We start from the raw sequence: 72,089 nt of genomic DNA on the forward strand, positions 1-72,089 counted from the left end.
TAACTGGAGTGATCTGATCACATTCTACAGATCACCCCTTTTTTTGTTTCTTTTTTGTACATTGCTTTATTCTGTTCTGTAACATTTTGGTGGGAATGTGGAACACACAATAAAACCTGGAATGTCCTCTTAGGAAAAGGTCTCAAGCTATTGTTTGGAAACATTTGATACGAACCAAAACATTTTTTTAAAAGAAGGTCGTGTTTATATTGTCTGTCTGGATCAACACCTTCACATTGTTTCTTTCTTTTACAACGGATCCACTACATGAGTTTCGGGTTATAACTCTAGGGCACTGACATGAATTTGCTTTCTGATAAATCCACGGACTCCCGACAGAAACGTTGTTTCTTGCTGTTCCCCATCCTGAATTACTTGAATCTGTATCAGTTATTACAGATGTGTCGAATTAGATTATTGCATCTTCTAATATTATAATATGGTTAGTGTACTGTGGACTTACTTAGGGTGGTGAGTACCAATTTTCATAGATTGATGATCATTTTTTCATGACTACTTGATCACGTAGTCTGCATACACACTTACGTAAAATTTGTACATCAGTGAACTTTTGAATTAGTGGTTCACTTTTACTTATGAAATTCAAGAACATTTTATCCATCGAATGGCACGGAATCGACAGTTTAACCACTACATTATAATCCGGGTACCTTTGATAACTATTTAGTCCTGTTTTTTTTTGGGGGGGGGGACAGAAACAGCTCCAAATAGTAACTAATGGTTTGAATTTTATTTAACTTACATTCATTGTAAATTAAGAAATAATTCATGGAAGCCATAGATTGTTGGAAATTTACACATGGCCTGGGCCGTGATATTCGAATTTTATTCTGAGCGTTAGGATAAATTTCCAACAATCTATGGCTTCCATGAAATATTTCGAATCTAATAGGACAAATACGGTCATTAAAAAATGACGCGAGGGTAGGTATGCTGTTCTTTTTTACTCCCTGTTAGATAAATCTCAAATATTTTTATATATATGTAGCTTGCGCAGGTTATTTCGTGAATTACCGCTAGAAAAAAAACTTTTTAATTTTTTAAATTCTCAAACCCAACAGTTGCCATTTTTAATTTAGATGTTTTTCTCATAAGCATTTTATTATGCATACGAATAAGAATAAAAGTTATTTTTGTCTTTTTTTAATTGCACTTTTAAACAAAAAAATTAAATCGACAAAGGGTCAGTCTGTAAATAGGTTCCAATATATGTAGATTTACGTGGGAAGTATATTGTAACAGCCATTATTATGTATATCTCTGAGTCTGCGCTTAGTATATTTTATCGAAAATTTTATCACAGTGTTGTTTACAAAGCTAAAGAAGTACGTCATATTAAAATATCTATTATGAAATGGAGCTGACAAAAATGGTGGCGTCGGATTTCCTATCCATTCAAATAACATTATGGCTTTTATCTGCATGCCTTACTTCGAAGCATAATTTTGTATATTTTCGTTTTTTTAAGGGTGGGTGGGAATGACAGATCACAACTACGAAGAGTGCCTATGAATAGAGAACCATTTCAATGTAATATACGAAAGTAAATATAATGAAGTTTTTGTTAAAAAATATAGAGATTATGATAAACATTAAAATAGAGATATGTTCATTTTAAAAGATCTAGATCACTCCAGACAACCTCGATCAACTATAGAATGGTTGTCATACGCTGAGAAACTGCGGGAAAATGGTAAGTGTAAGTAAAACTTACTAACGTGTGCACAGAAATTAATCTAGTTGCGACTTGTACAAGGGGACCACGGATTTTTATGATTTCTTATGAATAGCGTATCATATATTATATACATAGAGAAATGATTGTTAAGTGATAATGAAAACGAAATTAATAAATATTTTTATTTTTTATTATTTTATGCAATTTAATTTCAAGATGGGCTGCCTACGCAGCGTACAATACGTCACTGATGAGTCTTATGTAGATGAAACGCGCGTCTGGCGTATTAAATTATAATCCTGGTACCTTTGATTGGCGTATTAAATTATAAGTCTGGTACCTTTGATAACTACGTAACAAATACGTGTCAGTAAGTACTACCGATTATGAAAAAAAATCTTTCTGTTGAGCCTTATTTTTAAAAATTCTGCTGGCTATTGACATTCTTTTACAGCGATGACTCGTTTACAGTCTGGAATTGTAAAGCGCGGAAGGCATGGACATGATGTTATCTTGGTGTTAGATTGCTCGGAAAGAATGAAAGGTGCAAAATTTGAGACAATGATCGAAACATCAAAGACTTATGTGAATGGTAATTACTTCTACTATAAAAACGACGATGCATGACTGCCCATTACAAAACCTTTTCTCAATCGTTCGAAATCTCCCAACGACAACTAATAAATCAATACAAACCTTCTAGCTCTTCGAATGTATCGGATCTCACACACCCTAGTCTTCCATATTTGTGTAATTGAGCGTTCCTCATGGATAACAATTAATAAAATCGCTTTGAACGTATACATTTCATTTAAATAATATTTATTTAACTGATAAGGTTTTTTTTGTTGACCTATATGTGACAGAGTTAAGGGCATACGATACAGTATTGAACCTGTATTTACAAGTTGATGAAAATTTGCATATAGGCTATTTTTTGCCTCATTAAATCAAATATGTAATAAAAAATATACCTTCATGTGCTACTTTTTGAGTAAAATGAGTTCGAAATTTTGTATATTTGCTCAAAATTCAGATTTGTGTCCGTATTTACTTTTTCGAAAGAAAGACATAACTTTTTTGCTTTAAAAGATAAACACAAAATGGTTTTTGTTAAATAATCGGTAATTTCTGTATTTTATAAGTATCATTAAAAATTATGCAATAACTCTATATTTATCAAATGTTCATGAATAGAGGAAAAAACGTCATTTTCTGCTGCATGGTTATCAAAATTAAAAAAAAATGCGCTATTTACAGTTTTATAAAATTTGGGTCACATTATCTCCTTGCAAAATGAAACAAATTGCTGTTTTAAAAAATAGGGGTCCATGCGCTCGTTTTCAAATTAAATCAGTTTGAATGATAAAAATCAGTCGAAAAATGCATCTTTTCCCGATATGTCAGAGTTTGACGTCGCGAAAATAACATTTTACGTTAGCAACGTCATTACATTCCCTGTAACTGTATCGTATGCCCTTAAGGAGCGTTGGATATTTCGATTTTCTACATTAATTAAACTGACGCCGAACTACACAACTAAATGGCAGAATAGATTTGTTTTGTTTTTAAATAAAATTAATATGGAATGGGGAATATGTCAAAGAGACAACAACCCGACCAAAGATTCTATTAACTTATTTCTAAATAGCTCCATTTTCGTTCGCACTTTTAAAGATCATAGACTTTTAATTTCTTTTTCTTATTAGTTGTTATGTAAACACACAAATATTCATTATTAGTGTAGTGAACCATACCGTTGACCTATTGTTGTTAATGAGGGGCCCCCCCGTTAATGTCTGTGTCATTTTGGTCTCTTGTGGACAGTTGTCTCATTGCAATCATACCACATCTTCCTTTTTATACATACAACTGTTTTATTTTGATTTGCTTCTTTATAAAATGTAATTTTGTCTATCCTTTTTTTAATACCGTATTTAAAAAAAAATAAAACTGCTCACAATATAGTAATGATAAAATTGCATTCCAGGCATTAAACAAATTAGAAGGGTAAGAATGTTAGAAGATAATATTGGTCTGGCTGTGTTTGGAGGAACTTCTAGGATAGTAGTACAAACTACATCTGATTACGATTTGGTACTGGAGGAGATAGGTGAGAACAAAATAATCTTTATTCTGTCTTTTAGAAAAACGAGTCGGTGAAAGAGAAATATAGATTCCATCAATGCAACAAATGTGTTACGATGTTTCTCCACTCGAGACAGTTACATTTAAATATGTAATGCGCAAGGCTTGCAGAGATTTTTGAATAATCATAATTTAACTGTATAGATTAGAATACACGAGTTATAGGGTGGAATATGTTTTATAATGATTTTTATCATCTCTTTTCAACGATTGGCTAAAAAGCTGTGTTCTTTATATGTAACATCAGCAGGCATAATCGCCTTTTTTATGACTGGCGTCTCAAAAGGAAATTCAGAAGAAATCAAGAAAATTGAACGTTATAATTAAATTTAGACCAATCTTTTGCTGAGAACAGATATTTCACTAGTGATTAGACATATTTTTTTTCTCACACTGCACAGGAAATATGAAAATAAAATAGAAATAGAGAATAAGGATTGATAAGTGCAGAAACAGAAATATAAGACGCGCATGTGTAATATATATTGAGAGGAAATGGTGACATTATATTAAATTTTATGTGTATTAATTGAATATATTTAGTTAATTTGAGTTAAATACGACATAAAACATTTGTATACATACTTATATGATTATATGTTCTTGTGCGTAGTTGAAGATGACAGAACCAATGAATTGATATTTAGTAGTTTTACAGTGGAAACGGTACATGTTCATTATTAATGGTATATATACACGTGCGTTTACCCGCCGTCACCCGATCAGGCATTAATTGTTACCCTTGTCCGTCCGATACGTCCGTCCATACGATTTAAAGTAGGGTTTCATTCTTTAGCTTACATCGACCAAATATTAGACTCGAATCCAATGTTTTTTTTTACCACAAACCACAGATCAAGTTTGAATGTTTGTGGCGTCACTTTTACCGTTTTGTGCTGTTGCCCTGTTTATGTGTAGAAAAAAAATAGTTAACTTTTCGTTTTCGTTACTTAAGTTATAGAACTTGAACACAATGCTTTTTGAAATTGGATGGTGCCAATTCTACCGTGTAGAGTCATTCCCCTTTACATGGAAATATAACTGAAGTTATACAATGCCTATCACCCCAAAACTCATATCAAGTTCGAATTTGGGAGGCGTCAATTCTATTTCTTAAGTTTTGCCTTATATTTACGTTATATTTGAGAGTCCCATTGACACATTCTCCATTTCTTCAATTTATTGTTGAAACATAATTTTATACCATTTTATCATAAATAATGCTTGAAACAAATTGTAAATTTGATGAAGATTCCTAGCATTAGTTGCAATCTTCATTTCCACTGAATTTACTAAACTTTTATTTCGATAGAGAAATAACTTGTATATAAAACGCATATCAGAACTAAAAAAGTTTAATTGGATATAAGCAATGCATTTCATCGTGAAAATGATCATCAATTTCAGACTTGATGTGTTTTTTTTTATCAAGATCTGACTTGACCTCCGTGGATGTTACCTGTAAAAAACACCTTGATTTTTCCTGACCGAATCAGTCGGGGTTATAGATATCCCTATGTAATCCCTAGTTTCACTTTTGCACCTCATATCCTTTTTAGCTCAACTGGCCGAAAGGCCAAGTGAGCTTTTCTAATCACTTGGCGTCCGGCGTCCGTCGTCCGTCGTCGTCGTTCGTAGTCGTCCTGCGTTAACTTTTACAAAAATCTTCTCATCTGAAACTATTGGGCCAAATTTAACCAAACTTGGCCGAAATCATTATTGGGATATTTGGTTTAAAAAATGTGTCCGGTGACACTGCCAACCAACCAAGATGGCCGCCATGGCTAAAAATAGAACATAGGGGTAAAATGCAGTTTTGGCTTATAACTCAAAAACCAAAGCATTTAGAGCAATCTGACATGGGGTAATATTGTTTATCAGGTCAAGATATATATGCCCTAAAATTTTCAGATGAATCGGACATTTCGTTGTTGGGTTGCTGCCCCTGAAATGGTAATTTTAAGGAAATTTTGCTGTTTTTGGTTATTATATTGAATATTGTTATAGATAAAGATAAACTGTTACAGCAATACTGTTCAGCAAAGTAAGATCTACAAATAAGTCAACATGACCAAACTGGTCAGTTTACTACTTTATGAGTTATTGCCCTTTATAGTCAATTTTTAACCATTTTTCGTAAATCTTAGTAATCTTTTAGAAAAATCTTCTCCTCTAAAACTACTGGGCCAAATTTAACCAAACTTTGCCATAATCATCTTTGGGGTATCTAGTTAAAACATGTGTCCGATGCCCCGCCCAACCAACCAAGATGGCCGCCATGGCTAAAAATAGAACATAGGGGTAAAATGCAGTTTTTGGCTTATAACTCAAAAACCAAAGCATTTAGAGCAAATCTGACATGGGAGTAAAATTGTTCATCAGGTCAAGATCTATCTGCCCTGAAATTTTCAGATGAATCGAACATTTCGTTGTTGGGTTGCTGCCCCTGAAATGGTAATTTTAAGGAAATTTTGCTGTTTTTGGTTATTATCTTGAATATTATTATAGATAGAGATAAACTGTAAACAGCAATAATGTTCAGCAAAGTTAGATCTACAAATAAGTCAAACATGACCAAAATGGTCAGTTGACCACTTTAGGAGTTATTGCCCTTTATAGTCAATTTTTAACCATTTTTCGTAAATCTTAGTAATCTTTTAGAAAAATCTTCACCTCTAAAACTACTGGGCCAAATTTAACCAAACTTGGCCACAATTATCATTGGGGTATGTATTTTAAAAAATGTGTCCGATGCCCCGCCCAACCAACCAAGATGGCCGCCATGGCTAAAAATAGAACATAGAGTAAAATGCAGTTTTTGGCTTATAACTCAAAAACCAAAGCATTTAGAGCAAATCTGACGGGATAATATTGTTCATCAGGTCAAGATCTATCTGCCCTAAAATTTTCAGATTAATCGGACATTCTGTTGTTGGGTTGCTGCCCCTGAAATTGTAATTTTAAGGAAATTTTGCTGTTTTTTGTTATTATCTTGAATATTATTATAGATAGAGATAAACTGTAAACAACAATAATGTTCAGCAAAGTAAGATCTACAAATAAGTCAACATGACCAAAATGGTCAGTTGACCACTTTAGGAGTTATTGCCCTTTATAGTCAATTTTTAACCATTTTTCGTAAATCTTAGTAATCTTTTAGAAAAATCTTCTCCTCTGAAACTACTGGGCCAAATTTAACCAAACTTAGCCATAATTATCCTTGGGGTATGTAGTTATATCAATGTGTCCGGTAACTCGGCCAACAAACCAAGATGGTCGCCATGGCTAAAAATAGAACATGGGGGTAAAATGCAGTTTTTGGCTTATAACTCAAAAACCAAAGCATAAAAAGCAAATCTGACAGGAAGTAAAATTGTTGATCAGGTCACGATCTATCTGCCCTGGAATTTTAAGATGAATCGGATAATCGGTTGTTAGGTTGCTGCCCCTGTTTGGTAATTTTGAGGAAATTTTGATATTTTTTTGTTATCATCTTGAATATTATTATAGATAGAGATAAACTGTAAACAGCAATAATGTACAGCAAAGTAAGAACTAAAAATAAGTCAGTATGACCAAAATAGTCAATTGACCCACTAAGGAGTTATTGCCCTTCATAGTCAATTTTTAATAATTTTCTTAAAATTTGAAGATTTTCAATAACATTTCCCACAGAAAGTACTGTTATAGATAGAGATAATTGTAAGCAGCAATAATGTTAAAGTAAGATCTACAAACATTATTTTGTCATGAATCCATCTGTGTCCATTGTTTAATATTCACATAGACAAAGGTGAGCGACACAGGCTCTTTAGAGCCTCTATTTTTTTTTTATATCTGAACATGCTGATAAAATGCAGTAAACGAAATATAGGTACCATGCATACGGATCCGAATAAGTCGAATTTTGGTTTATTATTGGTTTTGCAAGTCGAAAAAGGTTAAGAGAAATCTTGGGGACTATGATGACAATATTTAACATTACCTAACGCAAATTACGAATTATCATTTAATATTAGTTTGCTGTTCATGTTTTAAAACAAAAATCAAAACCAAACAAACAAATCTCTTTTTACTTATGCTGTTGAAAGCGTAACTATCCTTCTTAAATATAATATTATATTATAGGCAAGCTGACACCAGAAGGAGAGGCACCATTAGTTGGAGGGTTATTGTTGGGACTTGCTGGTGCTCTAGGAGGTAAATAAAGAAATTCATGTATTATAAATCATAAGTTATCATGTGTTTATATTTTTACTTTCTCTTGGAGATACAAATTGTTATTTGAAAAATAATCAATTAAGTATATAACCAGTGCTTGTACTTTCTCTTAAAACAGGTGGTACTTCAAATATACTTGGTAATGAAGTTCCTGGATATATGGTAGTCTTAACCGATGGGTTTTCGGCGAATATTAAACCTGAAGTAGACCAAGATATCGACCCTCCCTATCTAACAGGAGACTTCGAAGTACGTCTGATTTGCTTATTTTTTTCTAACTTCAACTAACCGTTAATATTTCATGTGTAAATAACCTTCACCAAGAACGTTAAAAATCGAATATTTGAGTGTCAATGATGTATAAGAATCGAAACAAGTGAAGAGCTATACGTAGCAGAGCATTTGCATTATTCACTTATTTGCTGGCCTATCCGTATCGACGTATCATATAACACGTATATGAGAAAAGGATAAATGAAGTCAAGTTGGTCCCGATGAATATGTTTCATAATACATCGAAATTTAAATCTAGTTTTAAATGAGATCAGGGCTAAATAATCATTTTTAGCTCACCTGGCCTAAAAGGCCAAGTGTGCTTTTCTCATCACTTGGCGTCCGGCGTCCGTCGTCGTCCGTTGTCCGGCGTCCGGCGTCGTCCGTCGTCGTCGTTAACTTTTACAAAAATCTTCTCCTCTGAAACTACTGGGCCAAATTAAACCAAACTTGGCCACAATGATCATTGGGGTATCTAGTTTAAAAAATGTGTCCGGTGATCCGGCCAACTATCCAAGATGGCCGCCATGGCTAAAAATAGAACATAGGGGTAAAATGCAGTTTTTGGCTTATAACTCAAAAACCAAAGCATTTAGAGCAAATCTGACATGAGTAGAATTGTTAAACAGGTGAAGATCTATCTGCCCTGAAATTTTCAGATGAATCGGATAACCCGTTGTTGGGTTGCTGCCCCTGAATTAGTAATTTTAAGGAAATTTTGCTGTTTTTGGTTATTATCTTGAATATTATTATAGATAGAGATAAACAGTAAACAGCAATAATGTTCAGCAAAGTAAGATTTACAAATAAGTCAACATGACTGAAATGGTCAGTTGACCCCTTTAGGAGTTATTGCCCTTTATAGTCAATTTTTAACCATTTTTCGTAAATCTTAGTAATATTTTTCAAAAATCTTCTCCTCTGTAACTACTGGGCCAAATCAATCCAAACTTGGCCACAATCATTTTTTGGGTTAGTAGTTTAAAAAATGTGTCCGGTGACCCGGCTATCAAACCAAGATGGCCGCCATGGCTAAAAATAGAACATAGAGTAAAATTCAGTTTTTGGCTTATAACTCAAAACCCAAAGCATTTAGAGCAAATCTGACATGGGGTAAAATTGTTTATCAGTTCAAGATCTATTTGCCCTGAAATTTTCAGATGAATCGGACAACCCGTTATTGGGTTGCTGGCCCTGAATTTGTAATTTTAAGGAAATTTTGCTCTTTTTGGTTATTATCTTGAATATTATTATAGATAGAGATAAACTATAAACAGCAATAATGTTCACCAAAGTAAGATTTACAAATAAGTCAAATGACTGAAATGGTCAGTTGACCCCTTTAGGAGTTATTGCCCTTTATAGTCAATTTTTAACCATTTTTCGTAAATCTTAGTAATCTGTTACAAAAATATTCTCCTCTGAAACTACTTGGCCAAATTAATCCAAACTTGGCCACAATCATCTTTTGGGTTAGTAGTTTAAAAAATGTGTCCGGTGACCCGGCCATCAAACCAAGATGGCCGCCATGGCTAAAAATAGAACATAGAGTAAAATGCAGTTTTTGGCTTATAACTCAAAACCCAAAGCATTTAGAGCAAATCTGACATGGGGTAAAATTGTTTATCAGGTCAACATTTATCTGCTCTGAAATTTTTAGATGAATCGGACAACCCGTTGTTGGGTTGCTGACCCTGAATTGGTAGTTTTAAGGAAATTTTACTGTTTTTGGTCATTATCTTGAATAATATTATTGATAGAGATAAACTGTAAACAACAATAATGTTCAGCAAAGTAAGATTTACAAATAAGTCAACATGACCGAAATGGTCAATTGACCCCCTTAGGAGTTATGGTTCTTTATAGTCAATTTTTAACAATTTTCATAAAATTCGTAAATTTTTACTAACATTTTCCACTGAAACTAATGGGCCAAGTTCATTATAGATAGAGATAATTTTAAGCAGCAAGAATGTTCAGTAAAGTAAGATGTACAAACACATCACCATCACCAAAACACAATTTTGTCATGAATCCATCTGCTTCCTTTAATATTCACATAGACCAAGGTGAGCGACACAGGCTCTTTAGAGCCTCTAGTTTTTATACAAATCTTCCTGATACTTATCCAGATACGTGAATAATGCAAATACTCTAATTGTAGCTAACTGGTGCTCAAATCTGCAAATCAAGTAAGATTTATTGAAGGCCGTACGGTGACCTATAAAGGCAACAGTAGTAAACCGCTGTTCGAAATTCATAAATCGATTGAGATAAACCAAATGGTCGGTTGAACCTGGTTTTGTGGCATGCCAAACCTCCTGCTTTTATAGCAATGTGAAATAAAACATTAAAATGATAGCATTACATGACAGGACTACAATACAAATAAATGGGAGAATATATATGACAGAGAAACACACGAATAAGAACTTACAAAAGGTACCAGGTTTAAAATTTAATACGCCAGACGTGCGTTTCGTACACACAAGACTGACCAGCGACGACCAGGTGAAAAAAGTCCGAAAGCCAAAACAAGTACAAAGGTGAAGAGCACTGAGGACCAAACGTTCCAAAAAGTTGTGACCAATACCGCTAAGGTTATCTACCTGGGATAAGAACACTCATTATTAGGAATAATGCATACTTTTGCAAACAGTAATTTTTATAAAATGACTATATAATACATGATACAACCGAAATGGTGACTAACTACAGAATACAAGCGGATACATTGCCGAAAACAACATAAACCAGGAGCCGAGTTATCAAAAGCCGTCAACGCACAAAGTGACGTTCCATTTGAATTTCTAGAAAGATTTCCCAAAATAAGATAGAACTAGAATAGAATTCAACATTAGATTTGTAAAACTGGTATAAAATTTATTAATAACAATGAAAATTAACTTTTTGGAATGTTTGGTCCTCAATGCTCTTCATTTTTGTACTTGTTTGGCTAAATAACTGTTTTGATCTGAGCGGAGCGTCACTGATGAGTTTTAGGTAGACGAAACGCGCGTTTGGCGTATTAAATGATAATTCAGCTGGTACATTTGATAACTATTTGCAATACTAATTAATATCATTTGTTGGAGACAATTAGATAATTAATGCCATTATCTAGCTATGTCGGTGTTTCTTTTGAATAAAGCTGTAAACCAAATATATCGTATACAGTTCGTTGATCCAAACTAAAATCTAATAAATGAACTGGATGATTAATTTTCTTTTACCATAACACAAGAATACGACAGAAAAAAAAATAAGATTAACAATTACGATTTATATGAAGTCCGTATAGTGCGAACATGCATGAGAATAACGTATCAATTGAGATATGTAAACACCATACGAAGGGGCACAGAGGGTAAGTTATCGCTTAGAAATAACATTATAATTGATTATTTAACTTCAGCGTTCAAAAGGAGTTTTGTGGGTCGTTGGAAAACAAGTTCGTTCACCGGACAACGGCTTATTATTTATATGAGTCTCAGATTCAAATAAATAATAAGCAAACACTTGAATTCCTACTCTTATAGAACACAAATATTTTAATTTACTTTGCATTCCGAAATTTTTTAACAGCATATTGAGATTAAAGCTCTCTAAATATGCGTTTTCTATATGAGTTATGGGAAAATATGTTGAACATGTTTACACTTGAAATTAAAGTTTACGGTCTTAAAAATCGAAACACACAATTGATATGTGATTTTCTCGCACAAAAGGATGGACACCTTTATAAGTAATCTAATCATTCTATGTATGTAATCTTTTCTACAATTGTTAAAAATAAATCTTCTTAAGGATAAACGTTGATAATAAGACAACTGTATATGCATGCATAATCGACATAGAAAATGAATGTAGGATTACAACTACCATGCATTAAAATAATTTTTGTATCCCTTATTGTAACTATACTGCTATGTTCAAATTAGTATAATTGTCTCAGATCATCGACAAAATTCAATAATAATTATTTTGTTAACATTACTATAAAAAAACGAGTCTGTACTGTCGCCGTTGTGTTATGATGATCGTACACTGACGTTGGTCAATATATTTTGACAATATGTACGGACTGACGGATTCAGTTTTATTTCAAAGTGGACGTAATTCGAACAACTTTTACATACCGCCGATATTTTGATTATTTTTTGCTTTACAAAATCGTTAAATACAGGAATCAATATAGTTTTGGCAACCAAAGGTGGAGTCGGGGCGTGCAACCTATACGTCATCTAGATTCGCCACTTATCTTATAAAGTGTATACCGAATTAAAATATTGTAAGAAATGAGAAAACAGGGACACCCGGGAAATCGGATTATGTGAGTTGGATTATGTTTATTATAATAAATGCCGAATATCAAGTTCTTTTTTATCGATTTCTATACATTTTTTTCAAATATATATAAAAGTTATATAGCAAAAATGATAAGGCAGACAAATATACAAATAAATCAACTTGGCCGATATCCTAATAAAACTTATTCACTTTTAATAACGAGTTATTTTTTTCAAATTTATGCGTTTTACACGCCCGTCCCAATTTTGACAGGACGTATTATTGTATACACCCGTCTGTCCGTCCGTCCGTCCGTCCTTCCTTCCGTCTGTCCTTCCTTCCGTCCGTCTGTCCGTCTATCTATCCGTCTGTCCAGCATAAACATGTCGCACCGTAACTTCAGGACAGCTTATCTTAATAAAAAAAACAACAGATTATTTAAAAATGTCTATCAACATTAAAAGTTCATACAAATTCCAAGCGACAACAACCCGACCATAGAGCAGAAAACAGCCGAAGGCCACAATGGGGTCTTCAATTAAGCGAGAAACTCCCGCATCCGGTGGCGTACTTTAGCTGGCCCCTTAATAAATATGTATACTAGTTCAGTGATAGTGGACTTCATAGTAAACTGCGAATACATGTATATTTATTGTATTTAAGGGATAATTTTAACTATCATACAAGTTTTGGCACACATCGCGCATTTACTATACAGGCTCTGTCATCGGACGAGTTAAGGTTTTTTCATCATTTTTTATTATTTGTACTTTTGTTGTACTGTTTGTGTCAGCGACAACACTTTGACTCAGTCCATTCCGGAATCACACGTTTGTAATTCCATGGTTGTCTTTGGTTGCTTTATACCATATGCGTTTTGAACATAAAATCGGCAGGTAGTTTTCTTGCCAAGTTTGAATTGTTTTACATTTATAATTTAGGGCCCTGTTATAGCTTGCTTTCATGCAGTTTGTGTGTTTTTCTCATTGTTTAAGGCATACGCTGACCTAAACTTGATTAATTCAACATAATTTTGTGTCTAAAAGAAAATTGTCTCATTGTCAATGTTTATGGGATAAGTGGTTACCGTCACTTCTTCTTAATAAGACCTAGATATAAATGACGGTCATGTTTCGCAAACCAATTTTTATTCACATTGAAAATACAAAACTGCCAGATATTGTTTCCGAAAGTTATCTTGAAGTTTCAATTGAATTTGAACTGTACAAAAAATGAATTTGAACTGTAAAAATAATGTGAAAAACATGCCTATGAAAATAAATGTGCCTACCAGAAACGGGGAGAAAGTTACAAATCTCACTGCTATGTTATGAATGCTTAAGTGTGAAAACTCTCTTTAGTGCGCAAGTAACACAGTATATATAGTACCAGAAAATCTGGCAGGACTGCATGCATGATTAATTTGTGCAGAACAGTATAGACTATAGTCGGTTTGGGACTTTTCGTCAATGATTTAATGCATAAATGTATTAATAATTGATAGTACATATTGTAAACTAAGTGTATATAATATAGTATAGTAAATTAAAATTATGGCACAATCAAAACACATCCTTTTATTTTTCATCTTTACATACTAATATTATAAACAAAGAAAATATAATAATGTTACAAAATAATTAGATACCAGTGTTTGCTATTCAGTATTTATATTCCATTTAAAATTAGTTTGAAGTTAAGTGAAATAAGGGATACGCCTTTCATTAGGAAAATGTGTATTATCATAATTATAAACTTTGTCCAAAAGTGCCCGTTTAAAATAGATTTTAACACGCCAAGTTTTTACTTTACAATAAGTATATATTTAAATTCTTGAAAGGCAATGTTCAGATACGTGCCAAAGTTTCTTTTCATAAATTGTTTGTTAAAAAAAAAACAAAAAAAAAAAAAAACGGGTGATATATATAGACGAAACCGGGTGATTGTGTAGTAACAACATTGACGAAACCGGTTTATTTTAATTTGACATGACCCTTTTCTTTCGTTCCATACACAGAAATACAATTATTGAGATGCTCATAATAACTAAATTTGCAATCTCCGTGTCAATATCTATCTTCCCGTACCTTTCTTTCCGTACAATGTGAACAATTTAACGAGAAATTAAACAATTTCGAGGCAAGGTTCACTCAATTCGTCATTTTGACATGCATTTTGACTTATTTCTCCGTTAATATAGAACGGTTGTAAAAAATATTGCATATCACAATAGAAAATAGTTGTATATGTATATATATTCTTCGATATCATAAAAAAAATAAGAAAATAAAGAGAAACCTAGCTTTCTTCTGACTATTAATGTTCCGTCATTGTGCCGGATGTTAGATACCATCGAGTCCGAACAAATTTTGCCGGTGTGGTTTAGACACAGTGATAAATGTAGAATTTTGTTAACAGAAGTATTAAATTTCTTATATCATTTTTATCTGTTTTTGTTAGAATACCAAATAAAACCAAATCAATATTTAAAGTTAGTTCCAAATATCCAGGAGTTAAGGTCTTCCCATAGTTTAAATATATATGGACACGTCCAGAATATATGTTCTATTGTTTCAACCCCGCCGCACCCAAAACTACAAATATTTGTATCTTTAATTTTTATTTTAAGGAGAAGTTCATTCGTGCCTAAGATTCGATGTATTATTCTGTATTGAAACCACTGCCATTTTGAATTTTTTGTTATATAAAAGGGCAATACATGGATACTTTTCAAATTGAAATTTGCATGGAGAATTAATGACCATTTTTGTTCACATTTTTGTTTAGGATTTGACTTTTTACCATTCAAAATATACAATACATATCTTTTGAACCTTTCTGAGATTTAAAAAAAAAACCTTTAACACTGAGCGCAAAACTGGTCCATTTTCTCTCTTTTAGGCATTTGGACATACTTGATATTAAATACTTTTTTATTGCCGAAATTATACCTTGATATGTGAGATAATTAGTTTTAATATTGTATACATTATTAAAGTGATCAAAAGTCATAAAATTTCCACCGTCCTGTAACAAGTTATTGATCAGCCAAACCCCTTTTTTAGCCCAATCTTTATATAAAATTGAATGGTTACCAATCTTTATTCCATCATTCTTCCATAAAGGGCATGTATTAATTTGAGAGTTATTTTGTACATTTTTAAGATCTTGCCAAGCATCAAATACTTCTTTCCAAAATGGATTTTTTAACGTTTTATAAGGACCAAGAAACTGCATTTCCCAAAAAATTCAAATTTTCTGAAAAGAGGAAAAGTTTCACTAGTTTTGAATTATTTTTATTATTTCTTCTTATCCAGGTTAACTTTTAAAAGACCTTTTATTTAGTTTTCAATATTTAACGTTTTAGTCCTCCTAAACAGTGTGGTTTGGTTAAGGTGTCTCTATTGACTTTATCTGGTTTGTTATCCCAGATAAAGGAAAATATTTTTTCAGTAAAATTTTTAAGCTTTGTGCTATTTGGAATACATAATGTAGGTATGGACAGGAATAGATGGTTTAATTTTGATATTATAAGTGTTTTTATCACTGTTATTTTTCCAATTGGTGAGAGTATTTGATAAGTCCAAGTTTTTACAATGTTTTCGATTTCTGGGGTTATAGTTTAAATTTTCAATTTCACTAATATCCACTGAGAATTTATCCCAAGAAGTGTAAATCTTCTGGAACCCACTCTAACTCCTACTTAACACACATAGTTTCTTTGCTAACCTTTGTCTTCCCAATCCAAATAACCTATGTCTTGTATAAGTTTATATTAAGACCTGTTAAATCTGCATATTTATCTAGAGTACGAAGAGATGCATCCACAGATTCAAGTGATCCATCAAGTATAAGAGAGGTATCATTTGCATATTGTGAGATGAGTCATCTATAGTGATTCCTTTAACTTTGTCATTATTTCGTATAAGTAGACCAAGTATTTCTGCAAATAGTAAAAATATGTGAGGTGACAGGGGATCCCCTTGTCGGCAGCCCCTTTGAATCTCCGAGAGATGGCAATTTTGAGTTACTGCAGATTGAATTTTGGTATAAAAAGTAATGACCCAATGTTTAATAGAAGGTCCAAAATTAAAAAAAGTCTAATACACTTTCAATAAAACTCCAAGAAATTGAATCAAACGCCTTTTTAAAATCAATAAGGAGGAGAATACCAGGTATATCATTTTCTTCTGTATACAATAAAATATCATGAATTAGTCTAGTATTTTCACCAAATACTTAATAAAAGTGATAAAATAGACTTCAAACACTCTGCGATACAGCTAGACCCAAGTTTATATATTGTGTTTAAAAGACTTATTGGTCGCCAGTTTTTCATATATTGTCTTAGTTTATCTCCCTTTGGTATACAAGTAATTATCCCTCTTTTTTGGGATACTGACATTTCACCCATATTATACCCATAGTCGATTGATCTAAGAACAATAAAATTGAAAAAGGAAATTGGGAATGTGTCAAAGCGACAACAACCCGACCATAGAGCAGACAACAGCCGAAGGCCACCAATGGGTCTTCAATGTAGCGAGAATTCCCGCACCCGTAGGTGTCCTTCAGCTGGCCCCTAAAAATATGTATACTAGTACAGTGATAATGGACGTCATACTAAACTCCGAATTATACACAAAAAACTAAAATTGAAAATCATACAAGACTAAAAAAGGCCAGAGGCTCCTGACTTGGGACAGGCGCAAAATTGCGGCGGGGTTAAGAATGTTTATGAGATCTCAACCCTCCCCCTATACCTCTAGCCAATGTAGAAAAGTAAACGCATAACAATACGCACATTAAAATTCATTTCAAGAGAAGTCCGAGTCCGATGTCAAAAAATTTAACCAAAGAAAATAAATAAAATGACAATAATACATAAATAACAACAGACTACTAGCAGTTAACTGACATGTCAGCTCCAGACCGCAATTAAACTGATTGAAAGATTATGTCTTCATCATATGACTATCAGGCACAATCACTCCCGTTCGGGGTTTCACCTAAATCTATCCAAAAGAATTTAAAAAACTCACTGGTGTACCCATCAGATCATGGGCTTTTACTACTTTTCATTCTTTTAATAGCAGCTGTTAATTCTGAATAGGAGATGTTTCCCTCAAGGGTATCCCTTATTTCATTTGTTAACTTGGGAACGTCCGAAAATGGAATATCCTTATTGAGATCAACACTATTTATTGTATCTTTCTTTGAATATAAATCCTTATAGAAGTGTTTAGCTTCCAATAAAATATGTTCTTGTTTGTTTATTAAACAGCCTTCATTATTGACTAGTCTTGGAATTGTTTTATTAATAAAGTTCTTAGTTTTTAAGTTGAGAAAATATTTTGAGGATCTTTCTCCTTCTTCTACCCATTGCATTTTTGAGCGTACATAATGACCACGCATTTTCTCTTGTCTGAAAATTTGTAATTCAGATTTCTTTTGGTTCAGATCTTCAAGAGGTTCTGTGGTTTGTATATTTTCTTTTAATTTTTGAATTTCATTTACTAAAGAATTTTCCAATTTCTTTTTTTCTTTTTTTTATATGATGCAAAGGAAATTCATTTACCCCTAATTTCTGTCATTAATGTTTCTAAGAACAGCTGATCATTGATTGTAAATTGAATATCTGAGCAATCAATCTGGTCTAGTGAGTCTCTATTGTATACTAAAGTTGCATATTGATCTTTTACTTGTTTTATTTTTTCTTTAACAGATTTAACATATTCTATATCATACAATAAACTATTATTAAATTTCCACAAACCCTTCCCAATATTGAAATCACTTATTTTAAAGTGTAGAAATATTGGTGAATGATCAGATCTGTAGCTGTTTTGAATTTCTACTTCTTTTACATTTTGATAGAAACTCCGAGATATTAGAAAAAAATCAAGTCTAGTTTGCTTCAGAGGATTAACTTTCTCCATATAAATCGTTTCTTGTCTGGGTAGTATTCTCGAAAGGGATCAATTAGATCATAAGTTTCAATAAGTTCAAAGATTTTTTCTCTTGTTCGTGGATTATTTATATTTAGGTAGTTGTATGTATCTAATGCCTGATTTTGAACTAAGTTAACATCTCCTGTCAGAATAACTTGTTGGTGATTTAAGTTTTCTATTATTTCATTTACTTTATTATAAAAAGATGGTGAGTCATTATTTGGTCCATATAAATTAACAAGTGTTATATTTTTACCTTCAATTGTAAATAGCTCAGATATAGCATAAACTTTCCATTTATGATTTTCATTCCTTTAATTACACTTTGACTCATACAACTGTCTATGAAAATACAAAGCTGTAATATTATATCTGATAAACAAGTTGATATATAAATCTACCTTCATGCATAAATAAATCTTTATAAAACATTGTGCAAACATCATAAGAATTGAAACAAATAAAAAAAGCAAGAGTAACAACAATCATGATTGTCATATTATGATATGTTTTCTGATTTTTATAAAAAAAAATTTCAACAATCAAAGAGAGACAATCCAAAATATTATCTCCCCTTAATTGTAAGATTGCAAACCATATGACTTTTGTGTTTGTCATGGTTTTAGTCAGTATATTATGGTTATTTTCAAAGTCTTATTTTGATTATATTTTTTTCCTTTTGTCCAAAGAAAGACATTGGTCTCATAACCTTAAAATGGACACATATTTTAACACTTTAAAATCTTTTTCTTATATATGTAGGCTAATTATAAGGAGGATGCAAACTTCATGTACAAAATGTACTATAATAACAACAACAAAAATAACCAGCCAATTGAACAAAGCAACACAAAAAATCAATTTAGCATATACTAGCATACACTTTCATGTAAATGAACACAAACAATTGCAAACATGTTTCAGCAGTTGCAATGTAAGCATTCTAAGCCTAAAGCAAATAAAATAAAATGGCTGTAGCCAATAATTACAACTTGGGTTCAAACCTAAACTATAACTAATCTCTCAGAAGTAATTTATCAATTAAGACATTAAAACATTTCAGCCCGTGGTTAAATATCTAAATGAAAAACAAATATATAAATGCATATTTAGAAAATTGTCTGAAAAAGAGAACTGATTCCCTTTTCTTTTTTCTTTCTTAATGCGGATATTCTTTCCGGCTAAATGTGACCCATGTGATAAGAATAGCTCTTTATCAGCATAATGTATGAATCTAATTATTATGGGATTTGGTCGTTTTCTCTCTCCTGAATTTTGTCTAGCTGGTGTTCTATGAGCATTTGCAAATGGGAAGCTCTCTACTTTAGGTTTTTCCATTTTTAAATCATTTATCATCAGGTCATCAATAACTTTCCAGATGTTCTCATCACTCTTTTCCGGCATGCCATGCACTAAAGCGTTATATTTGCGATCATGTTTTTCAAGAAGTAACTATTTTCTTTTAAATTTTTCATGTGAGTCTCAAAACTCTGTCTCATTGACTCTAACTTCTCTACCTGTAGAGATTGCACATTGAGTTCCATAGCCTCAACCCTTCTGTATAACTCATCGTGATCTTTTCTTTTAATGCTTGACCTATTTTAGAGACCTCTAACTTTACTTGTGATACATCCTGTTTTACTTCCTGCACTAGATTTGAAAATTTATTTTCAATTGTATCTAATTTCTCAATAAAATTTTCTTTTGAGTCTACTGCCAAAATAAGAGTTTTCAGATCTTCCATAGTAGTTTTTGAAGGGCTTGCCATGATGATATCAGTATATTGTGTGTCAATTTCAATATTACTTTTATGATTGACATGTACATGTATGACGTAACAGGTAAACAAATTATCAACTATGAAGCGATGAAACTATGTCATAATATCACGATTGAAAATGCGTAATAAATGTCTTTGAACTAAGTAAAACCTCTAGACTATTGTTTGTTTTTGATTTTTGCAATCTTTTAAGTATTTCTATTACATATTCATTGAGTATTTTGTCGTTTTTCCCGGACTTCAAAAAAATCCGTGGTGGCTGCCATTACAGGGGAGGTAATCATTATTTCATTTTTGATTTTGATATTATATAATATATACAAATATATATAAACAGGCCTTAATTGAAAACTACGTTCAAAACCTCAATTTTTATACGTATGCATGTAAAACAAATATCGTTGTAGAAGGGTCTAAATACAGCACAAACAACATTTTTTAAAAGACCAAAAAAGTGAAAAAGTATATTTAAACAAAACGCATTTGACTAACAGGTCGAACAACTGATGTTCTTTAACCCTGCTGACTGCCATTGGCGATTGCCAAATAAAATTGATCACAAGATCACAAGATGTAACAAAATGGATCTTAATATAAATTTAATACTAAACAGAAAACAATAACCTTGTTGCCAAGATGTTATGCCACAAACATGAGGTGTCAATATTCATTTGTACACCAGATCCGGATTTCGACAATAAATGTCTCTTCAGTGATGTTAGGGATCGAAACGGTATTTGGAAGTCCAGATAATTTACCCTCAATTTTAGACAGACTCTTGAATTTTAAGAGTCAATATAGGATGAACAGATCATATAAACCGGAGGGAAAATATGATACAATCCTAAACAGAAAAATATAAACAAGTCTAAATTGAAAACTTCATTCAAACCTATGATTGCGTTGGATAAAAAACCGCAATTTTTATACGTGAGCATGTAAAACAAATTTCGTTGTAGAAGGGTCTAAATACAGCACAAACAACATCTTCCAAAAGACCAAAAAAGTGAAAAAGTATATTTAAACAAAACGCATTTGACTAACAGGTCAAACAACTGATGTTCTTGAACTCTGCTGACTGCCATTGGCGATTGCCAAATAAAGTTGTTCACAAGACATAACACAATGGATCTTTATATAAATTTGATACTAAACTGAAAACAATAACCTTGTGGCCAAGATGTTGTGCCACAAAAAGAGCTTTCAATATTTATTTGTACACCAGATCCTGATTGATTGTCATAAAACATATACAACAATTATAATGTTTACACATAAAACAATCACTATCCAGCCATCAATACTGACTTATGAGACACTAACAGTATAAAACTTTATACAATAATGATCAATGGTTAAAACAACTAAAGATTACTCATAAAAAATTGTTTCTTATAATTATAAAATATTGTGTAGACCTACAGCTGAATGTGCAATCTCCGTCGTGCAAATCTTTGTCATACTTTAAACTAAATGCTAACTCAAAAACTATTAAAAGCAAACCAACGTGAATGTAATCAATGTATACTTGATGGTACGAATAGCAGGATTAATCAACCTCATATTATTTTCGGAGACATCAAGAGAAAATGGAAGAATCATCGGTTTCAGACATATTCAATTCTACAAGATTAAATCGTTGCTTTTTATTTTTCAATTTGAAGTTCGTACAAACGCCATAGTTGATACCGTGTATTTGATTTTTAAATTTCAAACTTCGACAGGAATCTTCACAGATAAGCCTTATAAAACCAAAGGCCAAACTTCAATTTATCGTATTATAAAAAACGTAAATGTATGACTTGGTTGGAATGTAGTCACATTTACATTCATACCACATCTTCTTATATCGATGTGTAGGGTACTATTGATAAGGCCTTAAACTACCGGTTAACCGGTTCATCGGTCGAACGATTATACAAGTAACCAGTTAGACAAAAGTGTACGATTTGACAACACTAATATTTTTGATTTATATATGTTGTATGTAGTATATGTTTCAGAAAGTAAGAACTTACCTGGATTTTGATGTGCATTTCTTTCCAGTCTGCAGAAGATAGCAAAAAAAAACTAACCACGCGAGTTTCAATTTATATGGTCCACTCAGTTACACAGTTTAATGCACAGGTGTATCAGTACTCAGAATAATGTTTGTAATGTAAATACATTGTAAGGCAATATAAGAAAAAAAAGTCATGATGAACCATAATTTCTGTGTCATTTTGTCTGTTGTGTAGAGTTGTCGATTTGGCAATCACACCACATCTTGTTTAGATCACCTGGCCAACAGGGCCAATTGCGCTTTTCTCATCAATTGGCGTCCGTCGGCCGTCGTTGTCGCCGTCCGTTGTCGTTAACTTTTACACAAATCTTCTCCTCTGAAACTACAATTTTGTAAATTTTTCATAAACTTTGTAATTTTTTACAAAATATTTTCCACTGTATTTAATGGGCCAAGTTCATAATAGAAAGAGATAATTGTAAGCAGCAAAATGGTTCAGTAAAGTAAGATCTACAAACACATCACCATCACCTTCACCAAAACACAATTCCTCTGAGTTCAGTATTTTTGTGATTTTGCTTTTTGTCATCAATCCATTTGCGTCCTTTGTTCAATAAGCACATCCACCAAGGTGAGCGACACAGAGTCTTTAGAGCCTCTAGTTTTATTAGAAGACAAATGACGTTATCAACAAAAAGTGAAAAAAAATCGCATTTATCGACGTGGTATGCGTCTCCGTTTATGCATGTTACATCAACCATGCGAATCAGCACTCTATCCAATTTTCATTATCGGGAACCGATCAATAAAATGACAGATTAGACAACTTTTCTGGTATCAAGTTGAAGTCATTGAAAACATGTCGCTATTTAGTTGAAGCACATAAATATCATACCAAAAAACCTCTTTTGGTGGTGAAAAATCTTGTGAAAAAATCGGTTTCAGTCGTTTTTCTTATAATCCCGTTGGGTCAGTTTTTAAGATGATGGATATAACAGGGAAAAAGTCTGTATAGAGTGAGACTTATCAATTGGTATATGTTACCGTTTGTAAATCTAGTTTGATATGATCCATAAGAGTAAATTTCGAGGAAAATAATATGAACTCAGTATTGATTTTATCAAATACATATTGATACACCTTAATTAATAGACTTTTCCGAGTTCAGTCCTTTTTTTTTGTGGACAAATTGATTGCACGCTTATTTAATTTTTTGAAACCATGTTTATTCTATTTTCATATATAAAAGCAAGATAAAATCAGCATTATAATAAAGATAATAGCAGATTTTGCAGTAAAGATTTTTTATGTACCTATTGGTGACAACGAACAAAACGAGGTAACTAAAACACTATTCATTGAGAGTGTTTAATTTTATATGAAAGAGGAAATGAAAGTCGTATTATTTATTTTACATTTTCTTCTTGGTTCTGAAATGTATCTAAATATTTTTAAATGTATGTTTCGTTTCCAATATGGAAAGATCAAACATACCATTTATTATTTGATTATTCACCGCCTCCAATTATGATAAGATAATTCCTCAAACACGTATTTAGGTGTGAATTGGAATATAAAATAATCTGTAACTTAAACATACCAAATTAATAGTTATCTGTTGATCCAATCTCTTTCTTTTGCATTCAATCGGTAAAGGTGTTTATAGTCCTCATAGCTTAAATGTCTCTACCAAAATACCTAATTTAAGACGGCCATCAATCAGTTGCAGCGCATATTTGGTCAATACCCTTCTTAAACAGGTAGTCACAAAAAAGGTATTTCTATTTATTATTTAATTCTTGTAAAAAATAAAGTATCAAAACAAAAAGACTTTTATTGGTGTTATAATTTTTTCATATTTCAAATAAATAAATGTATACTAAAAGAGCCTTCAATCTTTTCCAAGATCGTCAATATTAACGCATCAACTACAATGTAGTAATCACTAAATTACTGAAATTAAGAATGGAAATGGGGAATGTGTCGAAGAAACAACCACTCGACCAAAGAGAAGACAACAACAGAAGGTCACCAATGGGTCTTCAATGCAGCAAGAAAATGTTTCAGTCGGCTATGCAAGTGTCGTATTGCGCAAGGAAAATCGTCCACAAATAGAACTGTAACAAACCATTAAATTTAATGTTTATTGAAGGTAATGCAAAGTGCAGTTAGTGAAACCAATGGCAAAGTCATATGTCGTCAGGAAATACATCGCTTAGTTAGAATGACGCAAGTTCTGGTAATTATAACATGATTTATACTGCACTTGTTCTATTTGAACAATCAAAATGCGTTGACTGTATATTTCTATGTCATATACAGTCACTGACCCGATACCACTTTTTCTCATGCATATTAAAATAGAAGTTGCCAAATCTATATTTAATAATTCATACGACTTCTTCAACCTGTTCTTGTTTCCAAAATATCCAACGACTCAAACTTATTTCTTTTAAAACATTTTGGAAAACATATTTTTCTTGTTGATTTTTTGTTTAAAACCTATAAATCATTTAGTTTTATGTTTATTGTTGATATTTTAATCCATACTAATACGATTTCGTTCACCATCGATTGCGGGCTGTAACGGGTAATAAACATTTCATTGTGTTGTAAATTTCTCCGCCTGAGGTCTTTTTAAAGGGGGATTCTTCCCCAATATTTATATCAAATAAATAATATTAACACATTAATCAACAATAAGAAGTGTTTTTCGTAGATTGCAGTATAAAGACTATAATAGTGCATTGACTTGACATTATTTATTTTCATATTGAACTGACTTATCGGTTTCAACAAATCCATGTGTCTGTATACAAAAGCGTTTGACTTACACAGTATCAAGAAAGAAAAAGACAAAGAGTAAAGTTACCTTATGTATCTGTTCCCTAACTGAAGCCCTTACATAGACGAGTATACAAAATATCTAGTTTATGGCAAAGTTTATTCTAATTAAGTTTTCACTTAAATCGAGTAGAGCAAGTTTTAAATACAATAAAAATAAAATAGATAAATTTAGAACAAATACCAAAATTTCTAAAATTGCAAGATTTCTTGGTAGACGTATGTTTTATTGTATTTAGATCTGTACTGGTCGAGACCAAAAACCATGTTTATAACTTTTTTAATAAGCAAGTAAATCTGTATTGATCATTTAAAATTCAGGATGACAGAATCAAAACTTCAATACCACATTTGAACGGCTTTTTCAATACTCTGTTTTCATTCCTTTAAATGCTATAGTGTCAGTATGGTATATACACTGAAAAAAGATATATACATATGACAGTGATGTAACTGTACAATATAAGAACGCACTATCAAAACAATACAATTGAAAAAGGCTTAACTCATTAAATCGATACAACGTACAAATCACAACAAAACCATAAAAGATACAACGTGCATATTTGAGAGTATTAGCAGTAACTTAAGGCTAGTTAAAAACCAAAAACACGTAATTAAAAAAACATTTATCTTTGACTAAAATATCAAATAGTACTCATCCGACATCCAATGGATTTAGTAAAAGAGGGACGCAAGATACCTAAGCGACAGTCAAACTCATAAATCGAAAATAAACTGACAACGCCATGGCTTAAAATGAAACAGACAAACAGACAAACAATAGTACACATGACACAACATAGAAACTAAAGAATAAGCAACACGAACCCCACCAAAAACTAGGGGTGATCTCAGATGGTCCGGAAGGGTAAGCAGATCCTGCTCCACATGTGGCACCCTTCGTGTTGATTATGTGATAACAAATCCGGTAAATAGTCTAATTCGGTAGGTCACATTTATGAAAGGGAAGTGGATTGTAGTTACGACGTAAGGAACATATCCGATATCATTTGTGAAACGGTTATTCCACAACAGTCAACCAACTCTTGATGGCGTCCGTAAAATTTAGAAGGGATGATTTAAAAGACGTTATTAACAGTACTGTTTAGAAAAAACAAATTTTTCCATGTTTAATTTTAGACAATGTCATCTCGGAATGTTTTGTTTTAGAAAGAACAAACAATAACATAAGTTTTCACAGCTTTTTATTAAATGCTTTGGTAAGATTACTAGTATAGGAATTTTTCCTCGCATCAAATTAAATACAGAATAATTAAATAGTAAAAAGAATGTATGAAAATAGTCGATCATTATTTGTACCCTCTAAGAATATTAAAATTCTTCTAAACTGTGTCAATTGTCTTAATTTCTTGCTAATGATTGAATAAGTTGATATTTTCAGTTTACATTACTTCATTTGTTATTTTATTTTTGCGTCAAGAGCTCATTATAATTGACAAATGTAATATAATAGACTGTATTGAGGTTAATGGAGGACGTTTACCCCCCCCCCCCAAAAAAAAACAGATAAAATCTGGAATCCATTTTTTTTTTGAAGAGGTCATTATAAGCATTACATGGAGAATGGTTTGTTTCATCAATGTGTAAATCAATACTGAGATGTTTAAACGAAACTTTCTCTAGAAGTGTAAAATAGGAATTTATAAGTGAGATAGATATATGACTTGTAGGAAACAACAATACAATATATTCAGAAAAACATCATATAGTTTAAATAAAAAATTAATCATGTCAGTGTAACAAACACATCAAACATAATTCATTACAATATAGAAAATTGATCAGCTTTAAATGTATTGTCCGTATTCAGATATTTGAGAACTTTTGATACATTATTAGTTATCTCCTGTGCCTAATTTATTTTAGATGTTAGCAGCAGAAGTAGCGTCTGATTTGAGAAAAAACAATTCTTATCCAACCGCTGCTGAAGTAAGAGAAAAAATCGTTCAACAAACATCAAGACCAGACGATGCAAATGTTCGTATGATCTAATTCAAAATGGGCATCTTAACTACCCGTTTTCTTTTCCCCATCTTATGGATAAAATTAAGAGTTGTATGTGTTGTTCTGACGAAAGCATGCTTAGTGACGTTTGTTATCATAATTTTGCATTATATAATTGGATATCTTCATGCCTTCCAATCCATTCCCGGTAGCATACGCTATAAATTTATTACTTTGGGGTACCATACGGCATATTTTGTTAATAGTGAACAAAAAGGTAAAACATGCTGCACAGAGGAATAAGTGATCGTTATGCTTGAATTTCTTATTGACAACATATTTGTTGAACTTGCGGGTAGACTTTTCAACAAATTGTTAGTATTCCTATAAGGACTAGGTGTCTTTCCTTTCCGACCTCATCTAATTTTCATATGAATCAGAGTTCCTATGGAGACTTGTTTAAAACGAGAAGATCAAAGAAGCCAAGTCATTTAATTTCACATTTCTATATATTTATGATGTTCTTTCCATTAACAATCCAAACATTTCTTATTGGGTTGCATTAATAAATCCCCTAGAACTAGAAATTAAAGAAACTACAGACAGGATTTCCTCTGCCTCATTTTAAGACATATACCTCGAATGTTACATGCACATTCATCTCAGTACCAGAATCTAAAACACACGAAACGTTTCTAATTTTTAAAGTCTCCCTTTTTAGTGGTTTTTTTTTGTACGCTGTCAATGTATAACAATCTTTTAAAAAGCCTTTTATTTGAAAACAGAGTAGCAAACATCCTAAAATGATATTATTTTATATTTACATAGAATGACTGTGTTGAACTAGTTTTGGAGTTTGTTAAACCTCGAATCAAAGAAAGAAAGAAAGGTTTATATAGTGAATTAGTGTGTCGAACACTTCTATTAGGAGATAGAGTACGACGTGGTCCCGATTGGAGTTTTCATGAACAAGATTCTGGTCTAGCAGGAACTGTTGTTGGACAAGATTCTGACAGTGGTAAGCACCACAACACGAACAAAGACTTCAAAACCGAAATCTATGTCGATACTGCTTTTTTTGGACTGCAAGTCCACAAAATCATTATAAGTTAGAAGTCAGTGCGTCATAACTGAAATGGTTTATAACATACATGTATCATTCGGAAATTCTCCCATTACAAATCTCGCAATTATAAAGAAATAAGGTTTTACTTACTTCATCCAAAGTGGATCTAACTGGATCATACTTTTCTTTTTATGTTTTTTTTTGTCATATTGCTTTCCACGTATTCAAGTACTTATACGAATTTTATGTACGAAAAAAGGGTTTATATAGAAAAGCGTTTCAGACACATTAAGTGTATAAAGTTTTTATTTTCATTTTTAGATATCCAGTTTGCGAATTGAAAATTGTGTAATGTTTCAGATTTATATTCCCCCTCCATGTGTCTCAGATAATAGTCTAACTAATCATCAAATATAATTTGCTTATGAAACATTCAGAGGAAACGAAGTGCAATATTCGGCATGCAATTAAATACCATGCAAGAAAAAAGTGGATATGGCTTGCTATCTTCTTAAATTTGAAATAACAGCATAATAAATACATATGTGTTCCTTCTAAAAGAGGGACGAAAGATACAAGAGGTACAGTCAAACTCATAAATCTAAAATAAACTAACAACGTCTGGCTAAAAATGAAAGAAGACAAACAGACAAACAATAGAACACATGAGACAACATAGAAAACTAAAGATTAAGCAAGACGAACTCCACCAAAAGCAGGGGTGATCTCATGTGCACCGGAAGGGTAAGCAGATCCTGCTCCTGTTCTAAATGTGGGTTTCTTTGTTAATGGCATGTCCATTTACTTCCCGGAACACATTTGTTTCCATGAAAAAGAAAAAACCATGATTACCATGTTTATTTATTTACTTATTTCATGATTTTCTAATGAAAAACATAAACATTTGTTTTTAAATAAGCAGGTTAAAGCAAATATTAGAACTTAAAATAAGTTTGCATCTTGTGGCCATACTCTAGTTTTGTTAAATTGAAGCCACAGTAAGATATTGATAGAGGTATTAGTAATCTTAAAAGAACATACGTCACAATTAATTGCGGTTTTAGTAAAGGCCAAACACATTTTAGATCTATATGAGATTATAAAAAGAGCGGATCATGAATAAATGAAATAAAAAGTAATTGAGAAACTATGCTCGTGTCTGTTGTGACGTTTGTGGGTTAAATGAACGTAATATATGTATTACTGGTAAAGGTGTAAGTCAGGGATTTCGTTACAACAAATTACTTTAACCTTTCCTTCAGTCTTCACAGATATAAAGATAAGGTTTTGAAGTTTGGTTTTACCAGTAGAAAACTTATTTCTAACGGAATAGCACATCCTCATATCGATGGAGATGTTGTTAAACGATACTGGTAAACGTATAAGTCCTTTGAATAAAATTATTTTAAAATGTTACCACTTTATTTCATTTTATAGTTAATAGATCTTTAAATACTGTTTTTATTGGTATTAGCATTGATTTTGTTATCAGTAAAATCAAGCTAAATATTATTGGTATATACATACACTACAAGCCAGTAAAAGTCTGAAATGGCCTATATCTGTACTCGACTGTACTGATTTTTACTCGACCAGTCTGAATTGGTCTGAAATTGACTTGATAATACTCAACTGTAGTCTGAACCATACTTAATAGTCTGAACTGTACTTAACCATTTTAAACGCGTCAGAACCATGCAAGACCTAGTCTGAACCATGCTTGACCTAGTCTGAACCATACTCGACCAGGTCTTAACCAACCTAGACCTTTTTTGTATCTATACATTGTATGTTATCAATTTAGGAACTGGAAATTGCAAATTATAAATGTATTCATTAAAGCATTTAAACCAAAATTTCACAATAAACATAATATTACTTCAACACCATATTTATCAACAGTTACACATATATATAACCTTTAAAATGGAAACATCAAAACAAAAACCAAGCTGATCAAATTATCTCAAATCTGAATTGTGACTAATATGAATTTTTCAATGTTATTCAAAACTTTTAAATCTTTCAGACACATTTTTTGGTTACTGGACAATTTTGATCGTTTAAACTTGAGCCTAGTATAGATATAGGGTGTCAGTTGAGTAGTGATAATGCAGTGATTTGTTTTTATACCCCCGCTTTAAAAAAGGGGGGTATACTGTTTTACCTCTGTCTGTCCTTCGGTCAGTCCGTCAGTCCGTCAGTCAGTCCGTCCGTCCCATGAATATTTTTCGTCGCATTTTTCTCAGGAACTACAATACAAGGATTTCTGAAATTTGGTTTCAGGGTTTATCTAAGTCAGCTATACCGTGTGATGCGTTTTCAGATTGATCACTTGACAACTTCCTGTTTACCGAACACTTGTATGATTTTACACATGATAGCCAAGTTGAAAATTTTCGTCACATTTTTTCAGGAACTATAATACAAGGATTTCTGAAATTTGGTTCCAGGATTTATATAAGTCAGCTATACCGTGTGATGCGTTTTCAGATTCATCACTCGACAACTTCCTGTTTACCGAACACTTGCATATTTTTACACTATTAATAGTATCCACTTGCGGCGGGGGCATCATCAGTGAGCAGTAGTTCGCAGTTTCACTTGTTTTTTATAAAATACTTTTACATGTAAAATAGTATATAGTGCAACTTAAACAATATAAAAAATGACACCTTTGTTTCGTAAAACCATGAATTAATAAAATCATTATAATTAAACTTCCATAGCATTCCTTGATAACATTTTAAAAAGGAAATGGGATCCAAAGTTGCAGTAATTTTTAAAAATATATATATTTATTTCATTTAAATTCAAACATGTTGTGTCCAAATTAAAGACATGGCATACAAGAAGCACTTGATAAGATTTAATTACTTTTGTGTGTTTTTCAGATAAAAAGAAAACTCTACTTTTCTTAAACTCGTGTATTAGTTATCTGGTGAATTCGAAAGGCCTTGCGATTTAAGTTGTACAGGATGTTGCAATTTTGGATGAATGTTAATTAGAATTTAAAACTCTCTGACCAGGTGTGATCTGTTAAATAAGTTTTCCCAAAGCAGAGGGTAATAATTTATACACTAATCAGAAAAACAATTTGATTAAATATAATAAAATGTATATTTCTTATATAAGGTTAAACAAGTTAAGTGATTTTGTTGGCTGTTGCTACGTGTAACTCATTAAATGTTTTAATATTACTATAGTATGTAACCCTGAAACCTATGTAGTTTTTATTTAGATATGTTGGGAAATTAAGATTTATAAAAAAAACCTGCCAAACAAGAAGCACCTGAGTAAGGTTTTACAAAAAAATATTTTATCACGTGTATAAGTATAATTGTAGTTTTTAAGTAAAAGAAATTAACTTAACTAAACTCTCAAACTTTAAAATTAACAAAATTAAATTATTGTATAATTGAGATAATCTGATTTAACCTTCTCTATTTGATAAATCTGAGAATCATGTAAGGATGTAAAAATCTGATTATATATATATATATCTTTATTTTCTTGAGGCTGTTCTCATGTCAGTTAAAAGGAAATTTATTTTAAAAGTTGAAATTAAAAATTGTAGAGGTTATTTGGTCAAGTATGGTTCAGACAGGTCGAGTATTGTTCAGACCTTTGGTCGAGTATGATTAAGACTAAAAAAAAATAGGTCGAAAACGGGTTAAGACTGTTTCAGACTGGTCAAGTAATACTTCAGAATATTTTCAATGTCAAAGATAAGGGTAAAGTTCAAATTAGTACAGTCTAGTACGGTTAAGACTGGAGTCGAGTAATGTCATGTAAAATTCAGACCAATTCAGACTGGTCGAGTAAAAATCAGTTCAGTCGAGTACGGATATAGGCCATTTTAGACTGTTACTGGTTTGTAGTGATATGCATATTGATTGATCTACAATACATGTATGTCGATACCGGTATCTTAGCACTGCACAAGGTGAAGTTCATTATAGGACTGTTTATGACGTCTTTGAACTAAATCCATTCGATGCTGGGTGTGTAATGATTGATGCTTTGGTCTTAGATGCATGATTTTTTTTAAAAGCTGTTATTGTTTTTTAATTAACTGTCAGTAACTGTATGTACTCTCAGGTATCTTCTTAATGTCTTTTTGTTAAGACGAACAAGAATTCGGTCATGTCCACTCAATGTTTTTGTTAGATGCATTTATTTACGTTTCAATCTGATGAGCTTTTTTACTCAAGAAAAATAGATATAGTAATTGTATACACGTGTTTCAGCATTTATACATCTTATAAATGCAGCTCAAAGTCGACTATCGGAAACATCGTTACAACATATAACTAATCGTCATCATTTGCTACTCCCTTATATGACGTTATATGAAAGTAATATACTCTACAGACGATACAGTCTTGTTCTTTTGCATTTATTTTTCTTTTTGTGGCCATGGCGTTGTCAGATTATTTTCGACTTGTGAATTTGAATGTCCCTCTGGTATATTTCGTCTCTCTTTTTAAACATACGCAGTTTTATAAAAAAGGATTTATTACTTATTTCATACAATTTACCTGCTATGAGTTTGTGAAAATGGAATTAGTTTCTCCTTGTGACTTATATGCGTGAAATTGAACGCGATAGTTTACCAATTTATTTTTGTTGGCAATTAAGTATACACCTTAGAGCTTTTGTCGCAGTCCATGCTTGGTAAGACCCCTAAACAATAGGCGGTTTGGTCTTTTAGGCCAAGATATTCATTTTGAATGAAGATCTGAAGTCTTTAAAAGTCGTACGTATATTCAGCTAAACCAAAAATTCATGTTGCTCATTTCAATGACAAAATTTTTACATTTCCATTTCAGAAGCAGTTTGGGTAGAATGGGATAATGGTCATTTAAATATGTATATTTACAACGAACGATTTGATATATATAGTATCAAAAAAGTACAAGAACCAAGAGTGTTAACTGATGAATTGGTTGCTGTCGGATGTAAAGTGACACGAGGTATCTATATCTGATAATCTTTTGAAAATTAAGTTTGTACTTTTTATTCAAAAGATGAAATTTCAGATGGTAATATTACATATCTTTAGTATATCTCTTTAGCATAGCTCACACAACGAAGTTGCAGATGGTTTAATGCTTTAACTCGTCCTTCAGTTTTTCAACTATCTTATTAATAAGTTCAAAGTTGTAGCATTGTAATCGTACACGATACAAACGATCACTGTTTGAAATTTTACCAATCCATGTCATCTAAAAACTATGAACCAAAAATATTTCAATAGTGAAAAAATGTTCACGTATTTATTAAAAATATGTGTGTTTTATGAGTAAGTATCCGAGTAATCAAAGTTCATGCAAATAGTTATCAAAGGTACCAGAATTATAATTTACGACGCCAGACGAGCGTTTCCTCTACATAAGACGGGAAAAACTGTCGAGAACGGCATGATTGGCAACATCTTATAATTACGATTAACATTTTATATTACGAGCTTAAAGGAAGGCTTGTAAAACAATCTATAGTAGCAAATTATTTGATTATGTCTCTTGACATAAAATGGTTTTTGCCATTTGTTTCTGTATATAATTTTTTTTAAATATCATAATAGAAGTTACAATAAGAATAAAGCAGTTTTAAAAAGGAAAAAGAAGTAAAACAAGCATTCCATATGTCAAAAACGTTACACAAATTTACTTCATAGATTTCATTGTTATACATTTTATCGGGACTTGGCAAGTAGTGTTGCACCAGACAAAATTCTATTTTTCATACCAAACATAAGGAAAAGCAATAGAGTCGAGTAAGCTAGCGGGGAGCAAATACACCTTATCGCTAATCCCGGCTGACCCGGCCGCTTGAACTTTTGACGCATACAACAATCACTTTTCCATAGTGGCGTCAGATATTTTGTTTTATGACGTCAAATTTTTACGGTAACCTGTGTGATATCCAGTAATGGCGGACAAATAGCGATAAGGTGTATACAACTTCCGAAAAAACAGACAGGCATAATACCAAGTATCGGATCTATTAAAAAAACATACCTTAATCTCCAAGGAGTTCAGTTCATTTGAAGTGAATTAAATAACTGTTTGCGATAAATTTCATTTATTCAAAATACCATAAATCATAATATTTTGTATTTTATAATCAATTATGCAGTATTAGCGATAATTCAAATCTGAATAAATGACAAAAAATTAGCAAAGGTGTCGTATAAAAACCGCCTAAAAGAATACAATATGTTATACGATGAGGGAAAAAAAAAAAAAAAAAACAAACATATACATATGATATAAACAATATTTTCGAAGGTGTGGGAGGGTGGGTTATCAGAATTGGCTTTATCTCTTGAAATTACAAAATGGCATCTGGCAGCTTTCAAAACGAAATCGTAAATGACCAAGCGTCCTCTCACATGCAATGCTGCTATCATGCGCGGTTTCCGGATTAGTCACTCCAATTTTAATTAGCCAATTGCAACTAATATATATCATGATCAAGAGATGACCATATTGACCTTCACTGCATTTGATTAATAATTGCACAAAACATAGACGGTAGCTATGGAAAGTTCCCAGTTTCATATAACAATATTCATAAAGGGTTACCCACTGTGATGATCAGCTTAACAAGAGAACTAAAATTATCTGCCAAAACTACTTTTACTTGCAATAACATTTATTTTTATATTCATCAACTCAGTAATCCTGATTGCCTTATGCCTGCTTTGCATGTTGTTGATTTTGTACTTATATCTGGTCTTAAATTACATAAGACAAAGGTAACTGTATTATAATATATATAATTTTAATTCTTCGGAAAATGCCTGTACTACGTCATGAATATGGCAGTTGTTTTGCACATGTTATATTGATTCATTGCGTTTGAATTTGTCAGTTTTATATTGACCCCCCCCCCCCCCTTAAATTTGCCTTTGAGTTCTATGTTTTTGTTATACTTTTTTCTAAATTCTTCGTGTGTGTTTATTATAACTAGGCAAAGATTGGACATATGCCGATGCTGATGGTGGGCCAGGCAGTGTTGGAACAGTACTTCGTGTAACTCAGAATGGATCTGTTCTTGTTAGTAAAATCACAACTAATAAAGAGTTAACGCTCGTATAATTTGCTGTTTTAATTTTTAACTTTCTGTAGTTGCATATTATTAGAACTAAAGAAAATCTTTAAAGTAAATTCCATAAATCTTCAATAAAGGAACTCGATAAGCTTTAAGTACCAATTGCAGCTTAACCCCTTTCTCCCTCTCAAAACGGAATGCATTCGAAATAACAGGAGGAAAAAGGAAAATAACAGTTATAGAATAACGCCATAATATAATGCATTTTTTGCAACTTCCGTTCTCATAATTATATTCTGATTTAAAATTTTCACAGTTTGACATGAAAAATCAACGGTTGTGGTCTAACAATAATCTTTGCGTATACTCATATAGTATTTACATATTTTTACAGGATCAATGATCATAACTGTACTTCATTGATGAGTTTACCTGAGAAAAAAAATAGTTTTGTACTTCTCGTATTGTTTATTGATATATATTTTTGTTGCTACAATTGATGCAACTAACTATTTAATTAAAAATAAAATCCATGTACACCATTTGAATATCTACTAGTACACATTTTTTTATTATATTTTCAGGTTCGCTGGGGCTCTAGTAATACTGACGTATACAAAATGGGAATGAACGGATTATTCGAAATTCAAATATGGCAAGTATAACATGTAATGTCGATGAAACCTTTATAATTTTTTGATTCATGAATTTGCATTTGATTTTAAAATGCAAATTCAAAAAATACAAAAAGATATGATAAAATTGGTATGTTTCCCTATCCATTGAAAAAAATGTGTTACGTTTCAGGTCAATTTTAAGTTTCAGATTCTTGTCCTAACATGCCTAAGACATGGAAGTTATCTTAAAATTAAATTGCATATAAAACACTTTCTCTTATTTTTATGATATTTTCATATTTCTTGATTGGTCCGGTTTTTTTTAAATTCTCCTGACTAGTGAAATTTCTGTTCTCGGCAGATGATTGATCAAAATTTAATTTTGACACCAAATGTTCTTAATTTCTTCTTAAATTTTTTTTTTGAAACGAAGTCATGAAAAAGTCGACCATGTCTGATGACTTCACATAAAAAGAAGACAACTGTCTGCAAATACTTGAGAAGGAAAGACACAAATCATAAGAGAAACAGATTCAACCACTTTAGCTTGTGTGTGTTTTCGATATTTCTCCACTCTCAACAGTTATATTTTATTTATAGAAAAAGATCGGCAGGCTTTAAGCTTTAAATTCGATTTTTAATTGTTCGATTGTCGAGTGGAGAATCATCGTAACACACTTGTTGTAGTGGTGGAATCTATACACCTGGAAAAAGTATTGCAACACCAAATTGAAATTGAATTAAAAAAAAACACTCATTATTTTTTTGTGATATAATTTGGTAAAATAGAACTAGTTAAACATTATTTAAGTATCACCTGAGTTTAATCAATAAATATCGACTCGATAAGTTTTTATCTGCACATGCAGCTACTGTACCCGTAAACAGCAAAAAAGATGTTTTGATCCTCATTGTTTTCAGCACTTTAAATAACCAAGTTTTTAAAATTATGTGATTGACACCTTATAATGGGTCCTTGACAACTCTTAACTGCAGCAAGATGGCAGATTATCAGCATAAGAGAAGCAGGGATGTCGCTGTAACAACTGCACGCATTGTTGGTCATCACCATTCCACTGAAGTCGTTTTGAGAATAAAAATCAGGCAATAAACGCTGTGAAAGACCTTCCGAGATAATGAAGACCCCCTATACCATTTGCTAGAGAAAATCAAGCATAATGAAGGTTGGTCAGAAGGAAACCCATTGCATACAAGACAATCCTAAAATAAGAGTGGTGGCCATACAAGAGCCTTTTAACAAGAACTGTTCGAGATCAACTCATCGCTACTGGTTACCGTGCGATAATACCATTTCGGAGACCTTTGCTAACGAGCAGACTTACAGTTTTCCGTATCCAATGTAGTGCAGAGCTCGCTAAAGTTGGAAATTAGAATCGTGGAGGAAGATCCAATGTTCAAATGGAATTTGGTTCATCTTGCTTGGCCCGATCGTAGCCCGGCTTTGAACCATATTGAGCTTATATGGGACACTATTGGGCGGAAAGTGAGCGAAAGGACACCCCAGTTCAAACACAACATGAAATAAACAATTCCCTTCATCAGAAATGGTTGCTGCTACCTTAGCAACAAATTAGTCGATTTATGGCAGGAATCAGAAGACGTTAAGATGCGGTTATCCGTTTGAATGGAGGCTGCGCACAAAGTACTAATTCTTTGGCGTATAACGATCAACCATGATGTGAACAGTCGTCTGAAGATTAATTTTGAAATGTCTGACATTGTAAAGTTCTACTACAGTGAAACTTGTCAAATGCGTTTTTTTGTACAAAAAACACTTCATTTTGTTATTGAAATTGTGGTTATATTTATCATTTTTTTTTAAACATTTTTTTTTCGTTGCAATGCCAATGTTATCGTGAATTATGTTTCAATGATATTATACACATATTTTATTATATTCCATCAAAAAAAAACATCAAGGTGTTGCAATACTTTTTTCCATGTGTATATATATCTAAATATATAATTTTATTATTTCCAGTAACGATTCATCTACGAGAAAACCCACTTATAAAGCTGATGCTAACACCAACAAATACCAAAGTTCTGATTCTTCTAAATTGGTTTCAAATGCTGGTCAGGAAACGAAAGAAGCCAGATCCAGTGGTAGGGTTTAACTGAACATTTTTGATAAAAATATTTAATTTAATATTTTTTTTATTTGATCTACAGATGGTGGATAACTAAACAACTTTATTAGTTTGAATATATAAGGCGTGCATTATAAAAATGTTAGTGTAGATGTGTGATATAATAGAAGACAAGTGACTGCAATTATTCAAAAGATGATTCACCTGCCGTGCAAACAGACTTGTTTCATTCGGAGTTCATGCAGTCCCCCCAGTTGTTATATACATGTATTCTGCTGTTGTTTTTTATTTGGTCGGGTTGTTGTCTCTTTGACACATTCCCCATTTCCATTCTCAATTTTATTCTAAATGCATCTGTGTGATTTCAAAACCACTAGTCGTCTGTTGCTTCTAATGGGTCTAATTCACCAAAACCTACTGTGTGTCTAAAGTGAAATAGATCTGAATATTGTTTTTATTTGCCGTTTTACAGGTAACATAAATACAACTAATATCGATTATCAATTAAATATGTTACTTAAATGATAAGCTAGGCTTACGATTTACCATTTTATTTCAAAATTCATGTATCTTTTTGGGAAATGTGAAGATGGAACTGAATGGATGAAATATGTATAAAAAGATTTTTCCTATTGATTTGTATTGACCTCTCTTTTAACTAAGATTTTGTCATCTGCATTAACTAAAAGTTTTTTCAACCACCAAAAGTCCCTTTATATCAACCAAATTTTCAACTTTCAACTTTCACAGCTCTCTATATATTCAAATTTCAACCAGATTCCCCCTTCTAAAAAGCCAATTTTTACCAAGGTTTCAAGTCTTGTAGTGAGACTTTACGTTTTTTTAAGCACGTCTACACTATGATATCAAAACAAGTTCATTCGCAAGAAAGAACTTGGCAAATATGTCCTAGAGATGATAACCAAACAATTAGTCATAGATTTGTGGAAAATCCCCATTCACTGCACAATGATTAATTCTGTCATTAACACACACAATTAGGCATTAATGTCGTCTTACAGATAATAATAAAAGAGAAAGTGGAGAAACATATCAATCAGTGGATAATACCAAAGGAAACATTAACAAGGAAAACATTTAGAAGTTAAAAAACGGCCCACAACAACAAACACGTGTCTCTATCATTTGTCATTGTCATTTATGATGAGTATAATGAGAAATATTACGTCCAATAAAAAGTAGTTTTAACAACACACTGTTACAACCAAAACAATTTCCAAAGTCAACTGAATCCTTTTAACGTTGTTCGGCTGTAGATTTTTATGGGCTGAATTAGTTTGTTTAACGTATTCGTTTTTATTGTGTAGTTAGTCACCACTTCGGTGTATAATTTATCTATTATATAGTCATTTTTATAATTTTACTGTTTGCAAAAGTTTGAATTATTCTAAATACTTAGAACTTTCTTATCCAACGCAGACACTCTTAGCTGTATTTGGCACAACTTTTTTTAAATTTTTGGTCCTCAATATTGTTCTTCAACTTTGTACTTTTTTTGGCTTGCGAACTTTTTTTATCTGAGCGTCTCTGATGAGTCTTATGTAGACGAAACGTGCGTCTGGCGTATTTAATTATAGGCCTAGTTCGTACCTTTTGATTTCTATTTTTTGTGTGTTTCTCTGTCCTGTATGTTATTCCATGTATTTGTATTGTAGTCCTGTCATGTAATGTTGTAATTTTATTGTTATATTTAACATTGTCATAAAAGTGGGAGGTTTTGCTAGTCACATACCAGGTTCAACCCACAATATTTTCTTAAAATGTCCTGTACCAAGTCAGAAAAATTGCCATAGTTATATTATAGTTCGTTTCTGTGTGTGTTGCATTTTAGTGTTTTTGTTTGTGTCATAGTTCTCGTCTTATATTTGATGCGTTTCTCTCAATTTTAGTTTGTAACCCGGATTGTTTTTTTCTCAATCGATTTATGAATTTCGAACAGCGGTATACTACTTCTGCCTTTATTAAATACCAACTATGTGTTGATATTTTGTAGTCTATTAATTTATTTTTGGTTATCACAATGTTTGGGATATTTTCCCAGTCTATTGATTTCTCGATTGGTTATGCCTCATTAATGGACATTATTTTTTTATGGTATGATCCTTCTAATTTTAATGCCAAATTAGAGTTATTATCTTATTTTCACGGTCCACTGGACATAGAAAATAATAGTGCGGTTGGGGCATCCGTATACTATGACCACAGTCTTGATTTAAACTGTTTTGAAAAAACTAGTAAATAGATTTCATTAGTAAAATTGAGAAAGGAAGTATGTTTGGGAAAAGTCCCCCAAAACTAGTTCACAGATTTAATTATTAGTATGTTTGTTGTAAAACTCACGTCAGTCTTAATATACGATGATTTTCCTAATTCAGTTTTTGTAGTGGTAGTTGATGCCATCATTAAAAAAAAATATTACAATCATGACATGAAAATGCTTGTTACAATCTTGTTATTATTCAAATGAGAAACATTGTAGAGAGAATAAAATGGAAACTCTCTTTTTATTATATGCAACATTTTAATTATGCTAATAAATTCTGAAAAAGCAAAGATGTTAAATTGTCATATTTACCTGATATTTGCAAATGCATGCATAATATGTGTATAATTGATAAATGGTTTTTATTCTTTTTCTATGATTAAGATAATCAACAATTACTGTGTATTCACTTTTTTACGCATGTACTTAGGGAGCAACCACTTCAAAGGGGGGAAGGGGGTGTATGGGTTTTTGTTTGAGTCAGAAATTTTATTTACTTCTTCAACACTTTCAATACAAAAAAAAAATGTTCCAAAGTTATAAGGTATGAGGAAAATCTAGACTTCGAACATTTTTTGTCCTCTGCTTGAAATTTTTTTCCGTTTTCAGAGAATCAGAATAAAAAATATACCCCTCCGTCATATTTATTCAACAGGTTCAATGTATTTTATATGCATGTAATTTGCATTTGTATTCACGTGTATTTCTTTTCGCAAATCTATACCTATCGCGAATAAAAATAAATTAATCGCGAAAATATACCAAATGCACATTTGAAGGCTGACTTTCTTAGTTTCTTTTTTCATTACAATATATGTTCGTTGCTTCGTTATATGTTTATTCTGACGTGATTTTTGCGAATTATTCTGCACAATTAATTTTTAAGAAGCAAGTTTCTACTTCAAAGCTGAATATGACAATCCCAATTAAGGAGCTTTTGATTGTTAGTTTTTTTTCGTGTGTATTTTAATTGACTTTATACATTTAGAAATAAATTTGGTTTTTCTTTTACATTTGATTATTCGTTAAATGAATAAACTTTTGAGTTTTCGAAAAACTAAGGATTTTCTTATCCCAGGTATAGATTACCTTAGCCGTATTTGGCACAACTTTTTCGAATTTTGAATCCTCAACGCTCTTCAACTTTGTACTTGTTTGGCTTTATAAATATTTTGATTTGAGCGTCACTGATGAGTCTTATGTAGACGAAACGCGCGTCTGGCGTACTAAATTAAAATCCTGGTACCTTTGATGACTATTGAGTTAATTTTATTCATGTTTTCAATTTTTTTGCCAGAAAGGAATATTCAACTTCCGTGGTTGGTAGATGATGGTGAATTCCAACGTATGCTCTCAAAGGGGGAATATCTGTCTTACGAAAACCGATTGAGTCTAGGTAAAAACTTTATTAGAAATTTATTTCAAAACGCTGAAATATCTGGTATTATCTTCAGTGTGCATACTAATAATATATAACACATAAAAACCTGGGTTTATTTTTAGATTTCACCAGAGTCATTTTCTGATAGTTTCGGTTATTCCAATTTCAAACTCTGATATCCCATTTAAATTAAGAAAACTGACGAAACCACTAAATTACAGACTCTTGATTTGGAACAAGTACATATATACAGAATGCGGTGGGGTTACACATGTTTCCATAACCCTCCCCTAACTTGGTACAGTTGTATAACAGTTCAACATAAGAGCGAACTTTAAAAATCAGTCGAAAAAGGCTGATGGATACAAAAATTGAGTGGACTCAACCGGGTACTTGTACGCCCATTCCAACAACATAAAGACACTAGGTGCAGATCTTAGAGTACTCGCACAGCTAGGTCAAAACCAATAACAACTAATAAGAACAATCATATATCTGAAAGAAATTATAAACCATTAGACATCAAACGGCGTTAGTGTAAAGAAGTCATAAACAATCAAAGAAAATCAGGACCTTGTGCAATGACAGGTATCGACGGATTGTAGATCAATGAAGATGCATATGTATGTAACAATGATACTTAGTTGGCTTCTTATTTACTGATAACAAAATCAATATCAATACCAATTAAAACAATAATCAAAGATAAAATCACAGTGTTGAATTGGTGACTTTTTAGATTAAGCTTATTTAAAGGATCGATAAGTTTCCATGACCGGTAAATAACATCTACGTAAATTTGAGGAAATAACATCTACGTAAATTTGAGGATGTACTATCAAGTTTAAATAAGATTTCTATATGTACAACCAAACTTTGAAACCAAATCCTTAAATCTATGAAGAATTTAGTAAAGGTTCTACGTAATGTTTGACAAAATAATTTACCTGTAAAACATAAATTACGTTTACTAAAATCATATACCGTGTTCACACTAAAAAATCAGCAACGGGTCGAACCCGGGTTAATTAATCCAAATTAATTACCCCAGTTCACACTTGATAAAAAATTGACCCGGTTTGGGATTTTCCCTCTCAACAAAAATAGAAATGTTAGCGCCAAAATTGTAACCCGCATCAGTCGACTATACATATAGAATTGAGGTAGTTAACCCGGGTTCGCCCCACATTAACTCAACCTCAAATGAGGGGTAATTTTAATCCGGGTTATGGCGTTCACACTACTTCATTTATACCGGATTAATTAATTCGGGTTAAACCCGGTTTAAAAAGGCATAGTGTGAACGGGGTATAAAACTTCACAATAGACACGGGCATAGCGAACGAGTCGGGAAATATAAATACCATTAGATGATGCTAAAGGAATATTAGCATCCCCAAAAAAGAAGAAAAAAGAACATTAGGGATCGAATCATCATCCTTATTGTCGAACATTTTATTGTACAGTGTAATAATTAAGATACAAATGGCATGCGATGCAAACATAGAGATGCTATTATTTTGTCGAGGATGTCGAGACACCTGATTTTTCCTTATTTTGAGTTCATGAATTTCCCAAGTCTTTTTTGTATCACCGAAATGTACCGGACGTATTTGCGTCGTTGAAACTGAGCATTCCTTTACAATTTGCCTACTAATTAAAGCATTATATATATCGCTGAAAGACATCTTTAAAAAAAGGTTGTTTAAGTTTTACCTTTTTTTTCATTTTTAAGTTGCATAACTGACTGTGCCTAATGGGCTTTGCTCATAGTGGAGGCCAATATTGTGCTCTATAAAAGTTGATTACTGTGTCATTTTTATCGTTTGTGGAGATATATTTTGAATTGCAATCATACCACATCCTCATTTTTATATATGATTGTTAGTAACTATTATAACAAAATATTTGTTTTAAAGAATCTCCTCACTAGATATCGAATCGACGAGAAGCAGCCTTTTGTAATGAGGCAACTTAAAACAACCACCAACCATCAATCTAAATATCAAAGAATAGGCATATTCATACGAATCTGCAATTTGTATATAAGAAATTACAATTAAAGAATACATATCATAAAAAAAAATTAAAAAAATATCAACGATAAGTTACATACAAAGTATATCCATTTCTGATATAGATATAAGGTTTTACAATCAGATCACGGTCAACTAAATACCTATTTTTAATTCTATGAGCGTATGCTATCACTTGGCGTCCGTCGTCTGCCGTCGTCGTCTGGTGTCGTCCGTGGTCGCAAAATATTTCAAAAATCTTCTCCTCTAAAACTACTTGGCCAAATATCTACAAACTATAACTTAATATAAAAAAGTGATCCACCGACACGGCCACCATGAATAAAAATAAAATATAGGGGTTAAATGCAGTTTTTGGCTTATATCTCAAAAACTGAAGCTCTTAGAGCAAATCTAACACGTGGTAAATTTGTACATTTGGTAAAGATATATCAGCTTTACAATTTTTAGACGATTCGAACAACCCATTGTTAGGTTGCTGCCACTAAATTAGTAGTTTAAAGGAAATTTTGCAGTTTATTGTTATAATCTTGAATAATAATATAGATAGGTATAAGCTGCAAGCAGCAATAATGTTAAGCAAAGTAAGATCTACAAAAAAGTTAATACGACAAAAATTGTCAATTGACCCCTTTAGGAGTTATTGCCCTTTAAAAACAATTATACACAATTTGTTCATCAAGTTTGCTAACATTTAAAAATGTTCTCCTATGTAACTATCGTGCCTAATACTTCTTTAACATGTCAGTTAACTGCTAGTAGTGGGATGTTATTTATGTATTATTGTCATTTTGTTTATTTTCTTTGGTTAAATCTTCTGACATCAGACTAGGACTTCTCTTGAACTGAATTTTAATGTGCGCATTGTTATGCGTTTACTTTTCTGCGTTGGCTAAAGGTATAGGGGGAGGGTTGAGATCTCATAAACATGTTTAACCCCGCCGCAATTTTGCGTCTGTCCCAAGTCAGGACCCTCTGGCCTTTGTTAGTCTTGTATTAATTTTAATTTTAGTTTCTTGTATACAATTTGGAGTTTAGTATGGTGTTCATTATCACTGAACTAGTATATATATTTGTTATGGGGCCAGCTGAAGAAGTCTCCGGGTGCGGGAATTTCTCGCTGCATTGAAGACCTGTTGCTGTCCTTCTGCTGTTGTCTGCTCTATGGTCGGGTTGTTGTCTTTTTGACACATTCACCATTTCCATTCTCAATTTTTTTTTAAGAATGTTCTCAGAATTTTTTATCCATCGACAAACATAGCCGCAATGGCTAAAAATAGAACATGGGGATCGAATGCAGTTTTTGAATTATATCTCAGAATTTAAAGCAGTTAATGCAAATCTGACAAATTGCAATACTATTGAAAAGTGTATCAGCACTGAAATTTCAGACAAAAACTAACAACTTATTGCTGGTTTGTTTCCTCTTAATTCGTTATTTCAAGAAACTTTTGCAGTTTTTGGTTATTATCGTGAATATTATTGAAGATAAAGATAAACTGTAAACAGCAAAAATGTTCAGCAAAGTAAGATCTACAAAAAAATTTTATGTGACCAAAATTGTCAATTGATCCTCAAGGAGTTATTGCCCTTTAAGGACAATTTTACACAATTTTTGGTGAAGTTTAGTAATATTTTACAAAAATCTTCTCCTCTGAAACTACAAGGACAAATTTAACCAATGACCATGTTTTAGTTGTTGATTATAAAACTGTGTTATGTGATATTCAGAGCATGACAATCTTTTGTTTACATGATAATTAAGATTAAAAATCGTAATTATCATTGCTGTGTTTGTTTGGTTTATAATAGGTGGCCCCTGTAGAGCTGGGAAAAGTACTTTAGCAAGCATGCTTATTGGCGAAGAAATTCCTTTACAGTGGAATTCAACAGACGGACTTGTCATATATTTTGGCAGGAATGGTATTGATATTGAAAATAGGAAAATGATTCCATTTCAGGAAGGTATGTTTGACACAAGATTAAACTAGTTATTTTGATTGATATTTTGGGGGATTTGCATTAAGTGCATTGACCGTTGTTGTAAAAGGTGTCATACCACCAATTACTCCCTCAAATTTAGAACGTATGTGAAAGTAGGCCTACTCGGACAAAAAGTAGTGCATTTGATGTCATTGTTTACTTAAACTAACCAACAAATTGGCAGAAATGAAACTTTTGGTGAAAGAGAATTATATTAAGACCATTTTGAGCTAAGATTTACTTGTTTATGATTTTACATTCAAAATTGAGGATTAATGCACTCCATAGTAAACTAATTTAAGATTTCCAGAAAACCAGGGGTTATTTTTAGTGGTACCTCTATTCGGAAGACCTTTTCTTTGTTATATGATTTTGAACATCAGTTGAAAATTGGCATGTAGAAAGCTGATACATGTACGATTCAGGATATACCTGGTTTCTATGAAGTTAAACTTAAGGTAAAATATTTAGAAAGCTGGGAAAATTGTAAAATTTGGTTGAACAGATAGGGACTTTTAATTGGTGGTATGACACCTTTAAGCAAAATGCGGTGAAACATCAAAATGAGAAAACAATTGTTTTTTTTTTGTCTTAACTGATCATTTAAGATAATAGTAGCCACATTTCAATCTTTTTGGGGGCAAAATGTCACATATTGCAAATTTAGAGCCTACAACTTGCGTTTGTGCTATTTTTAGCTTTTCCCATCCTGACAATATGCTTTTATATATAAAATGTCCTAAATAATGTTATAAATGCACAGAAAGTTATTCTGTGGTGTTAAACATTGAAACATAGGTTGTTTACTACCCCAAACAAATTTTGTCATGCAGATTAAATGAAATTATTTGATTTTTACCCCTAATATCATTGCGTCATACTATGTACTTGGCAGATAGCATAGCCTAATGTAAACACTGCAGAAACTCACAAAAGTACCATTTATTATTCCAAATGAAATTTTTATATCTTAAATTTTATTAACTAATGTAAATAAACACAGTTAAATGACCATGACTGCACTTTTGATCAATTTGTAGTACTTTACTGACACCAAATGAAAAAAAGGGGGGAGGGGGTCAATATTCCTTGACACTTCAATACCTTGGATTTTTTTACTAAATTCATTGCAAAAATTGTTGAAAGTCTTTAAAGAAGTAGAACAAACAAGAAAAAATCATCAAACAATGATCTTGATATTGAAAGTTTATGTTCCTGTATCCCAAAATGAAATTTTCAAGTATTTTCTATCAAAGTCATTCATTACAGTCAGTTCAAATTGAGCTGTGAAATTTTTAATATAAGTCGCATAATGCTCAGATAGGCTGTTTTTAACTACAAATTGACTAAGGATTAAGAATAAAGAAAAATAAAAGATTTCTAATAAATTTTTTTGTCTCTTTAGGTGTCATACCACCAATTACTCCCTCAAATTTAGAACGTATGTGAAAGTAGGTCTACTCGGACAAAAAGTAGTGCATTTGATGTCATTGTTTACTTAAACTAACCAACAAATTGGCAGAAATTAAACTTTTGGTGAAAGAGAATTATATTAAGACCATTTTGAGCTAAGATTTACTTGTTTGTGAGTTTACATTCAAAATTGAGGATTAATGCACTCCATAGTAAACTAATTTAAGATTTCCAGAAAACCAGGGGTTATTTTTAGTGGTACCTCTATTCAGAAGACCTGTTCTTTGTTATATGATTTTGAACATCTGTTGAAAATTGGCATGTAGAAAGCTGATACATGTACGATTCAGGATATACCTGGTTTCTATGAAGTTAAACTTAAGGTAAAATATTTAGAAAGCTGGGAAAATTGTAAAATTTGGTTGAACAGATAGGGACTTTTAATTGGTGGTATGACACCTTAATTTAGGTGTCATACCACCAATTACTCCCTCAAATTTAGAACGTATGTGAAAGTAGGCCTACTCGGACAAAAAGTAGTGCATTTGATGTCATTGTTTACTTAAACTAACCAACAAATTGGCAGAAATGAAACTTTTGGTGAAAGAGAATTATATTAAGACCATTTTGAGCTAAAATTTACTTGTTTATGAGTTTGCATTCAAAATTGAGGATTAATGCACTCCATAGTATACTAATTTAAGATTTCCAGAAAACCAGGGGTTATTTTTAGTGGTACCTCTATTCGGAAGACCTTTTCTTTTTTATATGATTTTGAACATCTGTTGAAAATTGGCATGTAGAAAGCTGATACATGTACGATTCAGGATATACCTGGTTTCTATGAAGTTAAACTTAAGGTAAAATATTTAGAAAGCTGTGAAAATTGTAAAATTTGGTTGAACAGATAGGGACTTTTAATTGGTGGTATGACACCTAAACTCTTTTTATCAAAAGACCAAGAAAGAAAAAAACACTAGGAAATCCAAAAAGAGCAATACCCTATGTGCAGCAGGGTTAGCGTCTTTCTATAATATACCCTGTAGTGCAAATAATGATTCCGTCGATTATCACACAGAGATCGATATCATCAGTCCATTTCAACAAGGAAATTCAGTAATTTTCATCTTTCGGTTAATTTTAAATTAATTAATTCAGTTTTATCTTTTAAAGTAAATTAAGATGTCAAAATTGATTAAAGAGAAATATATGACTGGGTAAGTTTTTCCATCAAACATATTTATGAGTTATGTTATTATATTTATTATATTTTTGCAAGACTTCAATTTTTGAATGGGGTGCATTTCCAATTCAAGCTGTAAGTCTGTTTTCATGTTTAATCCTCACATCGTGATGATCAGATGAGACAAGCCCTTTGTAACTATAAAATTTGCAGAATTGTTACATCATTGTTCAAGTTCGAATAAACAGATTTTGCGTACAAAAATGGTTAACTCGACAAAAAGTATGGAGTATGTATTTCGGGGTTGTCGTTGTTTGCTTCTTTCAATATTTTATTTTAATTTATTGTGTTAGATAATTCAGTTTTCTCGTTTTGTCATTCGAGTCGGTTTCAATTGCATATCCTAATTGAAGGCTGAACTTGGTTAAACACTCTCCAGATGGTGCAATCTGTTCAAATCTATATCTTCCAATCGATCAAAAAATGCAACCGTCATTTTCTCAATGGTCTCTATAGATAGGACAGACTTGTTCTATTTTTGACAGTCTGATATTTTCTCGATCCATCTTGTCCTGCATGCGCGCCCACGGGCTTGACTGGCTTTCGTTTAATAGTTTATGACGAGTTCTAGTTAATTGTTATAATTGACAAGTTGTATAAAAAGAATACGGAGTGGCCTAAACATTTTACGTAATATGGTATAATACCCATCATTTCGGGTGCATGAGTAAATAGTACGTATATAATTTTAATTATTGAGGTTAAGGAGTCTTTTTTTGTGACAACACTCGAAACATTTATTTAAACTAGTAAAACCACTAATAAGAGCTGCCAACACCAAAATTAAAACGTTTATTTCACAGAATATCATGAGAGACTTTACAATTCAGAACTTTTCATAGTTTCTGAGGAGTCTATTTTTGGTCAACAAAAAAGTTACTGATGGACAACATTAAAATTTTGTTTAATTTTAAATAATGTATTCCACTTTTCGATTCGTTAATATTTGGACAACATTTTTAGGTCAACTTGGACACGAGGTTTTTGCGAAAATAATTCGAGGTGAGGCTCATATCGTAAATGAGTCCGATCAAGTTATAAAGCAAGGAACACAAACTTCAGTGAGAAGGGTCAGACCAGAAGGTCCCACAGTTTTAACATTTGAATCAACAAATAGCTTCACACAAGACGATAACGAGACAACAAATTATGCAACAGACCAGTTTGCGACTGAAACCAAAGTTCCTATTTCTCAATCTGACATGGAAGATCATAGTACAGAAGTGTCATATAATCGTATGCCTCTGGCAACTACTGATGTTCAAACATTGGATTGTCAGAAGCTTAAACTTCAATCAGATATTTTAGAAGAAGTGAGAAACGGCCAATACAGAATTACAATAGCACCGTCTGACATTATCGATTTTGGTGGGCAGAAAGCATACGATATGACACATCAACTTTTCATTCAACACCGTGGATCATTTTTGTTGATGTTTGATGGTAGACTTGGTTTACATGAACAGCTGGATGAACATTCAGAAGGGGTTTCAGCTGCATGTAAGTAGAATCTTAATTCAGAAAATACTTAGTTTAATCTCAATCTGAATAATGATGCATTTAATGCCTTTTTTGTTTTTTTTAATGCTCATTTTTTTTTAAATCAGGACATATTTAAAAAAAATCAGAACATAGACTACAAGCTTGGTCCATCTGTCCGTCCATTATCCATCCATACATCTGTATATTTGTCAGTCCATTTTCCCGTCCGTCCAGCATAGCGTCTGTCCCTTATTCCATCTAGGTGTCTGAAACAAACAGACATCTCTACACCTGCTTGATTTGAATGATTCAATAAGTAAAAGGTCAGGGTAATTTCTTCTAAATTATTGCTTTCTTTTAAACTTGTTTTTGAAATGGTAACTCGAGTTTGCCATGCTTGAAATAAGGGAATGATACTCATACAGAAAGCAGTTATAGAAAAAAAGCATTTTAATGTACTAACATGCTTGAATGTTGATTTTGCAATGGTATCACACAAATGAACTGTAAAACATTTATAAAAAAAAAAAAACCCACACCAATATAAATATTTTAATTGTTTATTTGAGCATATGAGAATCAAAAATGTGTTCCTTCAATAAGTTACAAATTGGGGAGCATCACTTAGCATTGAAGCGTTTAAATCGATTTATTCTCAAATTGACTGTCCTTCTGATATCTTTTGTCCCTCTTTTATAGGTAAGGCGATTTAAAAAAAAAATATTTTTGTTAGCTTATTATCTGAGTTACCTGTTTGGTGGAACGTTGCATTGTCAACCTTTTAAAAAAAAAATACGTAACATAAATTATTATTTGTGTTTTTATCTGTTAGATGGTTTATAAATCAAATGCGGGAAAAAGCTAACAAATGTTTATATATATTAGAGGATCACGGTAGTTGTTTTGTAAATATGTCTCGGTACAAAAGCGTAAAAAGGTTGACAAAAAGTACATATATTTGAAACGCCGTGCAGCGCAACAGTGCAAAATATTATTTTTTTCTTACAACACTATTTCTTTAAATAATTTAAAGTAAATATTGGTGACCCCTTGAAACTGCATATTTGTTTGAGAAAAGAATTATCATAGTCACACAATGTCATTAAAAAATCTATTGTTTATGCTTTAAATTCTACTTCTGTTTAACAAACACGAACTTAATATCAAAACAGAAGACGAACAAAACACAGTTTTTAATTTGACTCTGACGGTTTAAGTGTCACCAAATATCTACAAAAGAGGGACGAAAGATACCAGAGGGACAGTTAAACTCATAAATCGGAAATAAACTGATAACGCCATGGCTAAAAATGAAATGGACACGAACCCCACTAGCATTTTTTTAATACATCTCAACTTGAACTGTTCAAAATAAAACTCGTTATCGTTCACAATATCTTTAATCCTAACGATCCCAATCGGTGTAATCTGAGCGACTGTGTTCACACTACTAGTACAAATGCAATCGATCTTTTTACCTGCGAAAATATAAACACTTTGTATATCATAGATTATAACTGCTTTAGTGTCTTTAAATATCAGCTGCATTTGGTACGAGGCTAAGAAACAGGTGTAATGCGACCTTTAGCGGGTCTTTCCGTTTTCCTAATGTCAATCTTTTTGAATAGAAACACTAAAATCATCATAGATACCAGAATTGAAATTTTGTATTTACGCCAGACGCGCGTTTTGACTACAAAAGACTCATCAGTGACGCCCCAATCAGAAAAAGGTAAAATGGCCAAATAAAATAGAAAGTTGATGAGCATAGCGTACCACAAATTCCTAATAGTTTTGCCAAAAAAGCTAAGGTAATCTATTCCTGAGGTAGAAAAGCCTTAGCTTTTCAAAAATACAAAGTTTTGAAACAGTTAATTTCAAAATATGACCATATCAATGATAATTATTGTCAACAGAGACGTCCTGACTAATGGGCTAGTGATACCCTCGGGGAATAAAAACTCAACCAATCGTGGCCTCGACCCAGTGGTCGTAAATAAACTCATTATAGATACCAGGATTGAAATGTGTAATTACGCCATACTCGCGTTATGTTTACAAAAGTCTCATCAGTGACGCTCGAATCAAAAAAAAAGGAAAACAGGCGAAATTCAGTGCGAAGTTGAAGAGCATTGAGGACCACAAATTCCTAAAAGATTTCCAAAATTAACTACATCAGTGTCTGAGCTTACTAAAAGTGTCCACTTAAATCATCTTTTACCTCATCTTTTGATATGAACTAGTTTCCTTGTGTTTGTTTTCTCGTTATTAATTTATACGAACTGAGACCATCATGGTCATGATAAAAATTCGCAATAACATTTTGTCTTTTACCAAAATCATTTCGTCAGATGGAATCGATATAACTTATCGCCCAGGGATATACACAATTCCGTCTTGTTTTCGTCGGCTGTAAAGAAGCTCGACCAAGCCTATGGATTTGTACTGGTACCCCCATTACCTCACTGCTCGCTTTACGTGTTTTCGGTTTTAAACTATCACATTCGAAAGCTTCGAATATAGTGTCTACTCTTGAATATTTTAAAGTAAGACAAAATCATATCTTCTGCGTACTCATCATTAGTGTATGGCCAACACGATAGTCTCTTATTTATCATATCTGCATCATCAACTAATACCATTCCTGACTTAGTAATCTTGGTAAATTCCCATTAGCTACCAGAGCTTGCAAATGAAAACATGTGAAATAATTTCATGCTCTTCTGAACTAACCCTAATCAGGAACACTCAATGCCGAATATTTGAAAGCCAATGATGTATAAGTACCGAAACAGTTTTAAAATTTATTCCAACAAATACCTAAAAATAGACAAATTCTTCTAAGAAACCCATCTAAGGGCAACTTTGTCTTAATGTGTTGAAACCTTAGTTTCTTAATAATTTCATATTTTAAAAAAAACCGGGCAAATGTTTTCCATAAGCTGTGACTTAACGCCAATAATGATGTGCTACTTTGAGACAATGAAAGGCTGGAGAGTATTTGCTGACCTAAGTGACTAAAAAAGTCGCATTGTCTGCTTTGACAGGGTATATAAAAAACCCTGAAAACAAAATGCAATCATCTTGGGTTTTTTGTTTCAACAACTTTTTCTTTGGTGACAGAACAACAAAATCTTGTTTTTTTCGAATAGTTTCATAAATGTTACCCTTGTATGTAATAAATATAGATAACTAATAAGTGTTATCGATCGATATTTGACCAGATATGATGATAGTTACTATCACAAAACAAATTAATTCATTCACTCAAACTAGTAACATTTTGTATAAAACACAAATGTATGCAAGAAGAAACGTACATTTCATATGTTTTATCTGGATATCCAACAATTAATTTTAAATACACCAAAAAAGCATGTTTTACAAAGTGTTATGCTGGTATCGGCTTTGCATGATTCAACTATGCGTACTGAAATATTTCCAACACTCTCCATATATGATTTAGTTCTAGTATTAATTGTTTAAGTCATTAGTTTACAAGAACACTGATTTTTGATTCAGTTTGAAATTTGTTGTATTTGAGTCGAAATTAGGAAAAAGCTAACACTGAACGAAATATTCAGTTTATAGTTTACTAGTCACGTACAATTCGTCACAGTACACACTCCGATAATTGCCTTGTTATTCTTATATTATTTAGTGTATTCATTCTATAAACTTACTTATAGATGCATGATTTTTTCATTAGATGTTAGTGTCTTTGAACTAGCTGTCAGTAACTGCAAGTACTCTCAAATCAGTACTTGGTGTCCTTTTTTTGTTGGGATATACAAGTATCCGGTCACATCCACTTTGTGTTTTTGTTAGATATTTTTCTATTTGTAGCCATCGGATAAGAAGCCTTCTTCAACTGATTTTTATAGTTTGTTCTTATGTTGTACTGTAAACCATAGGCCTAGGTTAGGGGAGTCCAGCTAACATGTTTAACCCCGCTACGTTCCGTATGTATATTCCTGTCCGAAGTCAGGAGGCCGTATTTCAGTGGTTTTCGTTTGTTGATGTGTTACATTTATATTTGTTTTTCGTTCGTTTTTATACATAAATAAGGCCGTTAGTTTTCCCGTTTGAATTATTTTACATTTGTCATTTCGGGGCCTTTTATAGCTGAATATGCGGTATGGGTTTCGCTTACTTTTCGAATGCCGTGTTGTCTCCTGTGGAGAATCGGCAATCATACCACATTTTTTTATATTTTGTTTGATTCGGCTTTCGGTTCATTCATTAAATAGTTTATCTACGCATTTTGCAGCGCTGCTATGTAATGACTTGCATGCATACGAGGTCGACAAATATTTTCATATTTAATTTCAGCCATACTGAAACATTGGGTTGATTCCGTTTTGACCTACACTGAAGATACTGACGACATTATGCCAATGATTCTATTTGCAGCAACCCACAGGGACCAGTGTAAGGTAAAATAATAATCTAAAAAAGAGGAATGTTGCATGCGAGTACACCATGTAATATTGGTATCTTAAACTTTCATTTATATATATTAATCAAGTATCAAGCTGCAGATACTAGCTAAAGTTTTTCATAGATGGTCTTCATATCAAAATACTGGATGCAATCTATTATGTAATGGCTTCATGTCTCTTTATCTACTGGCTAACTTAAGTTATATTGGATAACAAGAATTTCAATTCTAAATTAACCAAAAAAATAACATGACAATCAAGTAAATATGTATTTTCAATGTAATATGTTAAAAACTTACTAAAATGTAAGACATAGCAAGCAGGTTGATTGGTATAACTCGGGAAAGAGAGACATGTTTGTACGGTATATATCTTAATATATATGAATAGTCGTCAGATTTGTAAATTAAACGATTTTCCTTTCGATACCATTTTGACGGGGTCTTTACATGACATCTGATTGATTCACTACAAGACAATTTTTATATGTCGATGCACTTGGTGTTTTTCGTGTTGGAGTTCATTCGAGTTCATCAGTTGTTTGCTTACATTATTTATTTTCGAATGAAGTTGTGAAATTTAAACATCAGTGAAATACAAATGTTTTATATACATCTATTCTTTTACGTGCATTCAGTGTATTGTGTTTAAACTGTAAAATTGTCATTTTATTTCATTCATCATCCTGTATCAAATCTTTTCATCCTTTACATTGCTTAAAAACCATTACAATCTCATTTTGACATAATTATGTCCTTATACATCCCGTCATAGTTGGAACGACAAAATTATTTTACATCTTTACTTATATGACTTTTTAATTATTTCCATTTGAATTCACTCTGTACTTATGCATCCCGTCATGCTTTGAACGACGCCATTATTTTATTTATCTACCTGTGTGACGTCTAATGCGCGATTCTACGTCAGAGCTACTGTTTATCTAACCATGTGTCTGTCAGGCTAAGGATTCGGTCCCAGTACAATCGTTCAATCCTTTATGGAGAGATTTTACATAGATAAATGAGATCGTATAATAAAAAAAGCAAAACAAGGTTGTTAAATTTGATGTATGCCTTTTTGTGCTTCTTTATTATATTTGTTTGTTTTATAGTGATTCAGATAATAAAAGAATGTTGACTACTGGGCTCCTCATTTTGACATTTTTCCCCTATTTTATCTGTTTGTTTTGTCCACGCATCGTTGTCAATATAAGGGAATTTAATGCGACTGTCATACAAGTGAGAGGTATTAGCTACCTATAAACTAGGTTCAATCAACGATTTTATAAATCAAATGCCTGTACTAAGTCAAAAATATGACAGTTGTTATCGATATTTGATGTGTTTGAGCTTTTGATTTTTCCATTTGATTAGGTACTTTCATCTTTGAATTTTCATTGGAGTTCAGTATTGTTGTGATTTTACTTTTTGTTCATATCGGCACAGTCAAGCTATAATTTACTGGTATACCATGTAACAACGTTCACTATTAACTGTATTATTTCATTTCAGGGTGACATTGAAGAGATGAGAGAATGTTTCATCCGGGAAATTAAAGGTATGCTCTCCAATCACGAGAAAAAACATCACATTCACCTCGATACTGTTTATTTTATCAATGGAATTGATAAAAACGACCCCGAAATAAAACACATGACCGATCAAATTGTACTATTTGCAATGCAACAATCGTCCTGGGGCCAGCGACGACCTATGCAATGGGTACCTTTGGAGTTAAAAATTTCCAACTTGAGAATGAAAAATATCAATATCATTTCAATGGAAGAAATACAAATGATCAATGAGTTGAATGACGACTTGGCCTTAAGCAAAGATCAGCTGATCGACTTTCTTTTAGTCCAACACTCGCTTGGGAAACTAATGTATTACAATCTTTCTGGCTTAGACAAATGCATCATCATTCATCCTCCTGTATTGGTTAACATTTTGAAGTCATTCGTGACAGTTGAGAAGTGCTTTCCAGCAGACAAACATCTTAAATTCATACTGCAAACATTAACAGAGACAGGTAAAATTTCCCGAACAGATCTTTTAAAGCTTTGGCAACAAGATAATATCCATCAATACCTGAAAGATGATTCCATGAAAGAATTTGTCATAAAGCTTCTAATCCATTTGGATATTCTGATAGTTCCTAAGACGTTAGAACAATCTTCTGATAATGTGTTCCTTGTACCATGCATGATAAAAACCATCCGACCTGACTTCAAGAACCTTCAACATTTTCAAGAGAGAACAATTTGTCTCCAATATTCATTAAACAAAAATTCCATTCCAAGTGCTCTAGCTTACAAATTAATTGGGGCAGCAATAATCACTTGGCCGTTAAAGAAAGAAGATAACAATTCAAAAAAATCGTGTCTTTACCACCAGGCCGCAGTGTTGAATGTGAGTGAGTATGATGAACTCCGTATATGGTTAGAAGATACTAAGGTTATAGTAACCTTGACAAACAAGAAATCTTCACGCTTTATCTCACCAGATGTTGCAGCAAGCATACAAGAATGTTTGACAATGAACATTGAGACTTCCCTCCTGTTCTATTTTAACAGTTTTGGTAAAAAAATTGAACCATCAAAAGTATCAGAAATGTACACCTTGGCACTAGGTGTTCCATGTGGCAATTGTATATGCTTCAAATCTGCAAAACACGTCAATGAAGTAAAGTTTTGGACATGTGAGAGGGACAAAAAGCATGAAACAAAATATTTACTATACTGGGTTTTTGATAAGGTAAGGCAATACAGTATGTACATGTCTCAATGTACCAAAGTATACTGACAGACTTTAGAAACGCAACACTACATTATTCTTTGTCATTCCCATTTTCAAATATTCAATTTTTTGCAAACAAACTTATAAACAGAAAGTTCTTTCATTACTTCAATGTTTAAAAAAAATGCCTAGTCAAAGTTGAATTGATTACGTCATTTCCAACGTTCAAATATTGTGCAGTACAGTAAAACCCTGGTTGTCCCCTTACCAATGAAGAAGCAATGACTACCTTTAACAAACGCCAAAATGATTACCAGAAAGTTCAACCAATTCTGTTCGGCACGTTTTTGGTTCTGTTTTTCACTTACTGATTTTACCGTTGTTCCATCCATTACAATGGGTTTTGGCAATTATGCGGTTGAAACTTCAAGACTTTAAATGTTTTTCTGCAGTCGATTCTTTGGCAGTTCAGTTAATGGGAAACATTTATGGCATAAATCTGTGCAAAATGGCATTCAGCAATTTGATTAGCAATGTGCAATCAAATTCTATTGACGTTGCATTGTCACTACATGTTGATCTGGCTATTGATGGTATTCAACAAATCCCCTCTACCGGTATCATTGTCGAAAGACATTTAGACGAGTTTCTGACGTCAAATTGTCTGGTTGCAGCACGTTCACATTTTCCTGTTTGCAGTATTCTAATGGGTTGATTCAGTTTTGTATTCCCCAGTCTTTGCAATATGGTGATACAACATTTTTATACTGATTTAAGTGTGTTCAATGATTGAAAGAAGTATTTCACAAAGACAAAAAAATGAAAAAAAAATTGTATTGGCTTGAAATTTCGCTTTCTGAAATTCGTGCGATCTCAATAATTTGGTATGTTTAATAACCATATGTAAGTCAGATGTTGATTTTTTTGAAAGAGAAAGAATTATGACAAGCATGAATAGTAGTTGTATGAGAAATGATTTGGTAAAACAAGTCTACAAAATGAGTGTTGCGTTTCTAAAGTCAGTGAGTATATATGCCAAATTGCATTAAGTGAATCAGTTAAAGTCGTTAGAGTTATGTTAACTAGAACATCCCCCCCCCCCCCGAAATGGCGGGCATTGATAGCGTGATTTGAAGTATGTAAACTGTTGTAGGATGAATTTTTGTAAAGAGTTTATGTCCGGAGCATTTCAGAAAAAGATATGAAATGCCCCCTTCTTTTTTTCCCAAGTTCGTTATTGGATCCCTTTATTTTAAAATTCCATTATTTTCGCGTTTCTGGCCTCAGACCACAATTATTCTCCCCCTTTGCTAAAATGCATTTTTTTTTGGGTAAAAGTCAATTTAAATTAAAAGAAAATGCACCGCTCCAAACATGGAATAAATGTAACTGCTTATAGACCATTATTATTCTAGGACAATCCATATGTTCTTTTTTTCTTTTTAGAGTCATATAAATATGCCAATGGTAGGATTTTAATCTTGAATAATTGATTAAGGCAAATTTCTACCCCACTTTCATTTTGGCCAAAACACTAATTTCACTTTCAACAATATTTTGTTTTCCATATGTTTTTTCTTATTTCAATATATATGCAACTGATATGACCCCTAAAATAGTAAACATTCAAAGAAAAAGATAGAAAGAATACTAAGGAAGCATTACCCCATATATTAATTGGGAACAATATACAAAGACCACGAACAAAGGGAATTAATTGTGGTCTGAAGCCTTCTGTATACTATGAATATACGTATATTATAAATAAAGTGTATTTGCTATTTTCTTCTCCACGGCGATCACTGCTATATTAAATTCTCTGAAACTGATATTATCAAGATGCTTGATTTCTTGATTGACAACATATTTGTTACGTTCGGAGGACGTGTTTTTCAACAGACTGTCGGCATTCCAATGGGAACAAACTGTGCCCCTCTACTCGCCGACTTGTTTCTTTATTATTATGAGGCTCAATTCACTTGGAAACTCAACATATACCCTCACGACACTTACCAAAGAGGAAATCCTGGATAATCATAGGTCTGTTCTATGTTCCTTTGGAATTTCAACCAAAGATGAAGAACTGAATCTTCCATCACTGTATTGGATACCTAAACTACATAAGTGTCCTTACAAACAACGGTATATTGCTGAGTCTTCCAAGTGCTCCACGAAACCTCTTTCTAAATTATAAACATCTATTGTATCAGCAATCAAAGACGGGCTTCAAAGTTATTGTGAAACTGCCTATTCTAGAGGTGGCGTGAATCAGATGTGGATACTTAAAAATTCAAAAGATCTTTTAGAGTACATACAATCTAACTCTCTTTCATCTTGTAACAGTATTAAAACATTTGACTTTTCTACTCTGTACACAAGTATTCCACATTCCAAACTAAAAGACAAATTGAAAGAGTTGGTATTACTTTGCTTCATAAAAAAGAATGGCCAACGTAGATACAAGTATCTTGTCTTAGGGAGGGATAAATCCTACTTTGTAAAGAATCACTCTGATTCAAACAAAAAATTCTCTGAAACTGATATTATCAAGATGCTTGATTTCTTGATTGACAACATATTTGTTACGTTCGGAGGACGTGTTTTTCAACAGACTGTCGGCATTCCAATGGGAACAAACTGTGCCCCTCTACTCGCCGACTTGTTTCTTTATTATTATGAGGCTGACTTCATGCAGAAACTTCTTAGGAAGAAAGACAAGAAGTTAGCAATATCCTTTAACTCTACTTTCCGCTATACAATTCAAAATTTGGTGACTATGTGGAACGCATCTATCCAATCGAACTAGAGATAAAGGATACTACAGATACAGTTAAGTCGGCTTCATATCTTGACTTACATCTAGAAATTGACAATGAGGGTCGGTTGAAAACAAAACTTTACGACAAAAGAGATGATTTCAGCTTTCCAATTGTGAACTTTCCATTTCTAAGTAGCAACATTCCAGCAGCACCTGCATATGGGGTATATATCTCCCAATTGATACGATATTCCCGTGCTTGCATTTCCTATCATGATTTTCTTGATAGAGGTTTGCTGCTCACAATGAAGCTATTAAACAAAGAGTTCCAAATGGTGAAGTTGAAATCATCCCTTCGTAAATTTTACGGACGCCATCACGAGTTGGTTGACCGTTTCACAAATGATATCGGATATGTTCCTTACGTCGTAACTACAATCCCCTTCTCTTTCATGAATATGACCTACCGAATTAGACTATTTACCGGATTTGTAATCACATAAGCAACAAGACGGGTGCCACATGTGGAGCAGGATCTGCTTACCCTTCCGTAGCACCTGAGATCACCCCTAGTTTTTGGTGAGGTTTGTGTTGTTTATTCTTTAGTTTTCTATGTTGTGTCGTGTGTACTATTGTTTTTCTGTTTGTCTTTTTTTCATTTTTAGCCATGGCGTTGTCAGTTTGTTTTAGATTTATGAGTTTGACTGTCCCTTTGGTATCTTTCGTCCCTCTTTTATAGTAGTATAATCATAGTATACATGTAGATAAACGCGAAAATAATTGTCCTCTCTCCGAGTACTTCTAAAAATCATGTTCAAGTTTAAAACCGGATGTCTTATCTATGATTTAAAAGTCAGTCTGATGACGGAAACAATATCCGGCCGACTTTTTATTTTTCACTACCACAATAGCTCACTCTGAATAATCATAAGAATGGATAACAAATGCGACTACGCATAGTACTATAGGACACAGAGGCATGATGATTAATTTAGTGTGGAAGGAAGAGAAGCACAACACAAAATGAGGTCTTCTCGTTTAATAGTATATAATAATTTCTGATGTAATGACATTACTTTATCAACCTTTTGAGTGAGCGAAATGTTCATATTGACAGTGTATGTAAAGTGCGGATCCTAAAATACCATGTTCACTGTATATGCCACGCATTTCTGATGTAGAATGGTAAATAAACAGACGAAAAAATTATGATATATGAAGAAAATGAAGAAAAATAGTTCACATGTAAATGTTTAGTAATAAATAATACAAGTTAGACAAAATAAGAGATGGGAACGGGTTTTTATCGCGACGAGAGCAATCCATACGTGAAATATATACCGAAATAGGTGAATATTTAGGACGTTTTACGAACAAATCGTGCAGGTGATTAAAAACTAGCAGGAAAGATGTAGTTGAAGAAAAATATGCATTTCAACACAATTATTAATGTTGTATAACGTAGAATAGCTTTTGTTATTCGGTTTGTCCATATTGTATTGAATTCCACTATGATGCTAACTTTATGCGAGTCATATTTACTGTTGAATAATGATACTTTACTTTCATTGTTCTGTAGAGCGATTCATTAGTATTGTATAAGCGGTGCATTTTCACTATATGAATTTTATTCATTTTTATGCAATTAATTCCTAATTCAGCCGACTTGCTCAAACTATGATTAAAGTAAGAAAAGGGTTTGATAGTACTGAATCTGAGATGGAAAGTTTGATTGAACAATCCATGTAATTCAATAGAATTAATATTTATTTTATATATAATACATTGTAGTCATGATATAACAACATGTGGATCATTTAAGAGTTGAAAGTGTAACTGTTTTAGATTAAAGAAATATATTTTGAAATGCATGCCAATTTGATAAAATTCATGTTTCTGCAGTAGTCATTATACGCATGTGCAAACAAATATTATCATTGGATTTCGAGTATGGGTCTATTTACAAAGCAGAAGAAGCATGTCATAGATTTTTTTTATAATTCATCAGCATCTTTATTTAAAGTACAGTTATATTTATCCAATGCAATGACACTTCATCACTGAATACGTACATCTATCATGTCTATCGAAATAGAATGGGATAAAAAGGGAGAAAAAACAACAATGCTTTTCTAATTGTTTTTTTTTATACTTTTTGACCAATTTCAACGATGTTTTGGCGTAAGATTTTTGATTTTGGGTCCGGTTTTAAATTGGCCCACAGGGTCCAAAATAAAACTTGAGGTTCTTTGGTAGGCTGAATCCATACATGATTGAGTTTATTATTTTTTTGGTCCATTTAACAAGTTTGTGGGGTCCTAACTGTCAAGAAATAAATTCTTTTGAATTTCAACAACAATTGAATATTTGGGGTACTTTGGCATGCTGAATCTCACCATGTTTTTAATTTTGGGATTTTGGTATTTTGGGCCAAGTTATCGAAATGGTCCACATTGAGGTCCAAAGGGTCCGATATTCAACATTTTCTTTATTTCATCAAAAATGATGTCTTGTTTAAATGTTGTGTACATACTTGCCCTAAACTGTTCGGGGTTCGACCTCTGCGGTAGTATCAAGGGTGCTCTACAACACGTACATCATGTACCAATGCAACTTTATCAGTTTATATTTTTGACAGAAAAAGTTTGCAAAACTTGACTTGCATTTCACGCTTTGATGACTTTAGATAATTTATATGTCACATGTCGTTTCATTGTCGAGCCTTCGACTTTAGTCGAAAAAGCGAGACTAAGCGATCCTACATTCCGTCGTCGTCGGCGTCGTCGGCGGCGTCAACAAATATTCACTCTGTGGTTAAAGTTTTTGAAATTTTAATAACTTTCTTAAACTATACTGGATTTCTACCAAACTTTGACAGAAGCTTGTTTATGATCATAAGATAGTATCCAGAAGTAAATTTTGTAAAAATAAAATTCCATTTTTTCCGTATTTTACTATAAATGGACTTAGTTTTTTCTGCGGGGAAACAAAACATTCACTCTGTGGTTAAAGTTTTTAGAATTTTAATAACTTTCTCAAACTATCCTGGGTTTGTACCAAACTTGGACAGAAGCTTGTTTATGATCATAAGATAATATCTAGAAGTAAATTTTGTAAAAATAAAATTCCATTTTTTCCGTATTTTACTTATAAATGGACTTAGTTTTTTCTGCGGGGAAACATTACATTCACTCTGTGGTTAAAGTTTTTAGAATTTTAATAACTTTCTTTAACTATCCTGGGTTTGTACCAAACTTGGACAGAAGCTTGTTTATGATCATAAGATAGTATCCAGAAGAAAATTTTGTAAAAATAAAATTCAATTTTTTCCGTATTTTACTTATAAATGGACTTAGTTTTTTCTGCAGGGAACCATTACATTCACTCTGTGGTTAAAGTTTTTAAAATTTAAATAACTTTCTTAAACTATCCTGGGTTTGTACCAAACTTGGAAATAACCTTATTTATGATCATAAGATTGTATCCAGAAGTAAAGTTTGTAAAAAGATTACTCTGTTTTTTTCTGTAATTTACTTTCAAATGGACTTAGATTTTCTTACAATCATAAAATAGTAACAAGAGGAATATTTTTATTGATTTTTTTCCTCATTGTTGTTGAGCCTGTGATTTACAGCAAAAATAGGCGAGACACTGGGTTCCGCGGAACCCTTACAAATTTTTTTATACAGTAAAGAACATGCAAGCAATAATCGAACTAAAACTAACTTTCCTTCAGAATATGAATATTGAAGCATTTGGGATTCTACAATACGGGAAGCAAGTGAAGATGAACCACAGAACTAAAGTTAGGAAGGAGGGGTCTTCATACCAATGCACTTATTGTCCTTTCAAGACAAAATGGGTAGCTAGTTTTCACAGGCATAAGAAGATCCACACTAATGAGTTACACAAATGTGACCAGTGTGAATTAGAATTTTAAGACTTCTCAATGAGCATGAAAACTGATAGCATGGAGAAGGCCTGATTAGTACTCATTGTTCCTAACACTTCAAAAGCAGAACTGGGCAGTGACGGATCCAGAACTTTTTGTAAGGCGGACCCGATGGATGACCTAAAAAGTGGGGAGGGGGGCTCCAGATACGCTTCAGTGATTCCCTATATATATATATATATAATCAACCAAATTTTTGCAGGCACCCCTTGATACGTCTATGCTGGCCTGGCTCACCATATGAAGAAAGCAACAGGAACTTTTGATCACATCAGCTCGTTTTGTAGTTAAACATTTAAAATGCTTCGCTGACCGCAGAGGTCGAACCCTGAACAGTTGGGGCAAATTTGGACACAATATTAAAGCTTGATACTATCTGAATTTGAATTGTGAATTGACGTTCTATAGGTTTCTTACACAAGGTAAATGTGGTCGAAGATTTTACAAATCGTATGCGCAATACTGTGCAACTAAAGGTTTCTTCTTGAAACTTTTCAAAAATTTGAAATTTAAAAAAAATTAAAAGAGATATGAACTCCTTTAAAAAATTAGAACCCGACCATTACATTTTGTTTGCCGTCTAGGACCAATAACCATCAAACCCAATACCAGTATTTCCTTTGTGGTAATGAACCTTGTAGTACAATTTTAGAGAGATCCATACACTTAAACACAAGATATTGTCTGGAAATTAGAAAAAAAAATTGCCATTTCTTTTGCCCCTTATTTCTGCATGTTTGGGACAATTATCCCCGAACCTAATCCCAGTCTTCCCTTAATTTGTGATATTGTTCCTTGTGGCACAATGCCAGAAAGATCCAAAGCTTACTCACAAGTAATTGTCCGGAAACTACAAAGTTAACAGGATTGATTTTTGTCCCTTTTTTTGTTCCTTCATTCCTAAACTGTTAGTACCATAACCCCCAAAATGAATCCTAGCCTTCTACTTGTGGTATTGAACGCTGTATTACAATTTCAGAGCAATCGAAATTCTTATACACAAGAAATTATCCTGAAACTAAACAGAATGCTTCTTTTATGCCCCTTTTCGGAAAAAGTTGGAACCATCATCCCCAAAATAATCCCAACCTTCATTTTGTGGTATTGAACCTTCTTTAAAATTTATATAGATCCATTCACTTAAATTGAAGTTGTCCGGAAACCAAATGTATCTTATGACGACATCATAGCAATATACGAACCGAAAAAAAATTGCTTTCGTATAAAAACAACTCTTTGATGGCCAAGTCAACAAGCACCTAAACAACAAGCCCTATAAATTTAAGAAAGTATATTTTTTTACAAACATAATTTGAAACAACATGCACCAAGAAAACAACAAAAAGTATCAGTGTGATTTGTGTAATCAGGAATTTGCAACTTCTAAAGACCTAGCAAATCACAAAGCAGGGAAACGTGCCAATACAGTTCACACATGTCAATACTGTGGGAAAAGATGTAAATGGCCAGCCAGTTTTTATAGACACAAACAAGTTATAAATAGATATAAATATTAAAGCAATCTAATAAGTTTTTCATTTGTTGAGTCTAATTATCACATTAATCTACAAAAAAAATTCATCGCATCTTCGAAAATTCTACATCAGAAATGAATGCCATACAGTGATAATTCATCGCATCTATAGTGAAAACGGATCGCCTTTAATAATTGATATTCTATATTATGTTGCTTTTATAACACATATTTGAACTTTAATACATTTATTTTACATTAAAAAGACACATCATAATGAAAATATGTTAAAATTTAGTTTCAAATCAATTATTTTGGTAATTTCAAAACGTAAACAAATAATGTTTTCCCATGATCCTTTATTCTACAATGAACATACTCGCATACAACAGTGAAAATGAACTGACTGGATTCGCACTTTATATACACTGATTGACGTCAAACAGGTAAAAATAAAACGGAAATTATAGATTATCAAATTGGCTTCATATGTTAAATTTTGTATTTAAAGATAACGCCACTTGCTGTTCACACGTGCATCACACAACTTTTCCCTCGATTTCGTTATAAACATATCATAACACATCTTACACGTATTTAATAATAATCGACATTGTGAACATAATCGCTAAACTATTACAACTAATGGTGCATTCTATTTTTCAGTCGCAAACGATGTGTGCAATGGGATGTGAAGGTAACTTTAGAACAAAACCACCAAAATAAAATAGAGAATATAAACAAAAAGAAAGAATATCTGTGAATTCAAATCAATCAATTAATATAATTTGTCGAAGTAGATGATCATTTGTAACTAGCATGATAATATTATTGAAATAACAATGATACTATTACCATAAGTTTGAGATTACCCTTTTCCGCATTGCTTAAATTGATTTGATCACAATTGCAATCTGATTTATATTTTCAATTCAAAGATAAAATGTAAAAAGACTACTAGCATTGTTGGTTGTCACCGTTTGTAGATGCTGACAAATACCCAAATCATTCAGTATTGATTCACTCACCATTGGAGTAAGTACAAAGTGTTAAAGTATTATGTGCTTTTGTAACCCTTACTTTTTAGGTCTCAGTGACGACGAATTGAGAACAGAACCAAGTGATAAACATCTAGTTAGACTCGGAAGTCAGATTGGAATCACGTCATTTCCACACTTTTATTTAAATTTGGGAATGACAACAAAGCAATGGGAAACCAATGAATATACGTATGGTTCTCACAGTTGTGAAGGTTTTATGTTTACGGCACTAGTAAAATGGAAGAAGTCTAAGTTATTAGCTTCCTTGAAAGACATATTAGATGCCTTGAGAAAGGTGTCTTCGAATGAGCATTATATTTGTCAGGTATAGTATGTATTTATTGTGTGCTTCTATATAATATTGACTGTTACAATCTGAACTAGATTGATCATTCAAAAATGCTTTAAATATTAATCGTTTATATATGATGAATGAATATCACAAGACTAGCTACTTTGAAGCACTTGCTCATATGCCTAAATTTAGTTACAAAATTACTATCATTTATATTTATGACGTAACTGCAATAGCATTGTTGACGATATATTTTATCAACTCATTTATAAAGAGGTGTCAACTTCAAAATATTCGTCGCAAAGGGCACGATATTTCAAAATAGTATATAGTTATTCGCTTTCATAAGACAAAGTTTTTTTTTCTTTCTTATGGTAGATTGGTTGTCTAAAATATAATCCATAGAATTTTTTAATAAATTGCCAGAATGTAGTTTATATTATGCTTTAAAAAAAATAGTAATGGGTCACGGGGCTTATTTTTATGCTATAGGTTGTTCAAAATTGACAGATTTTGTATAAATTATGCATGTAAAACCCATTTTTTTTTCCATAAAACGAAAATTGCACTATAGAATTCTGAGATAAAATATGAGAAAATAGCTTTAATAGTATGCTTTCACACAAGAAAAAGAAAAAAAATGAAGTCACCGGACCCTTTTCTTGCTACATGATAAAATAGAAAAATGTCTTAAACATTCTAATCCGAATCATCTATCCTTACATTTGAGTTGCCTCCCCTTATTTGGCAAAGTTTGAAAAAAATGAATCAAACAAAAGTTTCTTTGGTAAAAAACCATAAATATGATAAAAGATCGCATTGTCTATATTGAAATGAAAATTCTTACACATGAATTACCTACTACATGTATTCTCAAAATTTGCATAATCTATCAAAGATCAAGACCGATGTTTTCTACTATTTCAAAAAAGATAGAGGAAGACACCTTACCTACCCTAACGGTGTACTTAGGTTATCTAAGGTAAAATTGAATAAATCAGGAATTCAGAGTTGATACTTTAAGCTGGAAGAGTAGTAGATAAGGATCAAAATAAGCTAAAAATATTGATAAGTGATGGCGCTCCTTTTCAAGATATTTGATTTTTGAAATATGGCGAGAAAAGACTGACTCGGACTTTTACCTTGTTTTTGCATTGGTATTTTTGGGTCTCAAGTCAAAAGAAAGAAAATCAAGAATCTACTTAAATTTGCTCAAATGACATTTTATGAGATATTAAGTTTTATATTAAAATAAAAAAAAAAGGTGTTATGGGGCAAAATAGTTTTCCTTGTATGGAATGGAAAAACACCAAGTAGTCCGAACATTTGATCTAGACCACCATACAATTCACCAACAAAAATAAATAGTTATGCCAGTGTCTTTATAATTATTAAAACGCTAAATAAAAAATATCCTTCTTGGTGTGCATGATCTTTCAGTCTTTTTAAAAACAGAATATTTAGATACAAAAAGATGTTGTAAAAAGTTAACCAAACTTGCATGGTACGTCACTTTTCCTAAAATAAATCCCGCAGTTGTCCTATTTGGGTGCAAAAGATAGCCACTATATAAATATAAATATAACACACTATAACACTTAGTTTAGTGGATTCACAGATAGATATAAGAAGGTGTGGTATAAGTGCCACTAGTTTAATTAAAATTATGGTACTTCCTTTATAAAAATAGAATAGAATACTCTTGAATTATGCTGGAAAATATTTTAAAAACGTTCATTTCTAATTTTGTTTTATATTGTATAATAAAATACCCGTTATGATAAACAAAAACTGCTAATTTTAAACATTTAACATAAAGAATATATAATATAAATCGTCACAGCTGTGATATGTGGTACTGCGGTAAGTTGTTTTCTTATAACCAATGATATTTTGCCTCCACATAATATGACTTTGACCTTACAATACAAACCAGTAAAAGTTTGAAATGACCTGTATCTGTACCCGACTGACCGAATGTTACTGGAAGAATCTGAATCGGTATGAATTTTACTCGATATTACTCAACCTCAATCGTAACCATACATGACTGTACTGTTTTATACTGTTCCCTTGTCACCATCTTACGGTGTTTATATATCTCAACTTGTCCGATTCGCTCGTGTATGTAACAATGATTTAGATTTTAACGAGAGAAATTTATGTATTACTGAAAAATTATTACACCAGGGTTTTCGATATCACAAACTAGTCAAATCATTTACTAAATTTTATCATCGGTATAAGGACATCATTCGTAAATATAGCTCAACATGCAGACTTCTTATACGTTCAGGTATTTCACATCCAATTTTTTATGGAAATATTCTTTATAAAGCACAAAGGTGTCAGTATTCACCTCAAAAACTAACAAAACCTTCGAATAGACTTATTAAGAAGGGATATAGTTACGATACTGTTGTCAGGTCATTAAAGATTGCATATTTTGGCGTTAATATTGATTCACTTATAGGGTCTTTGCATCGGAACTAAACACATTTATTCAAAAACCAGTTGTTGGCATGACACGGGTTATGTTCTTCTCATATATGTTATGATGGTATGATACTAAACCCCTAACGGGAAGGATTGTGCCTGATGTTCATATGATGAAATCATAATCTTTCAGTCAGTTTTATTGAAGTCTGGAGCTGGCATGTCAGTTAACTGCTAGTAGTCTGTTGTTATTTATGTATTATTGTCATTTTGTTTATTTTCTTTGGTTACATCTTCTGACATCAGTCTCGGACTTCTCTTGAACTGAATTTTAATGTGCGTATTGTTATGCGTTTTCTTTTCTACATTGGCTAGAGGTATAGGGGGAGGGTTGAGATCTCACAAACATTTTTAACCCCGCCGCATTTTTGCGCCTGTCCCAAGTCAGGAGCCTCTGGCCTTTGTTAGTCTTGTATTATTTTAATTTTAGTTTCTTGTGTACAATTTGGAAATTAGTATGGCGTTCATTATCACTGAACTAGTATATATTTGTTTAGGGGGCAGCTGAAGGACGCCTCCGGGAGTGGAAATTTCTCGCTACATTGAAGACCTGTATGTGACCTTCTGCTGTTGTTTTTTTCTATGGTCGGGTTGTTGTCTCATTGGCACATTCCCCATTTCCATTCTCAATTTTATGATTTGTGCTTGATCCTCGTTTTTACTATTGAAAACAGACTGAACTATTACTCGACCACTTCTCGACCTCTACTCGACCAATACTTTTTAGTTCCCGACCAATTTTTCTGTTTGAGCCATACTCTACCAAAGGTATGAACAATACCCGACTAGCCTGAACCCTACTTGACCAAATAACCCCTGCTTTATATTATTTTAACTGTTCGGAAAAAAATGACATGACATTACAACAGCTACAATTAAGGAAAGATATAGAAAAACAGATTTTTTACCCCCTTACATAATTGTCAGATTTATTAAACCGATATACTTTTAATAAAAGGATTTTTCTCACCTGGAAATCACACCTGTACTGACTATAATAAATACCTTATGAAGGTCCTTCCTCTTTGGCATATATTTTTTTCCTTTAAAACTTAAGGCACCAAAGATCTAAAAATAATTTATAGGTCTCATGGTTACATAATTATACTCTTTTTATAACTATCTTTAGAACTGAGGTCAAAACAGTCAACAAAACACTGAAATAGTTTCACCTAATTTATTAGAAATAAATCTATTCTTGTTGTAGTTTTGTATATGTATATGTTTATCTAAAAGAAATGAAAATTAAAGACTTTTTTAACGTTATTCTTCTGATCTGAATAGGGGTAAACTATGAATTAATACCTATTGCTTAAGGGCTCACTCATTAAAAAGATCACACCTAGTCATTAAGTTTTAAATTTACTAAATCCTGTAAACCATAAATCACAAAGCCTTGAGAATTCACCAGATAAGAAATACACGAGTTTAGGAAAAATCATTGTTTTATTTTAACATGAACTAAGGTAATTTAACCTGATTAAAGTGCTTCTTGTATGTCATGTATTTAATTTTGACAACACTTAATTTATTAACCTCAATTGTTACTGTAAATTTGGAACTCAATGATTTTTAAAAAGTTATTTCAAGATTGCTAGAGAAGTTCTATTCTATTAAAGACTTGGTTTCAAAACACAGGCGTCATTTTCAAATTTATTAAGTTACTTTATTTACAATACAATAATTACCGTGCGATATTAACTAAACATGATTCATACCATAAATCTATACCAGGCTTTAGTTAGCATCAAAATATATCTGAAACCTTAAAAAAAAATTATTTAAATAATGGTTGATAGTTCATTTTGTTCTTTTCAAATTACATGATGTAATATGTTATTAACATCAGTTCCTAAATTGATGAACTATCATAGATATATACGGATAATACAGTTTGGTTGGTTAAGACTTGGTCGAGTAGGGTTGCGACAAGGTCAAGTATGGTTCAGAATAGGTAGAGCATGGTTCAGATATTATGCAATGGTTGAGTACTTGTCGAGTTAAGGTCGGATACAATTTAATACTATTAATTGTAAAAAAAGAAGATGTGGTTTGATTGCCAATTTGTAATGAGACAACTCTCCACAATAGACCAAATAATACAGAAATTAACTACTAAAGGACACCGTACGGCCTTCAACAATGAGAGAAGCCCATGCCGCATGTTCATCTATAAAACGCCCCGAAATGACAAATGTAAAACCATTCAAACGAGAAAACGAACGGCCGAAGGAGTAGGTCCGGTAAGGACCGATTTTGGCCTCAAATTTCAGGTTCATCTGACGAAAGATTTTGACCACTAATTAAACACTTAAGTGTCTATTTTATTTGAATCAATTAGTTTTTGTGAAAGATTTTAACTGATTTAGTCATTAGAAACGATCCGATTCAAGCTTAAATATGAAAAATCTACCAAATATGCCAAAAAATGTCGCTTTTCAGATGGTTTTTGTCAAAAATGAAAGGGGCCGCATCCGTGTTCATCCTCAATCTTTATATATGTTATGATTTATCATAAAATACAACTTACATTTCCATATTAAGGATGAACACGAATGCTACCAATTTCGTTTTACACGAAAACCGTCTAAAATTTGACTAAAATGGTAGAATTGTGAAGATTTTAGTAGTTTAGCATGACTTGATGGTGTTAGTACCCGGTATAAACAGCCCATATTTATGTAGCAGAAGCATTCTACTGTCCAATAATAAACTAAAAGTTTACATTTTAACAATTTTGTAAAACTGCTATATTTTGGGGCCGAAAAAGGTTCTTACTGGACCTACTCCTTTATGTATAAAAAATGAACAGAAAAACAAACATGTAACACATGAACAAACGACAAACGACAAACACTGAATCACAGGCTCCTAACTTTGGACAGGCGCTTACATACAGAATATGGCGAAATTAAACAGTTGAGCGGGATCCAAACCCTCCCATAACCTGGTACAGTGGTGTAACATTACAACATAAAAACGAACAATACAAATCAGTTGATAAAAGCTTAACTTATCGGATTGATACATACATTTAGCAAAA

At 32.3% G+C, this 72,089-nt stretch overlaps 1 protein-coding gene and 1 long non-coding RNA gene across 2 annotated transcripts; both read left to right on the plus strand.

Moving 5' to 3' along the window:
* Positions 1 to 23,580: 23,580 nt before the first annotated feature.
* Positions 23,581 to 35,966, plus strand: LOC143070957 (E3 ubiquitin-protein ligase mib1-like). Its single transcript, XM_076245058.1, has 7 exons — positions 23,581 to 23,703; positions 24,517 to 24,603; positions 27,099 to 27,209; positions 28,005 to 28,194; positions 33,075 to 33,218; positions 35,221 to 35,306; positions 35,886 to 35,966. Exons 2-7 carry the CDS (start codon positions 24,520 to 24,522, stop codon positions 35,964 to 35,966), a joined length of 696 nt encoding a protein of 231 aa, XP_076101173.1. The 5' UTR covers positions 23,581 to 23,703; positions 24,517 to 24,519.
* Positions 35,967 to 41,609: 5,643 nt separating this feature from the next.
* LOC143070482 (uncharacterized) lies at positions 41,610 to 49,451 on the plus strand. The gene is made up of 3 exons (XR_012976541.1): positions 41,610 to 41,709; positions 45,543 to 45,695; positions 49,333 to 49,451. It is a non-coding gene; the product is annotated as an uncharacterized LOC143070482 (long non-coding RNA).
* The last annotated feature ends 22,638 nt before the right edge of the window (positions 49,452 to 72,089 follow it).

The sequence above is a fragment of the Mytilus galloprovincialis genome, chromosome 4 (genome assembly GCF_965363235.1).
Source record: "Mytilus galloprovincialis chromosome 4, xbMytGall1.hap1.1, whole genome shotgun sequence".
Taxonomy (NCBI): domain Eukaryota; kingdom Metazoa; phylum Mollusca; class Bivalvia; order Mytilida; family Mytilidae; genus Mytilus; species Mytilus galloprovincialis.

Excerpts from the sequence above, each read along its gene's own strand:
- LOC143070957 (XM_076245058.1), top strand. The coding sequence starts at position 24,520 with ATGCAAAGTGCAGTTAGTGAAACCAATGGCAAAGTCATATGTCGTCAG. Across the intron at positions 24,604-27,098 it reads TTAGAATGACGCAAGTTCTG|ATGTTAGCAGCAGAAGTAGC; the intron begins GTAATTATAACA and ends AATTTATTTTAG. Across the intron at positions 35,307-35,885 it reads CTCAGAATGGATCTGTTCTT|GTTCGCTGGGGCTCTAGTAA; the intron begins GTTAGTAAAATC and ends TTATATTTTCAG.